Here is a 72089-nt window from a genome sequence, read left to right on the forward strand (position 1 = left end):
GGCTGCGACACGCTCGATATTTTTCATCGATGGACTTGAAGAGCGGTTAGTGACAGATCGAAGTCGACGAACGCGACCGAGAGAAGACAACCCAAGCAGCACAGAGTTGGCCAATCATTGGCCAACGGCTGGCAATGCTCCTTGGCTAAGCGGCCAGACAGTGGCCATAAACTGGCCGGTGACTGGCCTTTATCTGGCCGTTGGCCAATGGCCACTGGCCATCAGCCATCGACCAAGCATAGGCCAATAAACGGCCACTCTCTGACCACTCGCCAAAAGACCATCGGCAGACATTGGCCATTGCTTTCCCGATATCCGTGCTGCTTGGGAGTCTTCGTCACGCCGGAGGGTCTGTACGATTTCGAAGTGATGCCCTTTGGACTATGCACGGCGCCAGCAACTTTCCAGCGTGTCGTGTACACCGTACTGGCAGGACTGAAGTGGCCGAGCTGTCTCGTCTACCTTGACCACGTCGTAGTGATTTCAAGCAACTTCGACGAGCACTTGCGACGACTCCAAGCTGTTCTCCAAGCCATACAGACCGCCCGACTTACCATCAGGCCGTCAAAGTGTCGGTTCGCCCATGATGAACTGAAGTTCCTAGGTCACGTGGTTAGTAACGAAGACGGCCGCCGAGACCCCGATAACACTCGCACCGTTGCGGCATTTTCAGCGCCGAGAAACAAGAAGACCGTACGAAAATGAATGGCCACTCTCTGAACACTCGCCAAAAGACCATCGCCAGACATTGGCCATTGCTTGGCCGAAATCCGTGCTGCTTGGGAGTCTTCGTCACGCCGGAGGGTCTGTACGAGTTCGAAGTGATGCCCTTCGGGCTATGCACGGCGCCAGCAACTTTCCAGCGTGTCGTGGACAGCGTACTGGCAGGACTGAAGTGTCCGAGCTGTCTCGTCTACCTTGACCACGTCGCAGTGATTTCAAGCAACTTCGACGAGCACTTGCGGCGACTCCAAGCTGTTCTCCAAGCCATACAGACCGCCGGACTTACCCTCAAACCGTCAAAGTGTCGGTTCGCCGATGATGAACTGAAGTTCCTAGGTCACGTGGTTAGTAAAGAAGACGGCCGCCGAGACCCCGATAACACTCACACCATTGCGGCATTTCCAGCGCCGAGAAACAAGAAGACCGTACGAAGATTCCTTGGACTTTGTGCCTACTATCGACGCTTTGTCCAGAATTTTGCAAGAATTTCCGCACCGTTCACAAACCTCACGAAGGGCACCGAGAAGTTCGAATAGGCCGAGGAGCAGCAGCAGGCATTTCACGAGGTGAGGCGAAAACTCCAGACTCCTCCTGTTTATGGAAACTTCGATCACTATGCAGAAACCGAGATTCACACGGACGCAAGAAACTCAAAGCTTGGCGAGGTACTGGTTCAAATGCAAGAGGGCACCGAGCGTGTTATCGCCTACGCAAGTCGGACACTGTCTAAGGCGGAGACAAACTACTCCACGACTAAAAAAGAATGTCTTCCGGTCGTCTGGGCAATCACAAAGTTTCGAACGTAATTGCATGGGAGCCCGTTCCGCGTAGTCACGGACCGCCACTCGCTCTGCTGGCTAGCGAGCCCCAAGGACCCCCCAGAACGCCTCGTTCGATGGAGTCTCCGACTACAAGAGTTCAACATGACCGTGGTGTACAAGTCCGGCCGGAAGCGCAGTAACGCCGACTGTCTGTCAAGGGCTTCCGTCGAAGCCGTACCCGCCTGCAACGACGACGATGACTACAATTTTCTCGGCGCTGTAAATGTCAGCCACATGGCAGCACTTCAGTGAGCCGATCTTGACCTGCGCGCACTAATAGAGCACCTGGAAAGGCGCGGGAGTACCACTCCTTGTGTTTTCTTTGGAGCCCTGCCGACCTTCCCCATTCGACAAGGTGCCCTCTACAAAGAGAACTTCGAGGACAACAACTAGCTGTGGCTGCTGGTAATCTCGAACGACCTTCGAGAGATCTTTCTATCATGTCACGACTACCCGACGTCGTGACATCTTTGCTATAGCCCGACAGTGGCCCGTATTCGTAAAAATTATTACTGGCCTAGGCTCCCCAAAACCGTCCACCTCTATACCCGATCGTGCCACGAGTGCCAGCGACGCAATAAACCACGGACCAAACCAGCAGGTCTCCTGTAACCAGACTTGTACGTAATCCGTTACAAGTAACGAAATTACTTGTAATCCCTTACATTTATCAGTAATTTAGTAACGGATTAATTACATATTTTCTAGAGTAATTTTAAAGTAATTCCCTTACATTTTTGACGTAACGGATTCCTTGTAATCCGTTACATTTTTTTTGTCAGGACACGCCCCCCCCCCCCCCCCCCCCATTCTAGTTTTTTTTTTTTTTATTTTTGTAAAGTCGAGCGCAGTGACACTGTCACGCGAATTGACCAACGCAAAGTGAGGCTTGACACTCTTCAGTTCCGCAAAGCCTTTTCTTGCAACACCAAGCCCCTGAAACTATTTAAACCCTAACAACAACGTAAAAAATCCAAATGAACATTTCTACAAAAAAAAGGGGGGGGGGGGGGAGGGCAAGTTAGTTCCGGTTTTTTTTTTAGTCCCTTTGTTTGTTTGTTTTTCTTTGCGGTCGAAGACGGGGAGAGGAGGACACCAAGTGATGTGCGCCTCTTCGAGAAGCTCGAGACGCTAAGTGCACTGAAAAGAATTAACAATGTCCTTCTCGGTTATAGTGACTACGACCATTTTCATAATGTCACAACACGAGACAACGCTCCGTCTACCCTACCCTTTTTGTGAGTCAGCTTTTTGCGAGCACTTAGAAAATGGTAATAATCCTCCGTTCTTCTTCGTCCTGCTTTGCCCCAGCAGGACGCGTCTTATCTCAAGCAGATATTTTTACAAATAAAACATATTGGTGGCTGACGTAGACTTGATATTCTGGGCTTGAGGAGTGAGTGAAATTCGTGAGGCGCCGCTTATTTAGTACTCTACCCTTTGCTGCCCGTGGCATCAGCGGACGTCTGTCTGGAGAACACCGGAGTAAACTGCAGTCGGTTCGTGCTCCGTGCGTTTTTGAACGGCACCAAGAAAGGTACACACGGCAAACGCACATTTACATTTCATTGTTTGAACAGATGTTCTAATTAATTGTTATTATGAGTGTCCTTCGTTTTCTTTTATTACTTATATTTGTATACTGGAAACTTCTTTTTATTCACCAACGTCTCAAGTGAGGCTCGAACTGTTCAGAACCAAATGAAGAAGAATATCGAACCAAACCTTATTTATTATTTATCACCTTATTGCTACAACTATGTTTTGCTATTGATGACTTCCACAGCTTCGCGATTTAGACAATGGAGAATTTTAGTAGATCGGTCCGATGACTCCGATAACAATATCCGATACTTCGCCGCCGTCTTTGCGTATGCATCATATCGTTATCGGGTACCGTTATCGCGGGTATCGGAGGTATCGGAAGGATCCACTAAATCTCTCGAATAGCAAACAACAGCTGCGACGACGAAGCTTTGCTCTACATTCGAGGTAAATAGCACTTCCTTTGCTTCGCTGAAAAAGCTCAATGCAGAGCATGAAGCATCCGTGAGGAACAAGATGGCACTCCCATCCAGTGCCTCAGCTCAAATGGTGTTCAGCGTAGCAGTCGGCATATTGAGTAAGAAATAACGCAAAATGTCTGACGAGACTTTCGAGAGCTGGCAGTTGCTCAAAATACTCAATGTCATTAAATGGAACACGTTGCAACAATAAGAACTTGAATATCCCTCTTCCCTTTGTTTCTTACTTGAGGACAATAATGTCAAAAGTAACGCCACGAAAGTAACGGATTACTTTTTGGAGTAACGGTTAGTTACTTTTATGATAGGGTAATTGTAATTGTAATAAATTACAATTTAGCCTTGAGTAATTGTAAATGTAATTCCTTACTATTTTTCAGTAACGTGTACAAGTCTGCCTGTAACCAATTCCTCCGCCACCCACACCGTTCCATCAGATTGGAATGGATCGACTTGGTCCTTTTTCGCCGCCAATCTTTGAAAACCGTTGGATAATCGTAGCCACTGCTTATCTATCACCGATCCGCCGATACAAAGCCCTTCCTTCAGGAACTGCTGTGGAAGTCGCCAAGTTTTTTATCGAGTCCATTGTCCTTCGACACGGCGCTCTCGAAATTCTAATTACAGCTCGCGGGTCATCGTTCATGGCACGGCTGATGCAAGAAATCCTCCGTCTCAGCCACACCACCCACCGACGAACCACAGCGTACTATCCTCAGACTAATGGGCTGACGGAACGCCTAAACAAGACCGTTGCCGACATGTTAATGTACGTCGACGTGGAAGACAAAACGTGGGACGACGTTCTGCCGTGTGCCATGTTCGCCTACAACACAGCAGTTCAAGAGATCACTGGTGTTACTCAATTTCAGCTGGTGCATAATCGCAAGCTGACCACGATGCTTGACGCCACGCTACCTTACGAGTCAGCTGGCGACGGAAGTGACAACGCCCAGGAGGTAGCACAACGACCAGAAGTCCGCTTGCTCGCCCGAGTCCGGATTCATGATCAACAACGTGCCGACGCTACCCGGTACATCCTTCGTTGAACCGACGTTCGCTTCAAGTCCTGAGGCCGTGTGTCGGTCCGGACCCCAATACGACGACGCGGTCTGAGCGAGAAACTTTTGAAGCGCTACTTAGGTCCCTACAAAGTGCTTCGTCGACTCAGGAATCTGAACTACGAGGTGATGCCCGACGGAACACGGACTTCATCACGCCGCCTTCCACGACCAGAAGTCGTCCACGTCGTGCGCCTCAAGGCGTACTACGATTGTTAGGACTGTGAACTTCGTTTTTGTATTAGGGTGGATAGTACTGTGCTTTGCAAGCCTCTGTATTGCCATTATTTTGGTTTGTTTTTCTGACTCAGTTCCAAACAAATTGCGTCGAGACGCGATTTTTTGGGAAGGGGGGAGTAATGCCACGCGCGTCGCCATGGGAGCGCGTGCGTGGCGAATGGTTACAGCATTTGACTGTCGTGCGGAAAGTCTAGGTTCGATTCCAGTCAGTCGAGTGTTCTTTTATTTACTGTTTCAACTTGGCTCCGCGTTGTGAGCCGTAGTCAGTCTCGCCCCATCGTTCGATCCTGCTGTTACGCCAACTTCGACGCCAGTGAAGCTGCGTTGTCATCCTCTGTTCCCTTTGTGTTTGGGCAACTAAATTTAGCTTGGAAATATTTCCGCTAAAGTGAGCGGGAAAATATTTTCGCTAACTTTAGCGTGGAAATGTTTCTGCTAATTTTAGCTGGAAAATTTTTTCGTTAAATTTAGCGTGAAAAATTTTTCTCTAAATATAGCGAGGAACTTTTCCTGCGAAATTTAGAACATTTGCTCGATGAATTTTGCGGAAATATTTTTGCGATAAATTCAGTGGAAAGATTTTTCCGCTAAATCTTGCGGCAAAGTTTTCCCTCAAAGTTTAGTAGGGAAATGTTTCCGCTAAATTTCGCGCGGAACTCTTTTTGCTAAATTTGGCGGGGAACTTTCCCGCTATGTTCCGGGTTTTTTTTTTTTTTTCGCTAAATATAGCGGGAAAACTTTCCGCTAACTTTAGCGGGGAAGTTTTCTGCCAAATTTAGCAGGGAAATGTTTCCATAACGTAACGCGCGGTTACGCCCGGTTGCATTATTTCCATAATGCAACGCGAGCGGTTACGCCGGCGACGACGCCGCTCAAACCGGAAACGGGCACCTAAGAGCTGAGCTCTGAAATGAAAGACGTTTATAATTCTCTGTAATGCCCAAAAGAGCGCAGCTTTTGAGGAGGAGGAGTACCGCCACCCCCCCCCCCCCCCTCCTACTCTCCCGCTCCCCTCGAGTTCACCGGTAAAGGTTCGCTAAATTTAGCATGGAAATTTTTCGCATAAACTTACCGGAAAAAAAGTCTCCGCTTAATTTGGCGGCGAAATTTTTCCGCTAATTTTAGTGGAAGCATATTTACGCTGAATTTAGCGGAATAATTATCCGCTGAGTTTTGTGAAAAAATTTTTCGCTTAATTTAGCGGGAAAATGTTTATGCTAAAGTTAGCGGGGAATTTTTTTTTTCGACTAAGTGTATCGGTGAAATGTTTCCGCTAAATTGAGCGAGAAAATGTTTCCGGTAAACTTAGCGGGGAAATGTTTCCGCTAAATTTAGCGGGGAAATGTTTCCGCTAAATTTAGTGCAAAATATGTACTATAATGCAACGCGCGGTTAGGCCCGGTTGCATTATTCCCATAATGCAATGCGCGTGGTTACGCCGATGCTGACGGCGACGGCGACGGCACCGCCGCTCAACTCAGAAATGGGCGCCTAAGAGCTGTGCTGTGAAATATTTCTCTAAAAGCACACCTGAAACTACCATCGCCAAAATATGTCATAGGCGCTGATGAACTTTTGGGGCAGCAGAACTTTTCCGATGAGTTGGCCGCCGTCGGCTTTTTGACACGTGTGCAGGACACTAAAGCCCATTTCAGGCATTTGCTACGGGTAGAGTAGCTTCGGCAGTGTTACTTTAAGCCACAGGGGTTGTAACTACTAAACTGCTCGCTAAAAGAAGCGCATACCCGAGATTTTTTTAACTACCGCGATACAAGTGACACACGCCACGTACCACCGTTAATCCACGGGTTTCGCGAATCCACTGTCCTTCAGCAGACGTCCATAATGACTCCGTCAAGGAAGCATGCATCATCACTACCGTCCGCTTTCGTTTTGTCCCAAATAAACAAAAAACTTATGCTCACTTATAGAAGGTACTTTGAATGGCAGGCTATATAAAATTGGTCGGACTATATGTACCCGCTTTCATAACCCAATATACCAGGCATCTGAGGGCAGTAACAAAACCTCACCTTCAAAAGTCGTGGTGAAACCTGTGCGGTGAGAGGACGGTCATGCATATGTCACTTTCGCATTCTTCCGCGGTGCACTGTTTCTTTGCGTACTGTGTGGTGGTCATCGTCCTGAATGGCGTCGAGCCGGCCGATTGGGACAGCGCCCAAGCGCACGAAGTCAACTGTTGTGATAACCCTGCCACTCTCGCATTGCGCTCCCGCGCATGTAACTGGGGTAAGCACGTCGACAGAACAAAAGTTTCCAAACGAAAAGCAAGGACGAGTCAAGAAGAAGCAATTACGCGAAGCAGCCAAGCTTCTCGAGCCCACCAAGCCCACATTTCGCGGGCCGCATTTTTGCAATTTCGAACCCTTAAAAAATTATCATTGAGTTCCAATTGAGTTTCTAATGTGTTCTATAAATATAGTTAGAGAATTAATCGAAATTCATTGATTCGCTTTTTTTAAAGAATGGGGGACGCCGGGGCTTGGGCCGCCCGCGGGGAGCAGCGAAGATGCGTTAAGGGTGGGCCATGTGGGTTCATATTTTTAATGAGCCATCCACAGACTGTCTCCGCGACGCGACATAAACGGTAGCCCCGGCAGGGTTAACACGCCATCAAGTGATACACCCACTGTCCCCCGTTGCACCTCCAAAATGCGACCCCTTCCATCTGGCATCCTCTAAGCTAATGTCTCTGACAATTGGTTTGGAACCGCTTTTTGACCCGAGTTGTTCGACATCTATAATTTGACATTGTTCGGCTTCTTGCGCCCTCTGGTAGAGGAATTCGTTCGGTTGTGCCATCAATTTAAAATACAAAAATAGCGGATTGAGAATTTAAATTGATTGGAGGTAAATTACATCTTGGCGGTAATCTTTTTCCCGAAGCCCAGTAGTCTCCCAGAACACAACCGTGTCAAGCTTTACAAAAATACAAATAATATAGCACATAAATGAAATTAGCATGATAAGTCATAATGAAAAACCGTGGGCTATATGAATCTTCACCGAAACAGTGTTGTTTACGGAAAATGTTCGTATTCTTGTAGCAGGTCATAACCGTTGCTTCCCTGTGTACCATGGAGGCGTTACATTTGTTCCCCTTGTCTACTTCGCGATCCTATAGAATTCGGGCAAATTGATATTTAATGTCAGATATCCACAGTAGGAAGGCCAAATGAAATTTCCAACTTTTATGTTGCTAGAACTGTATGCCGGTAGAGCCCACTGCTACTTGGATACAAAGCGCCGGTATGCTATACTGGTCACTTGTATAAAGATACCTGTACAGGTACGAGAATACCGGCCACTCGCCCATATGATTTTTTTCCGGTAGCATAGTACCAGAGCAGTGGCGTAACAACTTGTTTTTGAGTGTGTGTGGGGTGGAGACACACCAGACCCCCCCCCCCCCCAAGCCGGGGGGCGCTGCCCATTGGCGGCTGTTTGAGGTAAGGGGGCAAAACACATGCCTTGCCACCCCCCCCCCACACTCTGAAAACTGGGAAGACAAGCACCCCCTTGCCCCCCCCCCCCCCCCCCCCCAGTTGGTACGCCCATGTACAAGAGTTCCCTGCATCTCTTTACCGGTGACCACCAAATACGTGTCGACGACCGGTAAATGACACCGGGACACCCGGATTAATCTCATGAGAAAAGGTATATGTATATTGGTGCAACGGCACGGTTATACCAATGACCGGTATAAACCTAAATAGACTAGTATCAAGTCCTTGATTGATTTCATTAGAGGAATGATGGAACGTATTTGCCCACGTCCACTCACGACATCACGGGGTGTACCATAACTTGCCAAGGGAGAGCGCAGCGGGCGTATGACATCACAACTCCTTAAAGTAGTCAATAGAGAGCGGAAACGGATTTATAAACCTCCTCCCCTTGTAATTATGTTAGTTACAACAAGGGGTTTTACGCACTCACAACAGAAGGAAGACACCCATTGAAAATGTTTTCGTGATCTTGTCACACAGCCCACCTGAATAAATTTAAACTTGTCTTGATCATTCTGATAAAAAAAGACAGCCCAAAGGTGTGGCAAGGGTGTCGGGCATTTAAAAAAGAACACATAACGCACTCTTTACCTGTACCAGCAAATCATTAGGCAGGCACAACGCACCCACGACATATTTTGTGCTCCCCTGATTTATAAAATGATCAGGACAAGTTTTCTTTTGTTCTTTGAGGCTGAAGTGAAATGGTGAATAGGAACGTACAATTTCAGTAGAAAGACACATCATAGCTATACAGTTGAACAAAGTGTCATTTGGGCAGCAACGTAGTTTACCAGCAAATATACGCCGTCTCTAAAGGCGGAGAGGAATAAAAATTGGGTATACCCATTAGCAGAAAGTGTGGCTTAATGCCAGCGGCATTATTGGGCATCAAATAAACAACCAAAAATGACTACTTCCGATGCAAGTTTAACTTACAACTACTTTCCTGCGTTTGAGGTGTTGATTAAAGAGGCGTTTGTCAAGCTAAGCAAAACAAACGTAAAAGGACGAAAAAATCATAATGGGCTCCAAGCTCATATAATATCACCCATATTCCTTGAGAAATAGGTAAAGATGAGTAAGAAGTGTACAAATTATTGTTCAAGCCAACTATTCTTGTTGTATTAATGTGTTCGTTTTTTAACCTCTCATTTTACTAAACTCTAGAACAAAAACATCTCCAAAACTTTATGTGAACATCATGAGTTAGTTTAGCGCTCTCCTGTAGCAAAATAATTATTCGACCCTTTCCACACTGTCGGAATTAACGTTGTTCGCTTCAAGATGAGCGCAATCGTTTAATCTTTCTAATTTTTTAAAGGTGGACATCCATCAGCTTATGCTTTATGTGAATAGTTTTAACTCACCATCCTCTATAAAGTACCGCCAAGTTAGAATGATTTAAATAAATGTATATGGTTTCAAACCGGGACTCAGCAACAATTATCCTTCCTCGGCTTCGAGAACTAGACAAAGATTTTCTCTTGGCATCGTCTGTATATACTATCATTCATATATTGCCTTAATATTAATTTTCAGAATTGTTACAGACATCTGTACCATTCCTCAAAAATACACAACCGCCTGCCATACAAATCTCGTGGTTTCTGCAATTTTCTTAGGGAAAGAACCGTGGCCTTTGCATATGAAACAAAACGGTCTATATCTGACAAGGTGAGCGCACGTCAGCACGTACTATACTTCTAATCAAATACTTTAAATGATCCTCAAAATTATGGATACTGGTGAACATTGTTTTAACTCTGCCTGAATTAAGTTGCAAAGCAAATCAAACAATATTAGCTCACTAGCTTTTAACAAACATAAAATTTAATTTCGTGCTTATCTTGTTATGTTGACATAAACATGTCCAACGCTGACCAATATATACTCCACGTGCACTAATGCAACGACTTCATTAAAGAAAAATATGCCTAAATGTATATGGTTTAGGTCTAGAACAAATGTTTCAACTTAGCTAGTATTTATCGTAAAGAGGGCTAAATACTTCCTGGAAGAAATATGCCTCACGCGAAGAAGGCATGTGTCCTATTGGTCTTTGCCAAAATACCTTTATGAGAATTACTAAAGGTCAGTGCCATTACAATAGTTTGTTTGGTGACACTAATATTTTAATTGGAACATTTCAGCGTATAGTTTGAAATATATTCTTTATAAGCATCCTTGGAAACTTTTGAATTACTTATTTTTGGAAGATACAAGGTACTTTGTACTTTGCAGCGTTCTGAACACGCATTGAAGTTGGACACACTCCTAGGTTTCGGCTTTTTCTCGGAGAGCATTTTCGCGCTGGTAGTCCTTCCCTCCTGTGGCCGAGGCACGCAGCTACGGCCTCGTCTTCGTCTAAGTTGTGAAGAAAGTGGGGCGCACGTGCATTACGTTTTCCAGCCATAGGTGGCAGGACCGCTGTCGTCAAGCCGCGCTCTCATAGAAGACGCAAACCTAAAAGAACACGTCCAATGCGAGTGTTGTTGTTTTTTTACGTCGCAAAACACTTTGCGCACTGCACATATTTTTTTAATTACTTGATAAATTAGTTTTCAATGACGCCCACGAAGTTCATAATCTAAATCATATCTTTAATAATCTAAATTAACAGTATGTTTATATTGATGTAATAACTGAACTAATTACACCGAACGTTACTAACATAAGTGAACAGGGTTGGTTGGCCTTATAGCTGCCATGTGTATTTAGCTATCTCCGTGATCCATTTTGGGGGAATGGTTACAGGTAAAACAACAATGTAGGTAGTAGTGTGTTCATAAGTTATGTTTATATGACTGAAGCTTGGTGGCCGTATGCCTTTTTTGTTTTCGATTTTTACTTCATTTGCTCAATTTCCATGTATTTTTACGCATTTGAAGTTTTCTATGGCAAAACTGTCGGGTCTTAAAGGGGCTCACCAACAATTTTTTGACCGTTTTGAAGTTCGCGCTGAAACGGAGCTCCATGAAAGCAGGAACAACGAGGAAAAAAAAAATATTACAGAAATTCGCAATATTTGGCGAGTTATTAGCAAATTCAATATTGCAGAAAACAACTTTTAGTAAGCAAAACATTGCGCTTCATGACGTAAAATGAAACAGTTTAGTGATTGGAGAATAGCGGTTGGCGAATTTGACGCGAGTTTGGTTGATAGCCCGTCGGCCCGGTCAGCTCGTCGGCCATCTGGCCTAGTTGCAACCATCGTAGCTTTAGGATCGGGTTGCCATCATCGATGAATTTACCGGGCTTATCGGATTTTGAGGGCGGATCTGGGCGTCGCGCCGTACGAGGACACTCCACGCAAGCGCCGCGTCTCTGCCTCAGTCCACTTCGACAGCCGCGGAAACTCGTCTCCCGCAACTCCGCCACCAGAGCCACCTCGGCGAGTAGGAGGTACAAACTGGGGAGCGTTCCCGTCGGGCACGATATAAGCTAGGTCCCGTCGCCGCACTTCACTCGAACAGTGAAAAGTCTGTCACAGCACTAAAAGAAAATAAGGGTTCCCCTGGCTCCTCTTACTGCTTTCAGTTGTCCGGGACCGGGGGCGCACAAGTGAAAATACGATGCGCGTTGTCTGCACGGATCACTCGTCGTCTGCTCGCGATGGTACGTCGCGGACGCCGCTGGGAGGCGCGCATGAGCGACAAGGCGTTGTTTTCGCCCTTTTTGAACTTTGCAACTTTAGTAGCTCTATAAAAAGGACTTGTTAGAGAAATAATGACGGTTAACATGCAATATACTTTATTTCGCTTGAAAGTTCCTGGGACGGCTCTCGCCAATCACGAAACCCAGAGAATGTGACATATAGTGAAAGGGAGCGCCGTTATGCGTGCGCATTCGGCACCTCGCGGCGCCACCGTCGGAGGAGGTGTTTCCGAGTTGTCAAATTAAAATATGATGCGCTAATATTTTCAAACTCTTTCGTTGTCCAGTGGGTTTCCGGGACCACTAGCGCCTAGAAACCGCAAAAAAAAGTCGACGCTCAAATACTGTTGGAGGGCCCCTTTAAAGGGACACTGACAGGGTATTTATGCTCACCAAGGTTTTTAGTTCTACGTGACATATGACAGCCCAACTACCCAGAAGAGGATTTGCGCCTCGAAATTCGGTTTCTTTCCGCCCGAAAACCGCCGATCGATAACTGGCCGGTTTGAGTCGCGCTCACTCTCTTTTCCGTGGTCACGGGCCGTTTTCTAAGGTTTCGACGCGACCACCAATTTTAATCAAAGTTTTGGGCCATTGAAGGCACACAGTCAGTACTAAAATAGAAAAAAATATGAAACCTTCTTTTGTAGCTTCCCAAAAACTGCAAATCCGTTGATTGAAAAAAAAAGGTTGCACAAAAAACCAGAAGCATTTTCTGCGTTCACTGCATAATTCTCAACATGGCGTCGTTTCGCGTTTCGTGGGACTCGCGGGTGACAGCGGACCACGGGCGTGGGAACTCTACTTCAGAACTGTTGTTCACGGTACCGGCGAATTCTGTCTTCCGTCGAAAGAGAAACTTTGAACCGATCAAAAGAATTGATATTCATCCCGTACGACACGCCCCACCAGCAAGCCGATTGTACGAAGACATCGCCAAGCCGTCGTCCCTTCTCGTGGCTGAAGACATCGCACGCTCAAATGTTAAGCACGAAGTGCGTACATCGAGTTTAAATCGCACGCGTACGGTTTCTTTACTTGGTGCGAATGTGGCCAATGCGCGATACTGCCCGACTTCAAGCCGGGAGTGCATGTACTGGGGGGAAATCGGCAGCAAACATTTGTACATACAGTCGACCGGAGGCATTACCACGAACGAAAGAGTTCCTTGAGTAGCTCAGTGGAAAGACCTCCGCTTCGCACGCAGCGGACACGGGTTCGATCTCTGTGTGAGCGTACCATATCTTTTTTTTTACATTTTGCGATGTTTACATTTCTCTTTTTTTTTTACAATTATCACTGAAAAAAATTGTTGTGGACGGTACGTCGCTGAGCTAAATGGTATTTGAATCCATTTTTGACACCTCTGCCGCACAATGCCACTTTCAGATGCAGGACATGTGAGACAGCTCTTCACGCAACATTTTGGGAGTATTCTTTTCGGAGCCGATCACGGGAATTCCCCACGGCCACTCACTACTAATTGCCAACACCTAAGTGCACAGAACAACGCATCCTGAAGTACAGAGCAGCGAGCGGAACAAACATAACTGCAAAAGAATCGCACGGCGAACAAATCCCAAAAGCCTTTCGTCTGCTGCACCCGCAAAAAAAAAATAAAAAATCGCATGGTTGGGAATAGCCACGTGACTTCCGCCACTCACTCTTTCCTCTCCACACCTCCGTGCTGTGCGTGGGTTTCGGTTTCAGTTTTGAACAGTTGCGTTTTTTGGCTTTATTAAAAAAAAATGCGTGACTCTGTAGCAAGATATTAATCGGGTAGTATTCCGACACCATAATCAATCGGCTGGCTAAAAGTGAAAAAACAATTTTTTTTTTTTAGGTGTCAGTGTCTTTTTAAGTAGTCGTAGGTTTCTGTTTTGTTTTTTACTCAATGTAGCCAATTTTAGTGTATTTTACGCATTGAAAGTTTAAGGCGAATGTATCTCATCGAAATTCTAGAACATTTTCCTTAGTAGATTTGTCTTCTAAAATAATGCATTTCTGAAATATAGAACCAAATGTAGCAAAACCATACATATTCAGCTAATTGTTTATAATGAGAAAATGGGATTTATTTCATAATCACCCTTCGAACAATGCCCACTGAGGCATAACTTCAGTACCCACCAGGCATCAAGTCATCCCCCAAACCGATTTGTAATTTTTATTTGTTTGCCGACTTGCGTGCCGGGCTTCCTTTTTTGATATCAGGTGTAGCCCTTTCTGTGAAGTAAAGTGTACGGCAGTCAATCTCGCACGACTCCCCCGTGCAATGCCTTAAAGACATACTAAACTCATTTATCACACTGGTAGGGACGATGCTGCAACTATTAAAAGCAATTACAGCATCCAAGCTACCTGTATTGAGTGCCTCAAGCCCAGGGAAGAGGGAATATGCTCCAAGGCAACACCGGTATAGGACTCGTTACATTGTTCAGTTTTCCCATAAAGGCATTATTCAAGAGGCTCAGGCTTCGACAGTTGCTAGTAAACGGGCTACACGGCATTAAGGACAGCTGCTGGAAGAGACTCTTTGTGCGCAAAAGGTTCACCATTAATTTCACCTGTGTTGAACTGGAACCAGGGGTTTGCATCCTTTAGACAAAATCCATCAAACGAGTTAATCGAAGGGAACGCTATGAGGAAGACTGTGGCCCGATGGCCTTGACATATTGTCCCGGCTGTCAACGTTTCTTCTAATGGCCAAGTCATAGAACGTGTAAAGTTTATCAAAGTATTCATCGCTCAGGCGTCCGTGGCCAGTGATGCCTTTCCCACCGAACAAATTTTTCCCGCTGTTTTCTGGATTTCTCAACTTGGTGCCCATTTTTTTAACGTACCCAAAGGCACCTCAGCTTGAGAATGTCTACACCTTTACCACACGACGTTTCTGCCTGCACAGCCGAAAGTTCGTAGCTGTCAACCACACCAAGTTTTTCGGCGTACCGGAGTCGACGAAGGTCCTCGCTCAAACTCAAACTCAAACTCTTTATTTCTCTCCGTTTGGAGAGGGGAGACAGAGAAAAAAGCAACTCAGTTGTTGCTTGACGAGCCTCTGCCTCCTCACAGCAGCGAAAGAGGACAGCATGTACATACACATAATGTTTTTTTCACCATCACACTTATAGCACAAAAATTAACAACATTAGATGGGGGAGGGGGGAAGGGGCAAAAGTAATCGATTTAGCCAAGTTTACAAATTCCAGGGGCACTCTCTCACAAACATGGAACGTACATTTTCTATAGTTTCATTCACAACTTTTACATTCAACTCACTGAGGCAATTTAAAAAACGAGGTACTATATACTTCAATGCATGCTTTCTGTAGTTCGTTCTGGAGTGCGGCACTAACCATGCGACTGCAGACCTAGTTTCATAGGTAACCTCCCTCATTCTAAGGTTGGAAATAGATATGAATATCTTTTCTTTTTGGCTAAAATATCTTTTCAATGCAAGAAAAAGCTTATAATAATACTGATTAGGAATCTGTACAATATTCAATTTCATAAATAATGGACTAGTATGACTATTATACTCAGTATTACATATAATACGAACCGATTTTTTTGTAGAGTATGCAGCAAATTTATGCTTGTAGTGGTCGTATTCCCCCATACCAGGGATGGGCAAAATACATTCATATATGTATCGAAATACAAATACAAAATACTTCGTCAAAAATGTATTTAATTACAAATCTAATTACATTTCCAAAAAGCATTTAAGTACAAGATACAAATACAATCAAATGTATTTTGTCTCCTTCAAATACTTTTCCAAATACATTCCTCAAAATTTGCGTCAGCGACTTTAGGGCACCTGCAACGGGTTTCTGGGCATCTCATATTAATTTTGCATCGCACACTCGGGAGTTAGTGTACGAGGCTCTAGTAACGTAAAAGAAATATAATTTAAAAAAATGTAATCAGCTTGGACGTAATAAGTGAAAAAAGTAGAGCTTCAAGCCGCTTTTTTTTGTAGATTACATTATGGTATAGACCAACAAAGAACCGAGACGACCAAGACGCGCAGCACTAGCTAGAGAATTTTTTATTGTTGCAACTCGCACCATGCAGTTACGAAAATCTGGAGGACCCACGCATTTAGAATGTTCCAGGCAAAAATATGGATGGAAATCGGGCTGGAAAGCATCACAAGTTGTCACCGGCACTTATTTAGCCAGCCATCTTGTGAACGTCGATTTCGTCACTATTCTTGCCCTGGACTACCACCGTAATCACAAAGTCACTAAACTCTTGTGCTTGATTGAGAGACGCTGCATGCGGTGCAGAACGTAGTTTTTGTCCTGCTCTGGACAGTGACAACAAATTTGAAGGATGTATTTTTGCCCACAAAATTGTATTTAATTACAATTGTATTTAAAATACCCACGTTTTAGTACTTAAATACACACGTCAAATACATTACCAGATTCGTAATTAAATACAAATGCAAAATACACAATGTATTTGAAATACGTATTTCAAATACTTGTATTTGAAATACTGCCTATCCCTGCCCTATACCAAGAAGCAATAATTATATTTTGAGTAGAAGAGGGAATTATGTATCAGAAGCATAACCGAAATCGGGAGGATGTGGCGATATTTGTTCATAATACCTACAACTCTTGATAATTTTTGACATGTCTGTTGTACAGTTTCATCCCATGCGATCTACTCATTAAATATAATTCTGAGAACTTTTACGCTTTCAACTATATCTATACAGTGTGTTCCAAGAGAAAGAAATGATGTATAGAAACAGTTTGTATTTCGTGATCTAAATAAAACGGCTTTTGTCTTACTGCCATTTATTTTTAATGAATTTGAATTTGTCCAGGCATTTAACTTTTCCAAAAAAATATTTGCGCCACTTATAATCTAATCAGTATCATCACCTGAAAAGAAGATACTGGTATCATCATCGTAAATAATGAGACTCACATTTTGATCAATATTTACGATGTCATTTTTGTATAGATTAAAAAGAAGTGGTCCCAAAATGCTCCCTTGCGGTACGCCGGCAGTCTGTTTCCTAAGATCCGATTGTTTTTTATTTATTTCAACACACTGGTACCGATAACTAAGATAACTTCTAATCATATCTAGAGCAACGCCACGAATGCCATAGATATGCAGCTTTTGAAGTAACGTGTCATAATTAATGCGGTCGAACGCCTTTGAAAAATCTATGAATACTCCGAGTGTTAATAACTTTTTTCAATATTGTTTAAAATTAATTCCTTTTGTTTTAACAAGGCAAGTACGGTAGAGAAACCCCTCCTAAATCCGTATTGACAGGCCGTTAAAATAGAAAACTTTTCGCAGAAACCATACAGCCTGTGATGTATTATTTTTTCTAGAGCTTTTGAAAATATCGGCAAGACAGAAATCGTTCTATAATTTTCACGGTTGTTTTTATCTCCAGCTTTATATTGCAGAGATACCTTTGCTACCTGCATTTCTTGCGGAAAAGTTCCGTTCTCAATTGTTAGATTAAAAATATATGTTAAACAAGGAACAATCCACCGCAAAACGTGCTTGATAGGTTTACTATTTTTTAAACTTTGGAAAACAGAAAATACTTCATGATCGTCAGTTGAAAACAGAAGCATACTATGTGAAACCTTCTGGACATACCTAACGGCATCCGCACAGTGTACACTCTGAAAAAGTGTAGCAAAATTATCACTAAACTTTTTGGCCAAAGCAACCCCTTTTACAACGATTCCTTCGATTTTTATTTCCGTTACTTTATCCCTATGCCACCCATGTTTTATTAGCTCATTTACTTTTTTCTATACTACCTCAGATCTCTTGTCATATTTAAATAAATTATTGAAATACACGCGTTTAGCCTGCCTTAAAGTTTTGTTAATTGATTTCTAAGTTTCTTGAATGCAACCATGATGTTAACATCTTTAGTGTGCACGAACCTGTGGTACAGATTATTTCTCTTATTTATCTTTTTTTTTATTTCGGGTGTAACCCAGGGTTTACGAGACTTTCGAGGAACCCTATGCAATTCATAAGGAAAGCAGCAATCATATATCATATTAAACCTTTCAAGAAAACAATTAAATGCTTCGTCTACAGACACGCTAGAGAGCACCGCACTCCAGACTTTGGAACTTATATGTTGTTCAAAAAGATCAAGGTTTTAGCGCTTATATTCCTAAAATAAATCTGATCACATTATTTTTTGGAGCTATAGTCTACATTTGCAAGTATATATATTGGAAGGTGGTCACTAATAGTTTCCCCAACCACTCCAGCAATTACGTCCGTTTCTGAAATATTTGTTAAAATTAAATCCAACAACGCCGTATTTCGGGGTGTAATGCGAGTAGGCTGGGATATAACGTTGAAAAGTCCGTATGACTGGTATAAAGTCAGCAGTTCAGTTTTATGTGAGGACGACGCAAGCATGTCTATGTTAAAATCACCTCCAAATCAGACAGTCAATTTATTTTCACCAAGAAATTTAAAATACACGTCGAGAAACTCAAGAAGGGAGGAGATATTACCACTTGGCGGGCGATAGACAACAAAAAAAACTGTTTTTGCATGTTGTAAAGTAAGTATTTCATAATCGCTTGTAGTAGCTGTAAAGTCACTTATAAGTGTGCACTCAAGACCTCTTTTTACATGTATACATACTCCGCCTCCTACTTTAATGGTTCTGTTTGTACTAAATATTTCTTAATTCTCAAGCCTATCTACTTCTTCGGTATTTTTATACCATGTTTCACTGAGCATAATAATATCAAAGAGAAAATTAAAACCATCCAAAAATATGTTTAAGTCATCAAATTTATTTCGTATCGATTGCACATTTAGGTGAAAGAAAGAAAGTGACGCCTTTGGTTGGTTCTTGAAAACAAATTCTATTTCACTTCTTAATGAAAGAGTCTTGTCATTTATAGCAAAAGAAAGAAGAAGAAAAACTACACAAGTGTTTTCATGTCATCTAGAGTTTTCAGTACATGTGCTTGTGCCCCATCCTTTTCCCCTGCCAGTACTTTTCCATGTTTGTACCAAACGTATAGGTACCGTCTTGCCTTTGCCCATTCTCTGGTTTCCCAAAGAAGTGTTTTATCCTGGTTTGATAAGTTTTCCAAGATGTACGCTTTGCTACGAAGTCGCTTTAAGTTCACTCGTTTCTCGAGCCACAGATCCCGAGTTGCTTGATTTGAAAAGCGAACCAAAATTCCGGGTATCTTATCAGTGCGCGACTGCAGCCGATGCATGGCCATGATTTGATCTGCTGTCAAGTTGGGCACTTCCAGTTGCTTTGCAAGGTCATTTATCTTAGCCAAAAGGTTTTCCTGTTCGCTCAAGGGGATCCCGTGTATTTCAAGGTCTTGCCTGCGGCTCCTTCATTCAAGGTCGTGGATTTTTTGTTTTAACCTGTCAAGCTCCACTTTTGGTTCCGCTTTTTTCAATTGCGTCACCCTTTTCTTTAAGTTTTTTATTTCCCCGTCGTGTTCATCCATTTGTTTCAGCACTGCACCATATTTCGCTGACATGTGCTGAAGTGGTTGTTCCATGGTATCCACTGTTTCTTTTAAGTTTAATAGGGTGTCTAGTTTGGCGTTCATGCTGACCAACATAGCAGCTACATCTGGATTTTTGTTTTGTTTGCTGCCCTGACTGCCTCGAGACTTGGCTCTTTTACATGTCTGGCAGCGCCAGGTTTTACGTGAAGCGACACGTGACTCTTCCGGAACGCCAGAACAAGTGCCTATATGGTAAGAGTACTGGCACTCTACGCATGGGATTTGCGAGCCCTTTTCCGGAAAGGCCAGACTGCGATGCAGACAGATATCTTTCGAGCCATCCGCCATGTTGAAGCGTCTGTCAAGTATCGCAACATAGCAAGAAATAACAGCAATAATTACAGCGGAAACAGCAGGAACAGCAGCAGCAGCAGCAGCAGATGGTAAAGATAAATATCACTTTGTACAGAGCAAAATAGTACCAACCTGCAATGGCGAAAAAACGTTGCTTAGGTTTCAGCCTAACCTGCTGCCACTGCCGCTGTGTCCCTCGGGGCCGAGAAACGCTGTCTGTATACTGTCGATGCAGCCGAGGTCAATGGCATCGGACCAATCACCGCTCGAACAGGTGGGCGTACACTGATGCAGGCAGCTGATTCCCTCGCCGTGATAATGCTTCGCCACAAACGACGCCGGGCAAACAGAAATCCAGCACCGGAGATGGCTCAGACTGATGCTGTCGCAACGGTGAGGGTTGAAGAACAGCACTGCCGCAAACTGCAATGGCGAAAAAACGTTGCTTAGGTTCCAGCGTAACCTGCTGCCACTGCCGCTGTCGCTCCATTTCTACAATGCTACAACTTTACAGTTTCCACTTCCCCTCTGGAGCCATTGTACTTTTGTTGGCACTCAATATCTGGGGCACATTAGGTCTCCTTTTAGGCATAAATAAAGCAGTGTTTTGACATTAGTTATGCGTTCAATTACTACGTCAGTGTCTACACTGGTAGGAGAAACTATGCCGTTTTTATAGGTACGTCACCGCTTTTGCCAGATCCCATTTAAGTCGACACAAATGTAAGTGTCACCGTCGTTTACATCCACGGCCTCTGCTGCGGCACGTTTGATAAAGTCTTCAGAGTAACTGGACCTCGAGAAGCAATTCTACATTCTATTGCGCAAATTTGAGGCCTAGTTTTGGTGGGATCAGCGAAATACTTTTCCCGCAGTTCCTCTTTTGCCTATCCAACGCAAAGCATAGGTTCTCCGAATATTACTCCCTTAGAGGCCTGGCAGTACCGTTTTAGATGTCTTGAACTGATGCAGAACAAAGCATCGCGTGAATTCGAGAGCAAATGTGCACGCAATTCCTGCTCGTTCAACGGCTTTCTCAGCTAGATACGTCTTTGTCAATGTCAATCAACGCACATCCACACAAACGAGACCCACATAATTTTACTATGCAGTACGCAGAAGATCAATTTCAATTATCGCACATCCACACAAACGAGACCCACATAATTTTACTATGCAGTGCACAGAAGATCAATGTCAATCAACGCACATCCACTTTCAGTAACATTTTCATTAGCTCGTCAAACCGCACAGCACACTCCACGAATTTAGAATAAGAACTCGGGGTAACGCTCCCCTCGGCGTTGGGTTGCGCTGCTGAGATCTAGTTCCTGGGCTAACCAAAGCGTCATGGCTTCCCCGAAACCGGAGGCTCTTAAGCACCTTTTGCCCACCTTTATTGCTTTATAAACATCCAATTCCAATCTCAGAACAAGACTACAAATATTTTAAGACTACAAAACACGCTACAGCACATTCAGGGGAAAAACGTGATATTGGAACACCATGTTGTATCAAGTTTCACCTGGGTAAATGCGGAACGGGAAGAAGCTGTTGTTTTTGTCAGACGAGCATCCACGATCCCTGAAGGAAGCAAACAATTATACGTTTGTGTTTTCGCGCTGTTTTAAAAGCGGCGGCTAGACATACAAAAGAGATAGAAAAAAGGCGTGTCACTCACTGCTTGGTTATGGAAACAATGTTTGAAAGAAAATATATTGAGTAAACACGAGTGATTTTTTCTGACGTGTTGAGAAAAGACCGGGAATTTCAAATTGCACTAAGATATCTTTGTTTCCATTCCCATACACTGTTCCCTTAACCGAATAGAACATTTGGGAGAAACCAATACATTAGGATGTTTTGTGTGATATACTTTTAGCGAAAACAATTACTCACTCGCGCATGGAAGCACCATGAGAGTATCAAGGCCCGTTCACAGATTTGCAATGGACTACGATGGACTGAGGCAGGACGTGTTCGGGGCGACGAGCGAAGGATGACGTATTTCCATAACCCTTACCCGTGAGTTGGTGTTAGTTCGGCATTGTAAAATTACATCACATTATTGGGATGACAAAACAAAAAGACAGAAAGAAAGAAAGGGCTACAAATGAGAGCTCTATATTTCTTCCTCTCCATTCTTTGTTGTCAACGCAGTCTTAGGTAATTCAACGATGCTGTGAGTATACAATGAATATACCGTTACACGTAGTATTTTAATTTTGGGCGATGCCCCGCAAGTGACTATTACTTCTAGCAAATAAGTTATGTTCATTTGAAGCAGGAAAAAAACCTAATATTTCTCATAAGATAGACTGACGCAGAATGCGTCATGTATTCGTGTCTCCTCTGACAGATTACCCCGAAATCCTAACGGACAAAAAATATTCCACAAATGCAAAGACATCCAAACAGGTCGACATAAACACGCAATGCATTCGGCGCCAGTAGTCTTTATGCGAGTTGTTGAGGTCAGTATAATGCTGTTCCCGTCAAGTGCTTCCTTGGCAGACAAAATCACATAGGAGGGGTAAACCCGATTTATTTAGTTTATTTTTGTACGTGTTCTGCAAGATTGGAAGTTATATTGTGAAAGTCTGTACTAATTTAAATTTACTACACTGTATATAAACTGATGTTGCAATACTAGGGTAACTTAAATAAAATGTTCTATGACACTTCGGTAGCCCGTGAGACTCACTGAAAGATATTTTTCTAGTTTATTTCCCGCAAAGAGACAAGGAGTGTTTCTTTTTTTTTCTGACAGCTAGTGTCGTTAATATTCATTTCGTTGCCGCCCCAAGCAGCACGGCGTTATTTGGCCAGTGTCGAGACAGTGTCGGCCGAAAATCAGCCTCAATATCGGCCCAATGTGCGGTTTTGCTCCACGTCCGGATATCGGGCAGGTTTTGGCTTACCGCCGTTTTCGCCACCGGCTTAGTATCGGCGGTATATGGTGCTAGTACTACCCAGTTCGGACTGTCGTACAGCTATCGGCCAGATGTCGCATATGCGTCTGTTTTGTATCTGACGGAAGTCGCTTATGCGTCCGCTTTGTATCGGCAAAATAGGCAGTGTGAGATCGCCCCCATAGTCGCCGATATAGAGCGCACCTCGCACTCATACACGGACAAAAAAAAATTATTTTAGGTCGCACCCAAAAAATGCATTAAACTACTATCATTACACACACCCTGTTTTCTACAAGTCTACTAAGTTGATAACTCCGTGAAACGGAAAGCACGGTATTAAACAAAATTACTGTTTTCATGCTAACCAAAACTCACAGATCACACACGAAGGACCATGGAGACTACGGAGTTTTAGTAGATCGTTTCATCAACTCCAATGATGATAACCGGTAATCCACTGGCGCCTGTGCTCATACATCGTACAGTTTTCAAGTGTTTTGTCAGTATCGGGGGATCTTTTAAAACTCTATTCAGAAGAAAGCCGGACTACAATCAGAAGAATGCTTGAATCGTACTTACGAATAAAACAGAGGTTTCATGTAATCCCTGATACATATATAATTCGACTTGGGCAGTACAGAGAAACCAAACACAAAGTTGAGGATGAAGGTCGCCCACATTAAACGGAAATCTCGCGGTTGCCCATGACCAGTTCTTCGTCGATGCGTATGCAACAATCAAAGCACAATAATTCCATGGCTACGACGAAGAAAACAATCCTTAACGAGAAGTTGGCAAGGATGTATTCCTGCCGTTTACAATGAAAAACCACGGCCGCAACTGCAACGCATGAAAGCAGAAGGCTGACAAGCGCATTTCAGAAACCGGACCTAATTGGCCCCCAACCATCACTGTACATTGGCAAGCGGCTAAGATTACGGCCCCAGTGATCCCACCAGCTCGTCAGACCGAATAACATGACAAATTTTCTGCCAAGTTTTTTTGTCAATCGGAGAGCGATCACGTGTTTCGCTCTCCCCCTGTGCCCATACAAAAATGCTCTATGGTTGGCCATAAAAAATCTTTTGCATGGCCGGCTATAGAAAATTTGCCCAATTAGCTATAGCCGCTTCTATGGCTGCCTATAGTTTTTCCTATGGTCTCCCCTATGGTTGTCAATAACTTTTTCAATGGAAATTTCGCTAACGAATTTTGTATGGTTTAATCTATGGGTCTCTTTAGAAAGGATGTTATAGCCACCTGTGACTTTTCTTTTGGCTCCTTTGGACGTCTATAGCTTCTTGTAAGGTCTGCTATAGAGATCTGTATGGCTTATTTATGGATCTTTTTAGACACCGTGCTATCGCTGCCTATGGTTTTCCTATGGTTTTTTAGCCGCCTATTGCTCTTTGCGTGGTCCGCTATAGCTCATTCTATAGTTCGTCCTATGGTTCTCTATACACTTCGTGCTTCAGCTGCTAATAGCATTTCCTATAGTTCCTTTAGTCGCCTATAGCGTCTTGTATGGTCTGCTATAGAGATCTCTATGGCTTACTTTATGAATCTTTTTAGACGCCGTGCTATAGCTGCCTACGGCTTTCCCTATGGTTCCTTTAGCCGCCTATTTCTCTTTGTATGGTCCACTGTAGCTCATTCTATAGTTCGTCCTACGGTTCTCTATACCCATCGTGCTTCAGCTGCCTATAGCATTTCCTATAGTTTCTTTAGCCGCCTATAGCGTCTTGTATGGTTTGCTACAGAGATCTCTATGGCTTATTGTATGAATCCTTTTAGACACCGTGCTATAGCTGCCTATGGCTTTTCCTATGGTTTCTTTAGCGGCCTGCTGCTTTTTGTATGGTCACTGTAGCTCATTCAATAGTTCGTCCTATGGTTCCCCATACACATCGTGCTTCAGCTGCCTATAGCATTCCCTATAGCTTTTTTTAGCCGCCCATAGCGTCTTGTATGGTCTGCTATAGATATCACTATGGCTTACTTAATTAATCTTTTTAGACACCGTGCTATAGCTGCCTATGGATTTTCCTATTGTTTCTTTAGCCGCCCATTGCTCTTTGTAGGGCCCGATATAGCTTATCGTATAGTTCGTCCTCTGGTTCTCTATACCCATCGTGCTACAGCTGCCTATGCAATTTCCTACGGCTCCTTTAGCCGCCTATAGCTCGTTGTTTTGCAATGTATTTTAATTACTCTTGGAAAGGATGCAGGACAGTTGGTAGGACCCTAGTGTGCGCATTCCTGTCACCGTCCTGCAAAGGGAAGGGAAAGGGGTAAGAAAGAGACAGTATAGTAGAGGATGTGAGAGGTAAAAAAATTTTCAGAAGTGCAATGTCCATACGTAATAAAACAATAGAACCGCCAACACTTCAACGTTAAGCCGCTGGAAAGGTGGTATAATCGTGATTTATCTTCATCCTAGAGGAAGAAGTCAGCTGTGCCGATGCCGTGGCGTGTGCCCTCTAGGTGTCCTGTGGCAACGCAGTTTTCTGGAGGTTCGAAAATCCGGCAGGAGGGTGCGACAATGACTTAGTCGTGTGCTGAGAATCTTGTGTTTATATGGTGCTGCGCTTTCGTTTCTGTTCGGCTTTTCGTCTCACTACAGGAGGTTTAGTAGCACTACAGGAGGTTTAGTAAGCCAGTGACCCCTAAGAAAGTAATAAAGTGCCTCAGAGCCCTCTCGTTGTTTGCTCTGGGTCCTCTTGGCCGTAGCATTTCTTCCTCAGTGTTGCAAGGTAATCCGAGGGCGGTGTACCTTGCACGGAGCTCTGTTCTTTGGTCATCCAGCCTCGTGCAGTGCGCCAGGAGGTGGGCTGCGTCCGCCGGTACACTGCATTCCTCACAGTTGGGGTCGATGTGCCTCCTGAGGCGGTGCAGCCAAACCGGGGTGAATGCGCTTCCCGTCCTGAGACGGTGCAGAACGGCGACCGTCGCCCTGTCTAAGCCACATGGGATCCTGGTTGGGCGTTCCCCCGACGCGATGCCTGGGTCTGGGTGCAAGCTGGTTATCTTCCTCCGTATAAGGAGCTTGGCGTCTGCAAAGCGAGTAACCGCGGATGTCGGGCATGTGAGGTCCTTGTGTGCTTCTGATGCAAGCTGGTCGGCAATTTCGTTTCCAGAGATGCCGCAGTGACTAGGTAGCCACTGGAATGTCAGTGTGTGTCCTAGTTGTTTGAGTCTTATGGCATTATTCGCCATGACCAGCGCAAGTGGAGGAGCACGGTGAAGGCTCCCGAGCAGCGCAAGTGCAGCCTGGGAGTCGCTGAGGATGACCCACCTTCTTGTTGCAGTGTTCTTTGCGATAATGCCGCGCACAGCCAGGCCAATCGCGGCTAGCTCAGCGGTCGTCGATGAGGCGTGAAACAAGAGTTTCTCCGTGAGCCAGGTCGCTTCTGTTTGGAAGTACGCGGCCGCGGTGGCCTTTTTGTCGGTAGGGTGTACAGAGCCATCGGTGAAGATGCGCGTCCAGCCGTCGTAATGCCGCTCAAGGTGGTGTACGGCGAGCTGCCGTGCAGTGCTAGTCGCTGCAGTTTTCTTGCTTCACAAGTCCTCGATGTGGAGATCGACGAGGAGCGGGTAAGGTTCTTCGTGTCCTGTTGGGAGCTTGGGGATGATAGGTGGTGGGCCCGCGATGTCCACAAGTGCGGCTGCTAGTCTACCAATTTCCGAATCTTCCCGTGCCGCGATTCTTCTCGCTAATGCGGTGGTCGAGAAGCAATTGTTCATTCGTACCAGATGTGTCAATACTTGTTGCTGTAGTGCATTGGCGACGGTGTTGATGTTGGCCTCTACTAGTGTACGTTGGGATGACGCGCTGCGGGGGACACCCAAGCATACACGGAGTGCCACCCGTTGCACTCTTTTAATATTTTCGAGTTGGGTTTGGCGGAGTGTAACAAAGGGCAATGCGTAGAGAGGCCGTGCTAGAATTAGTCCTCTATACACCTGGAGCATCATTGCCTGTGACGTGCCCCAGGTGTTGCCTCCTAGTGATCGGAGGATGTTTGTGTGTTTTTTCATTGCTAGGATGACATCTTGCACTGCTGGCTCCCAGGTGAGCCTTTGGTCAATTTTCAGCCCGAGATATGTTGCCGTTGTTTCGATATTGATCTGCTTCGTGCCAATGAATAGCTTTGGCCTGAACTTGTTGATTCTTCTTGGGGCATAACAGAGAGCGACCGATTTTTCGCCAGATGTGTTAAGCCCAAGTTGTGCAAGTCTGTAGATGGTGTTCGTGATTGCGCGCTGCACTTCCCGCACCATTGTCTGTCTTCGGTGACTTGAGGTCGTCGCCCATAGCGCAACATCGTCCGCGTATACCGCCATGTTGATTGGGTAGTTGGGTTTTTCGCCTACTTTGGCTGCTGTGGGTAGGGAGGATATGGCTAGAGAGAAGAGCAAAGGACTTATAACACTGTTCTGTGGGACTCCCCTGACAATCTTTCTTGGTTCGCTGAGGAGGCTTCCGACACGGACACGCATTGTTTTCCCACTCAGGAAGGCACATACATACTGGAATGGCCTTCCTCTTACGCCAAGTGTTCTTAGGGCTGAGATGATAGTTGTGTGCTGAACGGCGTCAAAAGCCTTACGTCAAGGAAGACCATCACCGCGGACCATTTTTGTGCCTTCGCCTGTTAGAGCGCGCTGATCAGGTCCCCGAGGGCGTCAGCGGTACATCGATGGTGTCGGAATCCCGCAAAGCAGTCGGGAAGCGCTCGCGTCGCCTCTAGGTGGTAAACGAGGCGACGCAGGACCATTCTCTCCATCAGCTTGCCAAAGCAAGATGTGAGAGAGATGGGCCTGTAGGATGTTATCTCCCTGGCAGGCTTGTTTTGCTTGAGAAGTGGTACTGTGACGGCTTCCTTCCAGGAATCGGGCAGCTGTGCTGTGCGCCAGATAGTGTTGATGTATTCTAGCAGAGCAGGGTGGTACATTTCATCTATGTTTTTCAATGCTTGATTGGTTATGCCATCCAATCCTGGTGACGAACGGTGCCGTGGAGATGAGCGCAGCGCAATTTGCAGCTCATGTAGCTTGAAGTCAGCGTCTGGGCTTTGCATGGGAGGTGCCGTAGGCTGGCAGAAACTACTCCAATTTTCCGGAGCCTGGTCTGTTATTGGTGTGGTAGGAGCGGTGGTAAAAGCGTCCGCCAATAGCTCTGCGATGTTGAGAGGTGTGAGGTTCCGCGCTAGCCAAATGCTGAGCACTGGTGTTCTTGGAGATGGTCGCCTCGCGAGTGCGTTTGCCATTTTCGAGGCTTTGCTCCCGCCGGCGCTCTTGTGAAGTGAACCGCAAAGGAGCCTCCACTGGCGTCGGGCTAGCTTCTTCCCGTGTCTCCTAAACGTTGCGTCTAACCGTCGGTACTTCAGGACGTCCTCGAGGCGGCCCGTGCGCCAGGATCTCCTCTGGGCCCTTCTTCTCTGAGCTCTTAGTTCGAGCCACTTGAGGTCCGGGTTAGGTCTCGAGCTGGGCACTTGTACAATCTGTGTTGCCGCTTCAAGTGCGTTCGAGATGATGTGCTCAGTGAGATCGATCCCTGACATGAGTCGCTCATCGAGTAGTGCCCGGTATTTGTCCCAGTGAACAACGCGGCATGTTTTGAGCTTGGACTTCGGAAGTTTTCCTATGATGATTGGAACGCGGTCACTCCCCCAGCTGTCCAGTTCAGGTTTGGTGGGAAGTCGCAAGCTGGGCGATGTCAGGGTGAGGTCGATCACACTCCCGTGTACCCCGGCGCGAATGAATATCGGTGTTCCGGCCGTCGTGTTTCTGAGTCCCATATTGTCGATGGTCTGTTGCAGGTTTTTCCCTCTTTGATCCGTTTTAGAGTCTCCCCATGTTTCCGAATGCGCATTGAAGTCCCCCGCGAATACGATCGCATGTTTTCTGCGGGCACGTGTCGCGACGAGAACAGTAGGATCCCAATGCCCTGAGGGATGTATGCAGCAGCAGACCAAAGTTAACTTGGTTTTGGCAATCTCCATCTCTACTGCTACGAATTCAGAATTATCCGTGTTGAAGTCACTGAGATCGAGTTCAATCGGTGCATGCGAAGTATGGACAAACAGGGCCGTTTTTGGTACATCGCTTCCATTTGATGGGGTGCCGTGGTAATAAATGTAATCGGATAATCGGAAAAGGTTCGGTCGTATTCTTGGTTCCTGAATAGCGAGCGCGTCGTAGGTGTTATCTTGCAAGTGTTTTCTTAGCTCCGGTAAACGTTGCCGAATTCCATTGCAGTTCCACTGAAGGATGGACACTGGCGTTTGGCGTTGGTTGCTTCTTGTAGTTTTCTTATTGGTGGCTGCCATTGGGTGTGTGTGGACGTTGACTGCAAGCTACCGGGTCGGGCATGACTTTTCGGCTGTAACGCGCATGTTGGGGATGTAGAAGCCTGTCGCAGTAGAAGGCGTAACCCACTATGTGTAGGATGTCTTACAATCTGAGTCCCTGCTTAGCCATAGCATTGACTGCCTGAGCCATGATGTCGTCGTCCCTATTGGAAAAACGTACAAGAAACAAACCTGCTGCTTGTACAGTTCTGGTATGACACCACCGTAATTTCTTTGTGTTACGCATGCAGCTAGTTTGGTTTGGCGTTCTGCATAACTGGAGATACCGGCACCGCTATGGCTCCGGGTCTGTCTATACTGGCAGCCACTTTGCTTGCCGATATGATTCGGTGTGGCTGGTATGATTTTGCGTCCGATGACGTAGGCGACTGCCGTCGTTCCAACAAAACGCTTATACCACGGGACCACCGGTATAACCAAATCATACATGCAGAAAGACGACCGCCATCTTCCAACGAAAACTTCCATCGTTCACCACCGCTATCGTTACATACACCATACATGTCGAAAAAGAACATAAGCCACGTTTACACGAATGCGACTTAGTCGTATTGAATCCAGTTGCCGCATTCAATATGCGGTCATGTAAACGGCATAATGCGCAAAGCGCATCGCATTTTGGAAGGGGGAGGATTATCGGAAGGCGCTCGCTGCGGGAGCGAGTGAACAGCTGAGAACATGGCGGCGGCCAACCTCGTCGGCGGCGCGGAGAGCGGTCCCGCAATTTTTTTCCCGAGAACGCAAGCTTTTATTGCGATCATAAGTAAGCGGAATATAGCGGAGCTGCTCGGTGAGGGCGGCCCCGTCCAAACCTTTGCGAAGTACGACTTGCGCGTCCGAAGGGGTCACAAAGGCTTCGGTGCAAGCACGAATGACACCGAGAGCTCCGAGCACTGTAGAGCACTGCATGGTAGCGCAGAACGAGCAGCTCCTACCTCGGTGCAGTTCCTGGCTCCGCAAGAGCCTCTCGGACTCGGGGTCCGGTTGGTCTGGTCGCGATCGGCGAGGTCTAGCGCGGCGAAACGCGGAGGCTTCCTCAAAGCGTGCACACACACGTCGCCTCTCGTTCAGAGTGAACCGGCGGCCCGGCCTGGAGTCCTAAACGCCTTCCGTCTCCCAACTTCTTCCACAGCACCGAAGACAGCGGGCACGATCTTTACGTTCACTGAATGCGTCGAAAGGCCTCCACGTGCGATGCACCGGAAAACGTGGTGCGGCTGGTGCCGGAACGGAACTGCATAACTTCGAGCTTTGAGTCAACGTGCACGGCAACAAACCGATCGTGACACCAAGCCGCGGATACCTCATCGCCGGTCGACAGCGGCAAACGGCCCGTTGCTCGTATCGTGGGCCGTGACTCGTACTCGGCCAACTTGGCGTCTTTTCGTGGCCCCTCGCGTCGTCGCAGCCAGCCACAAACCCGACAAACCCACCAGCCCGAAACCGTAGCGACCGTAGCCTGCGTTGGAGAAAAGCGAAACCGAAACTTAAAGCTTCCGCCCAGTGGCTTCCGCTGCCGCGGGTTTTCTAGCTTCGCGGCTTCCACTTCCGGTCGTCGCGGAGATGGCGAAGATAGAGCGGTGTGGGGGTTCGTTGGCTCGTTTACGGTTACGGGACAGATGTTTTGCGGTCCGTTTCTACTGCGTCTCTGGCTCTCAACTGGACGGCACCTCTCATAGTTCAACCAGGCGTGGTCAGCCTGCGTCAGGCCGGCTCGACTCGTCCGATCGCCGGACCGCAGGCGACTTCCAAGTACGGCCGTTAGGCCTAGGATCCGTGAAACGGTAAGCGAATCTCGTCCCGTTTTCGTTCTACTTTTAAATTACGTTAGGTGCGCTACAGTATAAGCATGCGTGCCAAGTGTTCGTGACAATTTTGAACTAGAATAATTGTGCTTCATTGCGGTCATTTGCCGAAAATGTAAATCGAGCAATGAACGAGGAGCCATGCTTGAAAACGGTGTATGTACGATGTTAACTTCTACCTGGGCGGCTAAGAAAAAAAAAAGACTGGTTACGGTTGGAAGCGAGGCTGGTCCCAATGCAATGGTAAGCACTTAGAGCGCCTTTTTGAACGGCATGTTAGCAATATAGCGATCAACGAGACGAGCGACGGCGAGAAGCTACGAGAGCCGGCGCCGAGCGCCGAAGATTTCTCACTCTCGCTGCTTGCGCCGCTCGGTTCTTGGGCTTCTAGAAAACGTCGCTCATCGCCTCGGTCGCTCGCACCAATCGCTTTCATAATGTGTGTCTCGTCGCGCGGCTGACTGCCGTGTTTATTCAATATAAATCGACCTTTTTTTTTTTTTTCTTCTTTTTCTTTTCGGAAATTGTGACTAAAGAATTTCGACACCTACATTCGCGACCAAATTTTGCGACCCTACCGGAGGCATGAAGCTATCGAGTCACCGAGCCGGCGTTGCCGTAGAGCCGCGCCGCTTCTTGTTTCAAAAAGCTTTTGGTTGCCGAAATGGCTCGCCGCCCGCGGTGGCCGGTCGCGCGTCGGATTTCGACATCGCGCCTCTAGCGTTCCCCTTGCTGGGCAACGGGTAAGGAGAGGAACGCGATGCGCCATGCACTTTACCCTCCATCCTCGCAAACGCGCACAAAAAAAAAAAAAAAACAATGTTATTTTTGTTAGTTGCTTGAGGCGGCTCGGCTCGCGTGTTGCTCATGGCGACACGGCGGCTTTGCTTGCGTCTTTGTAGTTTGTCTTCCGCCGCTTCGCACCTTTTTTCGTTTCTTGTCGTCATTTTACAACGGTGTCAGTGAAGTATTGCTGCGAATTTGCGAGGATGTCTACCCAGCTGACGAAGCTTGGGACGATGATAACATGTCCAGAAGTTCTGACGGTGATGAAGTGTTTGGCATCGCCCCGTGATTTAGCTGAGAGTGATGCAAATAAAGGTTTTTTTCTTTCTTTTGCCCAAAATTTCCCCTGTTTTTAAAAATAAAAAAAAAGATCGACCTATATTTCAATTCTTTTTTTTTTTTTTTTTTTTTTTTTGTTCTGGGTGGATCCAATAAATAGGGTTCGACCTATTTTCGAGTAAATACGGTAACTTTAATTTTTATTTTGGGTTACGTCGGACGCAACTCGAATGCTTGACAGTTACGTTGGGCGTAACTTTAATTTTTATTTCGGGTTCCGTCGGACGTAACGTTAGACACTCCGTTACACTTAAGGAAAATAGGGGCTGCTGGTTCATCATATAAAGTTATAAACCAACCCTTTGTGTTTAATTAAAATGCATCACTGACCTCAAAAAAAAAAAAATACTGCTATCCTACAGTTTATGCTATAGGAATGTAGCGCTTCAGATAAATTTGTTAATTTTTACTTTTAGTCCCTGCCCCCTCCAGATACAACATCTGGCCTAAAGCAGTGTTCCGGATCTCCTTCCAAGACCTCAGGCGGGTCGTCATTCAATCCATGAGTCGGCGGCGTCTCATGGGCGTGTTGCTGGTGCTTACTGGATGGTGCTACCGAGGGAAAAGTGGTCGTGCTTGGGCAAGGCAAGTATGGCCGCCGTAATTATAGATATTGTTTTTACCTTTGCTCGAATCCACTTTTAAGAAATGCACAGTTCGCATGTGTGCATCTCTCAATGTTTCCACAGTCGGCTGTTTTTTTGTGTTTTTTTTTTAGTGCTCTAACTCTGTCAGCGCTAGTTTCTCTAGATCATGCAAATGGGGTGCAACACTAAACCACATATGCTCTCGCAACAAACAGTGCTGTGCAGAAGCACAGTGGAATTTACTCTAGCTTTATAATGCAGCACAAAATGGTTGACTCCAAGTATAGCTACTTTTGTGACTCCGTTTAACCAAAAGCTCTGCCGAAACAAACTTGCCGCCTTATAGGTAGTGCAAAAGAACCTCGCGTGCCTAACCTGGAGAAGGGCATTTTTTTTCATAGGTCAATTTTTCCTTAAACCAATACCTTCAGCCTCCTTGAAATGTTAACATTATGTGACACACGGAAGAACAGTAAACACTTTAATGTTGGCGAACCTTTAATTTTCGCGGCCTTTAATTTTGCAGAATTCAGTGGCTGCGATTATGTCCTCTGTGACCGATTCGAGAAGAAATAGGGGCCACGAAGATAAGGGGGTTTTACTGTACATCAGAGGAAAGAGGAAGTCACTTATGTTTGTATGCAGGAGTAAAACCAACAACAACAATCATGGTGTCGACACTTTGTAAGCCTATCTGTGTCTATTGAATGATATCAATTTTGTTTTAGTTCGTTAAACATTGTTGCCTGTACATTGTGGGATGTCGTCTTCAACACGAGCAGTGGTTTTCTTCTCAAGCAGGCAGCATGGACGCGTGCCGCAGCACAACATAGTTCATTTGCAGGTGGTACCGCAGGTTGAAGGATGGTTGGCACAATATGGGGGAATCACAATTCAATGTTCTACCTCGGGCGTAGACAAGATTTGCTTATTCTAAATCATTTTGTCTAAAAATCTGGGATTTGCGATGAATGTACCCGCATGGTTGGAAGGGCCAGACAAGCCTTGTGAGCGCTTCATTTTCTAGCGTCTCAGTCCTGAACCCACTTACGCACCACATGTGTAGATGTTCCGATAGGTGGGAGCACTTATTCGGAAAATGGTGAATGGCAACTGTTATCTTTATCAGACTTCTGTATTATGGTCAAAGTTGGACTGCATATTTGCAATACTTTTTCTCACTTAAAAATATGTCATACTAAAATATGTAGAATAGCCGATGACAAAAAGAGAATGGCTGGGCGTCCTCCAGCACGTGCTTGTGCTTTTCACCCCACTTTGGACAGATGTGCTTGCTCCAGGCTCATGAGGCGCTGAAACGTCATCGAAGGTAGCAGACGGGCTGGTGGTGGAACAACGGAGACTTCTCCCTGCCTCTCTCATGCTGTCAGTGAGCGTGTACTTCTATACTCTAACTTAGCTTAACCTGCACAGAGCTGAGGAGAATAGGCTTGGCGAGTGCCCTTACTGCATATGCTGAGGTAGAATAGCCGAGGTACAGCTGGGGCACTTTCTGAATCAAGAACATTGTGTATCTTACCTTCAAAAACACATCATTTTGGGGGTGCAAAAGGAATTGTAAGGCATATCTTTGTTTGTATTGTCCTATTACGCGTCGCAGGCACATAGCCAGGGGGAAGCTTATGAGGCCCGCCCCCCCCCCCCCCCCCCCGATATCTTCCATTTTGCGTGGGTCCTCCTCTCCCCCCTCCCCCTCATACAGCGTTTTGTCATGAGGGGGCCCCCCCCCTGAAACAAAATCCTGGCTACGTGCCTGACGCATCGACTCCAACTCAATGCGGAGTCAACCCACCCTGTTGATAAATTTAATGCCTGCCAGGTAATTTGTTTTGCATTCAGTTAATATATCAGTATTCAGTTAGGTATCCTAAGTCATTAGTCGTTGAGATGCAGTCTCTCTGCAAGTCAGTCATGTTTAACATTCATAAAACTGCTTGTCAAATAATGGCACTGTCGAGGACATGTACTCGGCTCGAGCGATCGCTGTGCACAAGCTGGTCGTGTGGTTACAGGCAGCAAACATCCCGGTTGGAACATCCTACCTCGCAATGTAGCTGAAGACTAGGTCAGGGCCCCACTCACAAACGTCTATACTTTGCATCTCTTTTAAGCTGGACCACTTTTGACACTACAAGCCATTGCAGCAAAAACAGTGTGAGACATGATTATAAGCTCGACGTACCATGGCATCCAACTAGAAGGTCACATGGCTTGCAGCTTCTGCCGTGGTTAACTTTAAACTGAGATAGTTTGGAATAATGCTCCCGGTTTTTAGTGTTGCCCGGCACGGTTAACAATTTGGTGATATAGTGCTGCATTGAAAAATCTGCATTCGTGACTGTATCACCTTATGAATGCATACTAGCTATTAAACTCTCCATTCTGCAGAGAAATGAAATGCACTTTGCTTCCAAGTGCAGCTACTTCTGAAACTTCATGGTATGAAGCACCTTATGGCTGCAAGCTCTGACCGATCTTGTTCTCTGGTCTTCGCAGGCCCATTGCAGGGAGTCACTCCGAGAGCCTCACCAGAGGTTCCTGCCCGTGGTCGTTCTAAATTTTTTTGTTGTAGGTATGCATCCTTTCTGTGTTTCCCTTAATTGTACTCGGGCGTTTTCTTTTCATTGTCGCAGATTTGCCTCAAAATTGGTTCAGCACAAAAATGAATGCTGTACAACTGTATCCCGCATATTTTGTTCAAGATAACTTTTCTTTGCGAAAGTTAGATTTTTTTTTATGAAGGTTAGTCTTTTTTTGTTTTTATTCACAAATTTATTTGAGTTTCCATGGGCAACAACGTTATGCCAAGGGCAAGGACAAGTTCACTGCTCTAACTTGTTCTCAACTGATTGAAAGTAATTTTGTGTTAATGTCGTGAAACCTCTTTCCAGCACTTGCTTTGCAGCATGGAAACAAATTATACATGGGACATACTTTTCTTTAGACTGCTTGTTCATTCTGCAGGTCTGCCTTCTATAGATGTCGTGCTACTGGAGAGCAGGCGAATTCGATTGTTGGTTTTGCCATTGCTTTTTTTTTAGCCGTTGTCTGTTTTGACTAGTTGCTGAAAATAATGATCTGGTACCCTTTAGTCAGTAAAATAGATAGTGTGTGCTGCTGTTAGTGTCAAGTAGAGATGCACGCTTTTTAGGCATTTTGCGCAGAGTGGTACCCATTTTTATTGGTTAGCCTCTTGGTGCGCCAACTAAACTCCTTCTATCCAGACACCTGCCCTTTGCTTTTATTTGGCAGGCTTTGGCAATAAAATAATACAGTGTTATTCCTCGGTGGCTTAAAAACCTAAAGAAAGAAGTTTCTTCATGTTTAAACGCAAAGTTTTATAAAGGTAAAAATCAATTAAGCCAGTAGCAGACGACACATAGCCTCAGCAGTGCTTCGCGCCAACAGCGTTGCGTCAAAATAGCGGTCGTCTCCTTTTTGCTGCCTTCTCTCTCCCTCCTTCGGCGCTCTCCTCCTTTTCCTCCTCTCCGTCACGTTTGTCACCACACCCACTGGTTAAACTCTCCCACTATACGGCTCTGCATTGCAGTAGTAGTTTTTTTTATAGTCTTTAGAGTTAAATGTGAATATTTGACAGAAATCTCCCTGGTTGGGGTGAAAGAGGGTTAAATGAATGCATTTGATCATTCGCCTTAATTCGGTACCCATCATTTCAAGGCCTGTGTGGCCTTGTCCTGGGGTGTGTCTATGACTGTGGCTGTGAAGGAGCAGTTTTTTAATAGGTGCACGTACAAAGTATAAAAACAAAAGGATCTATGTGCTGATCACGAAAGAATATGCTAGCCATTCTAATGTAGCTCTGCCAAGTACTTGATTGTGATTTGTTTTTATTTCCAGCTACTTGGTTGCCTCAAGATCTGGAGATCCTAGTGGCCACAAGCTTGGACTCAATCTTCTTCTGTGGTCCGGCCAGGACCATGGGGGAGGTAATCCCAGCAACAAGAGCATCACAGTATCTCCCTGCCGGTGACTTTCGATTAGCATCACGACAAGGGAGTCCTCATGCCACCAAGTGTTAGGTATGCTACTCGAAATAAGCATTCTTACCTCTTCTTGAAGTGAAACAGCAAAAGCACTACTAAGCCTAAAATGCAAAAAACATTCAAATCTCGGGTTGGATGGAGTTCCAATTACAAAAAGGCGTCTGCAGACATGATTCACATGTGAACTTAAAGCCCACGGATGTAGGTTAGACAGAGTCACAGAAATAACTTCCCGCAGATGGCTTCGCTAGTGCTATACACAAACAAATTCTTAAAATAATCATTGTGTTACGCTGGTGTCATCAATCTTATGTACCTACCCCACCCAGCAGTCGGGAGATGTGAAATATAAAAAAATGGGAACTTGCACATTGTCAGCTCTGCAAAGATAATATATTGAACCGAGCATAGCACGTTCAACTTAAGAAAGCAATTCAGTGCAGGCCTAGTTTTAAGCTTCACATATTTGTTATTGCCCTTCATAATGAAGTAAAAACTGCTTAAGTTGTGGCCCACTACAGGCTTTCTATTAGTGTTAAAAAGTGTTAAGTCAGTTTAAACAGCTCGCTCCAAATATTTTCTTGAAATGCATAGGTTTATGGAAATTATTATGTGGATGTTTGCAGACAGTCATGGTGAGACCAATCTTTAGTGCCAGGTGTTCCACTTATTCAGAGTTGGTTGAGTCTGTAAATATTGTAGGTCGCAAATTAAATTTTTATAGTATGCAATGGGCACAATCATCCGTAATGACTAGCTCTACCTAGGGGAACTTCATACGTTTACTACGGCAAGATGGTTTCGCAAAACTAAGTATTTAGTTTATTCAATTCCTGCACTAACCTTATCTTTAGAAACTTTTTATATTCTTTACGATGCTGAGTTAGGATTCTGGAAGTAGTTTTTCTAGAACTACGCTAGACATTTCCAGTTGATAATTTTTCTCGCAAAGCATTCGAGAGAGCCAAACCCTGTAATATACGGATGGAATTCCAGAATGATGCGACTGGCAGTTTGAAACATTCGGCACTGTAACAGTAACAATGACATGTCACTTGCCTATGTAATGCTCATTGTCGCAGATCAAACTGCTTTTTCCGTCTGCGCTCATTTTCAGTGGACTCATTCAGCGAACTCGCACCCGAGACTGCAGCGCTGGGTTCTGCGAAGTAATTTGCATGAATATAGATGCAACAGGTTTCTTTGAGCGTGCGTCTAACACGTATTCTTCATATTGAATCTGCTACTGTATTCATGACCATCTCCTTAATTGTATCCACATTCCAGCTTATTTTTATTTTGACATTTGAGTTTTCTTCAGTACTTTTCTCAACATCTGTGCTTGTTGGGCCGTACTCAAGACCATACATCTTGTCTTTCACTAATACATCAATATATAAAACTGTTGATGCCGAGTGAGAATTCAAGGTACCGAATCTGTCGTGCGAGTTAAATAAGAACCAATAAAAAGCTCTACAAAGGAAATTTTGTTAAAGGAGGCTGTATAAGCACTAAAATAGCCCATGCCATGCTAAAAAAAAAATACAAATTCTTGTTAGGTATGCAAGGATGACACTGCTGTGCTGTTTCTGATGTGTCACAACAAAAATCAGTGCCATACAGTGTTCCTTATGGAAGTACAAACTGTCGAATTCAAAGCCCAGAAGTTTTATTCAAGAATGTTCCTCAATACAAATGTATTTAGAGATCTGAGCCACTGACTCATACATGACTATGTGGCAAACATTCATTTTCATGTGCATTATAGTTTACAAGGTCTAGTCTGCATTGATTTATTGCATTCATGCTGAAACTGGGAGGGGTTCTCTGGGTATGAATAAAGATAAACATTTTTTAAAATCAAAACATTTGAGAACAGACTATACGGCTCTGCATTGCAGTAGTAGTTTTATTTGTAGTCTTTACAGTTGAATGTGAATATTTGACAGAAGTCTCTCAGGTTGGGGCGAAAGAGGGTTAAATGAATGCATTTGATCATTCGCCTTAATTCGGTACCCATCATTTTAACGCCTACGTGGCCTTGTCCTGGGGGGTGACTATGACTAAAATAAGAGGATCTATGTGCTGATCACGAAAGAATATGCTAGCCATTCTAATGTAGCTCTGCCAAGTACGTGATTGTGATTTGTTTTTATTTTCAGCTACTTCGGTGCCTCAAGATCTGGAGATCCTAGTGGCCACAAGCTTGGACTCAATCTTTTTCTGTGGTCTGGCCAGGACCATGGGGGAGATAATCCCAGCAACAAGAGCATCGCAGTATCTCCCTGCCTATGACTTTCGATCAGCGTCACGACAGGGGAGTCCTCGTGCCACCAGGTGTTAGGTATGCCACTTGAAAAAAGCATTTTTCTTACCTATTACTAGAACAGCAAAAGCACTACTAAGCCTAAAATGCAAAAAGAATATTCAAATCTTAGGTTGGATGGAGTTCCAATTACAAAAAGGAGTCTGCAGACATGTTTAACATGTGAACTTAAAGCCCGCGGATGTAGGTTCGACGGTGTCACAGAAAAAACTTCCCGCAGATCGCTTTGCTCGTGCTATACCCAAACAAATTCTTAAAATAATTATTGTGTTTCGTTGGTGTCATCAATCTTATGTCCTTACCACACCCAGCAGTCGGGACATGTGAAATATAAAAAAACAGGAACTTGCACATTGTCAGCTCTGCAAAGATTTATACAGTAAACAGAGCATAGCACGTTCAGCTTAAGAAAAAAATTCAGTGCAGGCCTATATTCATGGTTCACATATGTGTAATTGCTCTTCATAATGAAGGGAAAACTGCTTAAGTTGTGGCCCACTACAGGCTTTCTATTAGTGTTAAAAAGTGTGGTAGAAAACAAGATTGCGCTTGGAAGACGGGGACATAGGAAGGACAGACACAACAGAGCGCTAACATTCAACTGATTTAATTCAAGAACCTCAGCGTAGAAACGGACTTTGTCACCGCACCACATCTCAACCAATCCGTTCTGCCACGGACCGCAAGTACGCCAACTCCTTATCCGCCAAGTCAATTGACGCCATACTGACACAACTTGTGCCGGAACTATTTATAGTGTCAGCCTCCATAATCTCGCTAACAGTCCTATCTTTGTGCCTCTCAAGAACAGTAGACGAAGCAAATAATTGTTTGCACCCGCAGTCATGACAGTGACACGACAGATCATCACTGCGAGTGCAAACCATTATTTGCTTTGTCTACTGTTCTTGCTAGGCACAAAGATATGACTGTTAGAGAGATTATGGAGGCTGATGCTATAAATAGTTCTGGCACGTGTTGTGTCAGTGTGGCGTCAATTGACTTGGCGGATAAGGAGTTGGCGTACTTGCGGTCCGTGGCAGAACGGATTGATTGAGATGTGGTGCGGTGACAAAGTCCGTTTCTACGCTGAGGTTCTTGAATTAAATCAGTTGAATGTTAGCGCTCTGTTGTGTCTGTCCTTCCTATGTCCCCGTCTTCCAAGCGCAATCTTGTTTTCTACCACACTTTTTAACACTAATAGAAAGCCTGTAGTGGGCCACAACTTAAGCAGTTTTCCCTTCATTATGAAGAGCAATTACACATATGTGAACCATGAATATAGGCCTGCACTGAATTTTTTTCTTAAGCTGAACGTGCTATGCTCTGTTTACTGTATAAATCTTTGCAGAGCTGACAATGTGCAAGTTCCTGTTTTTTTTATATTTCACATGTCCCGACTGCTGGGTGTGGTAAGGACATAAGATTGATGACACCAACGAAACACAATAATTATTTTAAGAATTTGTTTGGGTATAGCACGAGCAAAGCGATCTGCGGGAAGTTTTTTCTGTGACACCGTCGAACCTACATCCGCGGGCTTTAAGTTCACATGTTAAACATGTCTGCAGACTCCTTTTTGTAATTGGAACTCCATCCAACCTAAGATTTGAATATTCTTTTTGCATTTTAGGCTTAGTAGTGCTTTTGCTGTTCTAGTAATAGGTAAGAAAAATGCTTTTTTCAAGTGGCATACCTAACACCTGGTGGCACGAGGACTCCACGGATTGGTTGAGATGTGGTGCGGTGACGCGGCGTGTTTTTACGCTGAGGTTCTTGAATTAAATCAGTTGAAAGTTAGCACTCGGTGGTGTCTGTCCTTCCTATGTCCCCGTCTTTAAAGCGCAATTATGTTTTCTAACGTACCGTACGAACTTGCCCAACAATCAGCACTTGTTAAAAAGTGCTATTGTGTTTTAAGCAGCTCGCACCAAATATTTTCTTGAAATACATAGGTTCATGAAAATTATTATGTAGATGTTGGCAGACAGTCATAGTGAGGCCAATCTTTAATGCCAAGTGGTCCACTTATTCAGAGTTAATTGAGTTTGTAAATATTGTAGGTCGCAAATTAAATTTTTATGGTATGCAATGGGCACAATTATCCGTAATGACTAGCTCTACCTAGGGGAACTTCATACGTTTACTACGGCAAGATGGTTTCGAAAAACAAAGTATTTAGTTTATTCAACTCCTGCACTAACCTTGTCTTTAGAAACTTTTTATATTCTTTGCGATGCTGAGATAAGATTCTGGAAATTGTTTTTCTAGAACTACTCTAGATATTTCCAGTTCATCATTTTTCTCGCAAAGCATTCGAAAGAGCCAAACCCTGTAATGTACGGAGGGAATTCACAGAATGATGCGACTGACAGTTTGGAACATTTGGCACTGTAACAGTAATAATGACATGTCACTTATGTAATGCTCATTATCGCAGATCAAACTGCTTTTTCTGTCTACACTCATTTTCAGTAGACTCATCCAGCGAACTCCCACCTGAGACTGCAGCGCTGGGTTCTGCAAAGTAATTTGAATGAATAATGATGCAACAGGTTTCTTTGAGCGTGCGTCTAACACATATTCTTTATATTGAATCTGCTAAGTGTATTCATGACCATGTCCATAATTGTATCCACATTCCAGCTTATTTTTATTTTGACATTTGAGTTTTCCTCAGTACTTTTCTCAACATCTGTGGTTGTTGAACCATACTCAAGTCCATACATCTTGTCTTTCGCTATTACATTAATATATAAAACTGTTGATGCCGAGTGAGAATTCAAGGTACCGAATCTGTCGTGCGAGCTAAATAAGAACCAATAAAAAGCTATACAAAGGAAATTTTGTTAAAGGAGGCTGTATGGCACATGCCATGCTAAATAGCGCTGAATAGCACATGCCATGCTAAAAAAAAAAATACAAATTTTTGTTAGGTATGCAAGGATGACAGTGTTGTGCTGTTTCTGATGTGTCACAAAAAACAAAAAAAATCAGTGCCATACAGTGTTCCTTATGGAAGTACAAACTGTTGAATTCGAAGCCCAGAAGTTTTATTCAAGAATGTTCCTCAATACAAATGTATTTTGAGATCTGAGCCACTGACTGATACATGACTATGTGGCAAACATTCATTTTCATGTGCATTATAGTTTACTAGGTCTAGTCTGCATTGATTTATTGCATTCATGATGAAACTGGGAGGAATTCTCTGGGTATGAATAAAGGGATAAACATTTCTTGATATCAAAACATTTGAGAACGGACAAAAGGAAGGATCTGAGAACGGTATCTTAGATTCTCCTTTTTCTTACAGTATATCTAATGTTCACTTTATTTCACCTGATGCATTTAGTTTTTAGCGCAGCTGTTAGCACCCGTTTCCGCGTTTCGCGGCGTCGCTGTCGGCGTAACCGCCCAACTAAACTTGGCAGGAAATTGAATTAATGTGGTGGTCATGTGACGTTAATATTTCCGCTAAGTCTAGCTGAGAAACTGAGTGTTTTTATGGATGACGTGACACGGTCATGCGACGTCATTTTCCCTGCTACTTTTAGCGGAAAAACTGCATTTGTGTTGAGGTCATGTGACATCAATTTCCGCGCTAAATTTATTGGGAAACTTAACCCGCTAAATTTAGTGGGGAAATTTCCCCCTAAATGGGAGGGAGCAGAAGAGGAGGAGGGGAGGGTAAGGAGGGGCATACCCTCCCATCTTCCTCTTCGAGAGCTGTACTGTATTTTCTCATTACAGAGAATTGTAAACGTCTCATATTTCATCTCATGTTTTTTCAACTTTTATATAGCAGGTGCGCTTGCAGCACAAATCTGGGTTGTGCTGATCCTCTACGCACAAGTTAGGAACTCCTGAGTGACAAGAGTGGGAGTTTGGTCTGACAGCTCAAGGGACACCATTGTTCAGTATTGAATTTTTAATTATCTTCTTTTGAGCAAAGTTAAGCTTTGCTGCATGCAGTTCTTCTAAAAATAAATACCTGCAACCAAATTTACCAGGTCACGACATTTTGCCTCTGCTCTTAGTGCTCCTGGTGAGCCTCGGATGAGAGCTTACTGGGGTGCAAACATCATAATTGTTTGAAACCACTCACTGATGTAGAGACTTATTGACATCCAGCATTCCAATGAAACGCTGGATATCCACAAGTCTTTCTTGAACAATGCAAGCGGGAAAGGAACCATACAATCATATTGTATTGGGGGACATTCTACAGAGTTTTTTTGTATATTTTACAGATTTTTTTAAAAAAAGCCGTAAAAGCTACATTTACGCAGTCTGTACACGTCAATTATATGGCCAGGGCGGCATAGTATAAAAGGCTAATTTGTAATGATCAGTCGGCTTATTACAGAGATGTGCCAGACTTCTTTCAGAAAACTAGATGGAGGTTCATTCTCGCGTGGTTTTATCCCGCGAATCTGAATATCCCGTTCGTTTTCCACAAAGATATAACTAAACGTGAGAAAACACAAAAAAAACATCCTACCAATAGTGACATCGTAAGAAGACCTTTCAGCCGCCAAGTGCATGTCGCTTAAGGGCCGCGCGTCCAGTCGCAAGTTTTCTAGGTATATTCTCCCGCATTGGTACCAGTCGTGACACATTTTTCTGCCCCTTTAAAAAATAGCATGTGCGTGCATAGCTTTCATAGGCACTGAAGATGCGTGAACAAAGATTTTGAAAGCTGCTCTTGTGACGTCCCTCTCTAGGGAAGTGCTTTCAAAGCGCTTTAAAAATGACTCTATGCAGCCTCGATTAATTAAATTAGCAAATAATTTTGAAATTTGAGATTCTGGAGGTCAAATGAAGAAGATTTAAAAGTGTTTTCACAAATACAAAACCGCTTCAGCCTCTCTCTAAGTATAGTATGTTCCTAAAATTTTTAATCAGTGAAAATAGACCCATGGTTCCAATTAGAAACTTCTAAGCATCATCAAAACACACTAAATCAATTTTCTTTGTGAAGATATAAGACAAGAGCAGCATTTTATGGTGTTCTAAAAGAATGGTCAATTTGGACGCGTTTCCAGACTTCGGTTTCTTACCAGAGCGCATCTTTGCACCTACGGTCCTGCTGCCCGGTGGCCGCAGTGCGAAGCCGCCCCCTCGCCTCCTTCGTAGGATGGAGGGAAGCAAGGCGCACGTGTGTTGCGCGTCTAAGCCCCTGGGGAACAGGACCGTGGGCGCAAAGATGAGCTCTGATAAGAAACTGAAACCTAGAAACTCGTCCAAATAAAGCATTTTTACAGAACGCGTAAAATGCTACCCCTGCATTATATCCTTCTAAAAAGAGTTGATTTTGTGGTTTTCAGTGACTCAGCAAGTTTCCAATAGAAACCATAGTTTCATTTTCACTAATTACAAAGTTAATTAACAAATTGTATTTAATTATCTGACTGATCGTTACGACTAGGTCCCTATACTACGTACGCCTGGCCATATAACTCTCCTGCACAAATCGCATTAATTTAGCTTTCACGGCCTTTCTAAACATATATGTAAAGCTTAAAACTAAATTGCCGTGTACAACAGTGAAAAGGCGAAACCACCAAGTTGGAGCCATATGGCTCCAACATGCCGGTATCGCCTTTTCGCTGGTATAGGATGTCCCATATTACGTTATCCATGTATGGTTCCGTCCGCCTACATGGTTCCGCCATAATCCACTACGCCGGTATAGGATGTCCCATAATACGACACGCTTGTATGGTTCCGCCTACCTGTATCGTTCCGCCGTAATCCACTATACTGGAGCTGCCTTTTCGCTTGTATAGGATGTCCCATATTACGGTTACGCTTGTATGAGCCTTTTCCATCATCTTTCCATCATCGATATTTTCCAACAGGGGTAGAACTCTGGAAGTCGTGTGTTCAATCCGTTACAATTGCATTGGAGGGAAAAACAGGCATGGAGTTGAAGTCGAACTGTAGTTACTCTATTAGTGTCCCCTATCATGGTTTAGAATACCATAGAGATAAGAGACTCTAATCAAAGGATTGCTCTGATCACCTGATGAAGCGTAAATGATGATGATATTGAAGCCAATATTTTGCGGAGAGTGGTAAACACTAGCGTGATTATCGCTTTAAACGGAAAGGTTGGCTCTATTCCACTGCTTGCTTCGGTTGATACCGACGCACTTGGACCTGAAGGTGTGCGTGAAGTAATGGCTTTGATGTTTTGCTTCTCCCAAAATGATGATGTTTGGGGACCTTCTTGTTTGACTGTTGCGGCATCATCAAGAGTAGTGGTTGTGTTCTGGTTTTCAAGCGGAGGGAATTCTTCAGCAGTTGCTGGTGGCACAGCCCTGATGCTGGTGTTCTGTTGATGTTTTTCTTTCGGGGACGATTGCTTGCTTGTTTGTTTCCTAGCATGTATCGCCTCTTTTGCCTCGCGAAATGTCGTATTGTGTTCTAGCTTATATATTGTCACCTCTGTCTCTCTTGCCTTGATCGGACATTCTGCTGCGTTAGAGGCATGGTCTCCTTGGCAGTTCACACAACAGAGTTTGGATTCACACATGCCGTTATGGCATTCTCCACATCGAACGCATACTTGTGATTCTGATGAGCACGCGGCCGAACTTGTGGCACTTATAGCATTGCAGGGGGCGTGCTCTGTAGAGAATGACCTCGGTTCTTACAAGGCCCACCTTGACGTGCTGAGGTGCCTGTTTTCCTGCAAACGCTAGCCGTACGACAGGCGATGTTTTGCCAGGTCGCTTAACTTGTACTATGCCGATAGAAGACTGAAGTTGGGTCTTTACGTCTTGCTCTGTGCAATCTAGATCAATGTCGCGTAGGACTCCGAAACAGTTTGAGCGATCGTTCGGTATAAAAGCTTTGACGGGCACTGTGCCGAGCTTGTTTAGCTTGAGAAGCTCGGCTTTGAATGCTGGTCGTTTCACATCAACTGCAACGATGTTTCGGGCTTTGTTAATCCGAACAACAGTGACCATGGTTGGTGCAGCGTTGTTCAGGTAGTCTGTGAGCTTTAGCTTGCTGAGTGACTCTACTTTGTGATTCTCAGTAGCGGTAAACAGTACTGTGCATCCTACTTGCAGGTTGGCGCCATCCTTGGAAGATGATGCTTCGCTCTTGCTCGTCTATCGTCGTTTCTTGCCTTGTACGACCTCATATTTGCCGTCCTCAGATTCTATGCCGTCATCATTGTGAATGGACAGAATCGTCAATGAGGAGCTGTTGAATGCTTCAGAGTTGGTTTCCATTAGCGGAATTTCATCATCATTTTTCAGAAACGTGCATGGACTTGCTTGCTCTTTGTCTGGTTCAAGGGCAATCTGTGTCTTCGGTTCCGCGGCGGACATTTCTGCAGATGTTCTCGCCTCCTCGATGGAGGCCCTTGTGCATATGGATCGTATGCTTCTCTGGTGGTAGGGGATCGTAGGGGATCGTGATAATCTGATATGAGGAGCTCAATTTACAGGCTATTGAAGTATAATTATGGAAGAACCAAAACGGGGTTACCCTGAACGGTGTCGTCGTCGTCTTCCCCGGCCTATAGCTCCTTGTATGGTCTCCTATAGAGATCTCTATGGCTTAGTGTATGGATCTTTTTAGACAACGTGCGATAGCTGCTTATGGCTTTTCCTATGGTTTCTTTAGCCGCCTATTGCACCTTGTATGGTCCGCTAAAGCTCATTATATAGATCGTCCTGTGGTTCTCTATACCCATCGCGCTACAGCTGCCTATGGCATTTCCTAGAGTTCATTTTGCCGCCTATAGCTTCTTGTACGGCCTGCTATAGAGATCTCTATGGCTTACTCTATGAATCTTTTTAGACACCGTACTATAGCAGCCTTTGGCTTTTTCTATGGTTTCTTTAGCCGCCTATTGCTCTCTGAATGGTTTGCTATAGCTTCTTTTATAGCTCGTCTTATGGGTCTTTTTACATCATGCTATAGCTGCCTGTAGTTTTTCTTTTTACCGCATTCGCATAAAATGTGAACAAATTATTTGTGGTAACTGTACATCTTTAAAAAAAAAAACTTGTAAGACGTGTCGAACTGCATAACCCCATTTAAAACAAAGAGCTAACGTTTCAACGAAAAATTAACAACAAAAAACAAATGGACTCACCAGGCACGTAGCCAGGGGGGGGGGGGGGCATGGGCCCCCCCCCCCCCCCGCGCCCCCCCCCCCCCCCCCCCGAGCTCTTGCAATTTGCTGGGACCTCCTTTCCCCCTCCCCCTCATACAGCATTTTGTCATGGACGCCCCCCACCCCCGAAACAAAATCCTGGCTACGTGTCTGGTACTCACCCAGGTGTTTGCAAAAGCACAGGTAAACAGGCAAAAGGAATTATTGTCAAATCTCCTAGAAGTTTATTACACACACCCCATTCTGTAGACGAGCACAAACTAATACCTGTGCCACATGGACAACTCGAATGCCATTTACAACGAATGACATTCGTGTGATCAACGAATCGGCTCGCGACTTGTCGCGCGTGGAACGCCCCACGCTCGGAGTGTCGCGCGCTGATTGGCCGATCGTTCAGATGTCATTCGTTGTAGATGCCATTCGAGTTGCCCGTGTGGCACGGGTCTAAGCAATCTGTAAGATGTGAAGAGGTGCTGCTGAGCTGTTATACAATTGAGAATATTACAAACCAATATATTCTTGCGGCCGGCTGCCGCAAGAACAAGTTTTGCGGCAGCCGGCCGAATTCCCCCTTCCCCGAAATTCTAGTGCCAGTTGCCTCTCATTGGCGCTGCAATCAGTTCATCGAACGACGTTTCGTCGACAGATCGTTTCATCAACACGTGATGTTTATGAACAACACAAAATGTTCTTTTTTTTAATGAGCTGCAGGCTCGACAAGAAGTGGCGTGAACCGGTGGGCTGGGTAGGCGAGCACGCGCCTCAGGAATACAGGCGTGACGAAATGCCTCTGCAGCGTGCTATTCGCGTAACACCACTCTAACACAAAACCGAGAAAGAAGAGACCCGTGAAGATTCACCGCGATGTTGCACAAGCACTCATTTGCCAAACTGAACACTGAACGCATCACAAGAATGTCTTGAGCTTCTTCGAAGAAACCGCTTGTTGCGGACATACGGGTACGACTTTTCAATCGAGATGCCATTTACCATAGAAGTGAAATTTACAGCAGCCCCACGGGCTGCATGACACGCGAAACAAGGTCTTCAAACAGGCATTCCCGGATTGGCAACGGCTAATGCGGCATCCGTCAAGCCAAGTCATCACGCTACTTTCGTTACATGCACACAGAGAGCGGAGTGAAGCGATGAGAAGTCTACGGTTGATTGGTCCGCCGAGTCCGCACCTTCTACAATGCTTTCAGCTTAGGGAAAGAAAGAAAACAGATGAGTTGAAAAACAGAGCTCCTTCAAGGCCAGAACGGGGGTGCGATCACAAAGACTAATCTTCAGGGGCATACCAACAATGAACACAACGAGAGAATGCGTCACTTATATCCTGTTGACAGTTCAACCCAAGGTTGATACGGCAGTGGATGCTATGTGTGGCCTTGGGCTTAAGGCAGGTGCCGTGTTCAGCGTTATCAACAGCTTCGAGACTGTTGTCACGTGACCCTACCCGGGGACACGATTGACCTGAAACACGCCTAGCGTCTACTCTGCTGTCCCTACCGAGTGAACAGGACAGCTCCATGAAGGCCAGCTTTCGGACTTCCAAAGCTGCACTGCCCAAAACTGACCCAAAACGGGACAGGTTTGAAGATATCATATTGTTACGCCATGTAACCCACATAATGTTTTAAAATGAAAAATTAATGTCGAATACTTTTGTTTTTGCGCAGGATGTCCGCAAATAAATAAATAAATAAATATGTATATATATATATATATATATATAAAACTGAGAAGAAAAAAACCCTTAGTGAAAACAGCAACAACGGACGATTTAATCTTCGACGTTTCGGCCGGAGTCCGGCCTTCGTCAGGAAGGCCGGACTCCGTCTTCCTGACGAAGGCCGGACTCCGGCCGAAACGTCGAAGATTAAATCGTCCGTTGTTGCTGTTTTCACTAAGGGTTTTTTTCTTCTCAGTTTTATACCCACGCCTTCGGCCTCCCGTCACCATGCCCGTTATATATATATATATATATATATATATATATATATATATATATATATATATATTCTTTTTTTTTTTCTTTTTTTACCAAGCAATTTTAAATTATGTGTTCACTGTTAGGTTCGAATTTTTTAACTTCAATTTTAGGAATCTTTGCATCGTTGTGGCGTTTCTGATTGCATGGTTGAAGAAATTTTCGCCGTAATACTTTACCATGCCTGAGTTCAGTCTATAGCACTGTCGTCAATTACAATCTCTGCGCACCACGATGACACATGGTGGTGCTGTGTGCTTTAAGAAGCTCCAACGACTTTGGTGTCTCATACTTTGAAGAAAACGAAGAAAATTTAGCCACAGCGCTTGCTGATTTGTGGAATTCTCAGAACAGAGAGATAATAGGACGCACCTAGGGTAGCACGTGCCTAACGATATATATTTTTTTTTCGGCTGTTAACTTGTGTCTTTGCTTATAGTTCGCCGTTCTCGACACGGGACGTCGACGGACATTGCACCGCTGCTTACGCCCTGCCGGGATAAGCTTTTCTTTTGTCACAACACTCTATAGCGCTATAGGCGCGTTCATTTAACGCTCATGAATTCTCGAGAGAACTGTGTCAATGGTTTAGTCAGAGCTCCGATCTAATCAGATCTGGCTGTTCGCGTTCGCTCTGATAAAATGTGAGCGTGGGACTCTCGAGCAGCGTTAGCTTGCTAATGATGCAGGACGCTGCTTTGTTGCTGAGAATCTTTGCCCTGCGAACGCCGGGGAAAGCGTTCCAGTGCTCGGTGTACGCTAGGCAGCAGCGCCTGTCAGCGACCGCCGGCGCAGCATCGCAACCTTTCTGGAGCCTATTTGCAATCTGCAAGCGCCAGCGATTTATCGTCGCGACTTGAATGGGCGCATTTTATGAGCCCCCGCGAGCATGAAACTCCGCGAACATGAACCTCCGCGAACATGATCCCCGCAACGACGAACCGCCGGCGCTCGGAGATGGAAGGTTCCGATGCCGTGCGAACGGTTGTTGGAGGACGCTGCGTAGGATACGCCGGGCGCTGGAGCGGCTTCGCAGCCATTCTAAGGGCAAAAGATTCGCGACGGCAAAGTAGTGTCTTGCATCTTCAGTAAGCTAACGCTGCTCGAGAGTGCCAAGCTCACATTTCCACAAAGCGAGCGCGGCCGGCCAGATCGAGGCGCAGTCAGCTTTCTCGTCGCGATTGCTACGTCGTTGCTCTACCTACACCGATGACATGTGCACCTGCATTCGAAAAAAGCCCTCTCAAAACTTTATTTGAGTCCAATTGACGACGTTATAGCGCGACAGACTGTCGTGGCAAGAGTAGAGCTCACCTCCGAAGTGGCGTAAGCAGCGGCTTTATGTTCGTTGACGCCCCGTCGAGGAGCGACGTAATATACACCAAAAAACCTTAAATATATTTATAAAGCAGGCAGAAAGAAATACAAACATGGCATTCACACAGACAAAGTAGAAAGCGCGCTACGAAATACATATACTTACAAAATACACTAAAAAAGACAGATAATTGGAACTAATAAACGGAAGATTGAGATGACGTCAACGCCGAAATAAGGCGATCCGGAAAGAAAGCAGCCGGCAAAACTGAAATATTCTTATAGGCAGCTAAAGACGCTTTTGTGATTGCGGGCGTTTAGCCGCGGCGACGTACGCCCTGTTAAACTGTCTAAAGAAAATTCTCGCCCCGATCGAGCGCATGATTGACTCTCTTCCACTTTCCTACGTCTGCAGTAAAAAAAAGAAAAAGAAAAAAGGGTCGCGGGTCTTTACTCTAAACAATATAAAACCCCATTTTAGACGGCTAAAAAATTGGATGGTCGCGAGTCTATAGTTCTTTAGACATACACACCTCTATAGCCGGCTAAAGCACATTCAAAGGTCGGATGCTATAGCTTTGGTGACATAGAACACTACTGAGACGGCTAAAGAAAATTAAATGGTCACGATTCTATAGATTTAGGGACATACACCACTCTATATCCGGCTAAAGCACATTGAAAGGTCGGAGACCTATAGCTTTGGCGACATAATACATTATAGTGTCGGCTAAAGTAAATTCAATGGTCGCGAGTCTATAAATTTAGGGACATACACCGCTCTCTAGCCGGCTAAAGCGCATTCAACAGTCGCGAATCTATAGCCTTAAGAGCATACATATTTCTATAGCTCGCTAAAGAATATTGAATAGTCGCCGGTCTATAGCTGCATAGGCATAGATTATTCCATATTCAGCTATAGAAATTAGAATGGTCGAGGTTCTATAGCTTTGAAGACAGATTTTTCTATAGGTACCTATAGCGTGTCTTATGGTTTCTTATGGTTGACCATAGATGGCCATAGAAGGTGATAGCTCACCATAGGATTTTCCATGGACGTCAATCGACCATTTTCGTATGGGTGATTTCCTTCAACCTGCCGCCGCCCGTGCTCACAGCCCCACAAAAACAAAAAAAAAGACGTAGAGGTTTAACAGCAGGCGAGGTCGATGGGATATGTACAATGCAGCTAAACTATCCCTGCGTCTTTGTCGGTCTTTTTTCGGCTAAAAGCAAGAACATATCGTTTTGCTCAAACTTTTTTTTTCGTTCTAATGTAGGTTTTTAGTCGGTCAAAAAATCTTGATATTTCACCAGTACAGCCGATTTACAAACGGGTCGACCGATTTGACACCCGTCTGGTTTAAATGTTTTTTTTGTTTTTTTGTAGGATTTCCACTACGTATTTCCCATTTCTGTTTAAATTTTTGTTCAACTTTCAGTTTACTAATTGCATCTTTGCTCTCAAAGCACTGCCAACCCGTGTACCCTTTGTACCCCTTATTTGGTGTGTTGACGTCAACCTGCCCATACCCCTTTGTCAAATATTCGATCCTGATTGAACCTCTGACCTCATTGCGCAGCGCCCCAGTGCCAAACATAGTTCAGACACAAAAATTCATTTCCATATACTCCTAATCACTTCATATCCATTATACTTCCATAACGCCGTGAGTTAGCGTGGTTCAGAAATATGTCGCTTTGTTTCGGAGATTGTCGGGTGGTGTCATAAACTGCGACAAACGTGTGGGGTTTTGGAACGATAGCTAAGAAAGGACTCCTTATTACTTCTTTATATTTTAGTTTAATGTTTTTTTCACCAAGTATCTCAGAGTGCCCCTTGAGCATTCTCGAGAAACAACAGAATACTGGAGGGTGGAAACGAGGCAAAATAAATTGAAACAAATTGAGGTGGTCGGATTTTTTCATTTGCTCGCTCAACGGTTTGTAACTTGTTTTTGTGGCTGAGGTGTGGCATTTCCTTCAAGTGTTGTGGATGTCGAGAGTGAGTGTTCAAAAAGTACAGAGTGTGTTCGCAGTGTTTGTTCGTGGCTCAAGATGAGAGGGCACCAATCTCAAATATTTGTTTTGTTCTGTTCAAAAGGACGGACTTGGTCTAGCTCATTTGTTTGTTCTGCAGATTGTATCCCGATTTGTCATTTCCGGTCCCAGTGGAATAGTTTTTTGAGGACTGTCGTGCAACTAAGACTGCACGATGCACGCTCCCAATTCGCTGTTTCTTCTAGTAACGCTAGTTGCGGGATGGCGCGAGGTTTATTGCACGAAGTGATTAGAGCCAATTAGTTCCATACCTCCCGGGAAACGTGGGTTGTGTGAAACGAAAATAATTCGTATGCGCGGCAGAAAGTGAAGTAGATAAATTGAGAAGATAGCACAAAAATTTCCCTGAGCGAAATTCAATCGCGGTATTTTTCAGAATGCGAACCCGACGCTCAATCATTGCACCGGCGGAAAGGCTTGTCATGGGACAGTTATAAAACGTGATAACATTTCGTTCTCCGACTGACACCGCGTAATGTACACGGGGCGCAAGCGGTAGCTCGTGACTTTTGCTTCCCCTGCACGAGGCCTCAACCAGTCCAGGCCCAATCGAACGTAATGAGCTCACGCTAGTGTCGCCCATTGTGCGGGAATCATAGCTTCCAACGGAGGACACATTTTCGACAATACGAGCACTCGTGTAAGATATTCAAAACACTACCTGTTATACGTGGAGAGAAAGTGGGCATCTATGGCCTGAGCTTTTGTAGTTACAAGTATGAACTAATGGTGTTTCACAACAAAAAAACACAACCGACGAAAATACAACTCATTACAATAAACCGAGTCGAAACAAATTAAAATATCTAGAGTTATGGCTTAAAACGTGAGGTCGTCATAAAGACCAACATGAAGGGAATATAAAGGGTGTTTTTTTTTTATTCTTACACATTTGTTTAAAGAAAACCGTGAACGCTACACTAATGCCGTTTCTGCAGGTGGGTTATACGGCCAGGCGGACATTATGTGAGTGGCTAATCTTTGCAATAAGTTGGCTAATTAATTAAAATTCGTTAATTAACTTTTTAATTAGTGGAAATAGACATATGGTTTCAACTAGAAACTTGAAGAGCATCATCGAAAACCACTAAATCAACTATTTTTGGAAGGATATAACGCCGGGGCAGCATTTTACAGCGTTCTGTAAAAACACTCCATTTGGACGCGTTTCTAGATTTCGGTTTCTTATCGGAGCGCATCACCGCGCCCACGGTCCTGCTCCCCAGTGACTGAGACGCGCAACACGCGTGCGCCCTACTTCCCTCCATTCTACGAGGGAGGCGAGGAGGTGGCTTCGCTCCGAAAAGCACCAGGGAGCAAAATCGCGGGCGCGTAGATGCGCTCCGATAATAGCCGATTCACACGACGGACTGATCCGCGGACGGATTGATCACGTGACGACATATCCGCGGTTCGTCCGTCTCCCAAGCGCATCCACACGAGGGAGACGACGAGCAGACGCCAGTGAGGACGGACCGAACCTGTTCGCACCCCACAGTGCCGCGAAACTCCAACATCGCACAGTAGCACCGTTGTCCAAGAGAGAAATCGACGGTTGCTACCGCGATGAAGAATCGTACGCCGCTGCTACGTACAGATCGAGAACACAACACCGGGACAGGCTTCGCGCGAAGCGCCACTAACTTTACTAACCCAAAGCATGACAGTGACACAGGCAGGGCCGTAACCAGGGGGGGAAGGGGGGATAGGGGGTTCTGACCCCCCCCCCCGAAATTTTTTTCTGTGTACGGCCCTGGTCGGTGCACTTGTAGCCAGCCGATTTAATCTCCACCTCTGCGCACGCGCAGTGGCGCCGGTCGGCTACCGGGTACCAAACCGGGACCGGTTCTCCGGTTTGCTATAACTCTCCATTATATGCCACCGATGCACATGATTCATAGGCGAAAATAAGACAATAGACATTTTCAAAATGGCCGCCGTTGTCCCCGAAACCCCCCCCCCCCCCCCCCCCCCCCGAAATTTTTTTCTGGGTACGGCCCTGGACACAGGCACGATCCTGCCCGAGAAAGCTTCGGCGTAGACGCGACGAACTTCTGGGCTCGCGGAGGGGCGTTTGGAGATGCCTTCACGCACTCCGCGCTCGTGCACAACACTCAAGCACACCACATTCACAAGAGAGGGCTTGCTCGGTGAAATCCTGATTGGACGTGCAAGAATTATCGCGGCCTGCTAGACGAGTTTTCACGGGAGCTTCTTGACAGGGACCCGGAGGAGCACCGGAACCTGCGTCGCGTCAGCCGGACAAAGTTTCTGGAGTTTCTTTCACGCGTGGAACCAAGAATCGTACGACAAAATGAACCAACAAACGCACAAAACGCAACGACGCGCCATTTTTGTTTTGAACGCACAGAAGCAAATTACCAAGAAAACCATCTACCGTTGCCAGACTAAATGCTTTCCAAGTCAGTCTGCCGCCAAACGTCCGCGGGTGAAAAAGGCGCTCGACTTTATCAGTCCGCGCCTCCGCGGAGGAGGCGCGGATCGCAGGAATCGGTGACGTGCCGGTCACGTGGTACACGGTCCGCGGACGAAAATCGCGATTTGGTCCGTCGTGTGAATCGGCTATAAGAAACCGAAAACTAGAAACCCGTCCAAATAGAGCGTTTTTACAGAACGCCGTAAAACGCTGCCCCGGCGTTATATCCTGCTGAAATTAGTTAATTTAGGGGTTTTCGATGGTGCTCAGCAAGTTTCAAATTGAAACCATATGCTTATTTTCAGTAATTAAAAAGTTAATTACCGAATTTTAATTAATTAGCCGACTTATCGTAGAGATTATCCACCCACATACTGTCCGCCTCGCCGTATAATCAACCTGCACAAACCGCATTAGTGTAGCTTTCACGTTTTTTTTTTTTTTTAACAAATGTGTAAGAATAAAAAAAAAACCTCTATATAGGTACGCAGAAATTAATTTAGCTATTACAAAACTCATGGCATTGTGGATGTATAATTGATATAAAGTGGTTGGGTGCATTAGGAAACTACTATTGTGCCTAGGATATATTTTGGCGATGGGGTCCTCTGCATTAGTTGAGAGCAGGGATGGGCAAAATTTCAAATACAAGTATTTTAAATACGTATTTTAAATACTTTGTGTATTTTGCATTTGTATTTAATTACAAATTGGGTAATGTATTTGACGTGTGTATTTAAATACTAAAACGTGGGTATTTCAAATACAATTGTAACTAAATACAATTTTGTGGGCGAAAATACCTCCCTCAAATTTATTGTCCCGATAAGTTTTGTATTTATGAATGTGGTTGTAAGGTATAGTCTTCATCCTTTATTCGGCCATGGGGCTTTTCTCTTTTTCTCCTCCGGCTTCATTTTAAATGCACTGTCCAAAGCAGGAAGAAAACTACGTTCTGCACCGAATGCACTTTCTCTCAATCAAGCACACGCGTTTAGTGACTTCGTGATTACGGTGATGGTCCAGGGCAAGAATAGTGACGAAATCGACGTTCACAGGCAGACTGGCTAAATAAGTACCTGTGACAACTTGTGATGCTTTCCAGCCTGATTTTCATCCATATTTTTGCCTGGAACATTCTAAATGCGCGGGTCGTCCAGATTTTCGTAACTGGTGCGAGTTGCAACAATAAAAAATTCGCTAGCTAGTGCTGCGCGTCTTGGTCGTCTCGGTTCTTTGTTGGTTTATACCTAAATGTAATCGACAAAAAAAGCTGCTTGAAGCTCTGTACTTTTTTTGCCTATTACGTCCAAGCTGATTACTTTTTTTTTGTAATTATATTTCTATTACTTCACTAGAGCCTCGCACATTAACTCCCGAGTGTGCGACGCAAAATTAAAATGAGATACCCAGAAGCCCGTTGCAGGCGCCCTGAAGTCGCTGACGCAAATTTTGAGGAATGTATTTGGAAAGTATTTGGAGGAAACCAAATACATGAATGCTTTTTTGGAAATGGAATTAGATTTGTAATTAAATACATTTTTGATGAAGTATTTTGTATTTGTATTTTGATACATATTTGCATGTATTTTGCCCATCCCTGGTTGAGACACTCAATCGAAACTAAATATTTTACAACGGCGCAAGGGGCAAATGAAGGGGTGCAGGGGGACATAAACTGGTTGTCCTTTGAGACACCAAAAGCAATTAGTAAATTGAAATTTGAACAAACGTTAACCAAAATGAGGGATGTGGAGGTTCGTCATCAGCAAGCTCAGAGCCAACCGTTAGAAAGTGTAGGATGACGAGAGTGCACTTTGGGACATCGGCCAGCCCCTTTCTACTAACCGCCACTCTTACTCATAATCTGAGCAACGTCCGTTGAGAATTGAAATCGACTGCGGAACTGCCAACCAGATTTTAAAAGATGCACGAATGATGCAGGAATGAGACTCCGAAGGTGGTCTACCAACGTGACAGAGCTGGAAAAATCGTTTGATAAAGCTGCATCAACGCCCACAATCTCTGAGCCGAGAGCTGTACTTGGACTACTTTGGCGACGTAACGCTGACACGCTGGCCATTCCAGTGAAGAGGATCTTGAACTTAGTCACGTGCAGCGGGACGACAAAGCGCTATGTACTCCGTGCATCAGCTAGGGTTTTCGACCCGTTGGGACTCCTTGCTCCGTTCGTCATACGAATTAAAGTTTTGTTTCAGCGGATCTGGGAACGAGGAATTGGTTGGGACGACGATTTAACAGACGACCTGCTGGTGGAATGGCGGCGATAGTGCGCAGAACTTCCACAATTAGAAGAGGTAGTGATTCCTCACTGCATCATGAAGACTCCAAGAGAATTCATATGTTCTCTGCAACTACACGTCTTCTGCGACGCAAGTCCGGTGGCCTATGGCACTTGTGCCTACCTCAGAGCTGAAGGAGAAGATGGGAAGGTAGAGGTGAACTTGGTATTTTCGAAATCACGTGTGGCGCCCATAATGCGGATAACACTCCCTCGACTAGAACAAATGGCTGCAGTGTTTGGAAGACGGATGGGCCAGTGTCTCCGAGAATTCATGAACAATCAAGAGACATTCTACTGGACAGATAGCACTATCACGCTTCACTAGATCCGCGGGTCAGCAACTCAATAGAAGCCATTTGTGGCAAATCGAGTGGCAGAGCTCCAATATGTGGAATCACCTTCTACATGGAGGCATTGCCCCGGACAGGAAAATCCGACAGACTTGATGGCGGGGAGTATCTGCGGAAACTCTAAAAGGTATGCAACTGTGGTGGAAGTGTCCAAAGTGGCTTGGTAAAACCCAAGACGTATGGCCGAACCTCGTCATGTGTGACGACGTTCCAGTAGAAGTTATTGCAGAGGAGGGAAAGCTGGAACATCACGCATTGCAGACGGCAATGGAAGAGATTGCACCCCTGTTGGAACTTGAACGGTACGGGGCGCTGGAACGGATCCTCAGGATTAATGCATAGATTATGCATTTTGTAAAGAACTGCCGAACGTGGCGAAACCGACGTGAGGGCCCGCTAGCGTCCGAAGAACTTGAACAAGCCGAGACTTGATGGATCGCACGAACGCAACAGGAAGCTTTTACAGAAGAATTGAACAATCTAATGGCAGATAAGAATCTGGAAAGGTGATCCAGCATAGTCTTGCTCGCCCCCTCATTGACGCCAATCGATTGTTGCGTGTGGGGGGACGACTGCAACAATTAAACGAAACATTCAAGGTCAAGTACTCGCTTTTGCTACCTCCCGATCACCGCTTCACTGAGTTATTGGTAAGAGACTGCCATCGCCGAACACCGCACGGCGTATTTCAGGATACCTTAACTCAAGTACGAAAGCGGTTCTGAATACCGCGAGAAAGGCAGCTGACCAAGAAGGGCATCAACAAATGTAATGGTTGTCGGTTGGACCAACTCAAGCCGCCTAACGCTCCGACCGCACCTTTGCCACAGGATCGGATTACTCAAGCGAATCGTTTTCAGGTGGTCGGGATCGACTTTGCTGGCCCATTGATGGTAAAGACTGCAGCATCAGATGAAAAGTCGTACATTGCGCTTTTCACATGTGAGGGGACGAGAGCCATACACCTATAGAGCTTGTCTCCAACCTATCGACAGAAGCGTTCATCATGACCTTCCAGAGCTTTACTGCTCGACGGGGCTCACCCAGCGTCGTTCACTCAGACAATGCCCTCACCTCCAAGAGGGCAGGAAAGGATTTATGCGGCGTATGGGACGTACTCACGTACCGACGTACGTTTCCAGGACCACTGCTCACAGCATCGGATAAAGTGGAAGTTTATCGCCGAGAGAGCAGCCTGGTTCTGGGAAAGAATGGTGCAGACTGTGAAGCGTAGTCTACGGAATATACTTGGAAGGAACAAGTTCAGCTTCGAAGAACTGACAACCATGCTACACGAGGTAGAAGCCGTCGTGAATTCTCGCTCTTTGGCCCCTGTTCACGACGCTCCACACGAGCAGGATGCTTTAACGCATGCGCACTTTTTGTTGGGCAGGCGTCTGACGGCTTTCCCATCAGTCAACGTAGAAGCTATACCAGGTTCTGCAAAAGGGGACATCGCCAGACGTCGGCTACACAGGCAGCAACTACTGGACCAATTCTGGCGCAGATGGCGGAAGGAATACCTCCTTCGGCTCCGCTCCGCACACCGATCGCCTGAGACACGGACAAACGACCTACAGAACGGGGACCTCATTTTTGTTAACTAAGACAAGACCCCACGGCTCATGTTGAGGACGGGGAGGAGCAAAACAATTCAGCTGGGCTGAGACAACCACGTACCTTCCTGCTCGGTGCGCCTACCGAGCGGGGTAACGCTTCGGCGCCCCGTGCAGCTCTTTTACCCCCTGGAACTTGCAAATGAATGAACCAAGGGAACTCTCACGTGAAAAAAGGAAGAAAGAGGGGAAGGGGGGGAGGATGTTGCAGATTGGAAAAAATTTGACACTCACAAGAAAACGACGAGAAGAAAGAAGAAGTCTGGAGACACGAGCGGGGGGAACGAGGCGAACGACAGACAGAAGCCGATCGAGACACTTCTGTGGAATGATGTATATTCAATTGATTTATTAGTGCAACTACAGTTTGTGTTTTGTTTTTCCGTCAATTGCCTGAAAATAAAATAAATAATAAAACGTAAAACGTAACCTGAAAGCTGACATTTAAGTACCTGCGGACTGATTCCGGAGACGTGCAGCCTAGTTTAATTAAAAATAAATTAAAAGAAGCAGAAAGAATCTTGGGTAGAAGAATTCAAGAGAAATTAACTTTAGCAAGGCGCATGTCACGAAGAACAGGACTTACTGAAATAAGAGTTGTTTGATAAATTACTAAGAAGGCTCCTTACTGCTTATGGCGAGAATGGGACTGTTATGTCAAAATACATATTGAGACTAATTTTAGATATAAACACTTATGTGCTGTAGGCCATTCTTATAACGAAACGCTAAACACGTGGTAGAAAAGTTGGCGGGGCTACATCCTGCCTTTCATGAAGAGGTAAAGAAATTGGTGGGACAACTGTGTTATGCACCTTAGGATAGAAGAACGGAGGAACAAAAGCTTACAATCTGAAATAGGATGTCAGAAGATTGGTAGAAAAGTCTAGAGAGGTGTAGTAATACACAAAATTGGCCGGGTAGTTGATTAAACGAAAGACGGAACTTATAGAAATATTTCAAAGGGGGGAAAGGGTTAATCTTTCGAAACTATGCGGTGCAACCAGCCGCCTCGTTCAAACTGTGTAGTCAATACGATATATTATTACACCTGTCTTATGATAGAAGACATCCTCGCTGGGAGTACTCTGGTAGAGTTCACAGTGCCTCGCAAGGCAATGCAGACGACTGAAAAAGACATCGCTGAACAGACGCGGGGGCTCACTGACTCTAAGCGCATTTGTCGTGCGAACGAGACACCGGAAACGAGAGAACAGCGTTTCACTGGGCACAAAAATGCAAAGTGCCCAGTTCTGTCGCGACCGAGAGCCAAGGAAAATACCTGGTTATCGCTCCCTTTATTAGGCGGAATATGGCATCAATAGAAGAAACGTCGACATGCTTTCGCAATTTGACGTACTGTGCAGCGACGCACCGCTGAAACAGCCTGGTGTTGATTTAATATGCACTTTAGTGAGGAGGCATAATCAATCAGCTCCGAAAGGCCGAAGCCGCCACATCCAGCTCAGGCTATGCCCGGCGTTCCGATCACGCGGCCGATCTGTCGAAAGCGGGAAATGATTCGCGTAAGCGTAATTCAATTTTTAACTTGGACATGCATTTTAAGAGATATGCCTTCGTGTATAATATTATAGAGTTTTGGGGTGCAGGTGTCGAGTCACGATTTAGATCAGAGCAGTGGCCTGGTACGTTTGTCAAACGGTTGGCATGCAATGTTTTATCTTAGAATAGATTGTGAAAACGCGTTTATAGATTCCTATAGCAGAAAATGTTAAAGGGGGTTGATTTGCCCAACTATGGCAATATAAATAAGATTGAGAAGATGCGTGAAAATTTACCGCTTATGAAGGCAGTGTAAGACGAAAATTTAATTTTAAAAAGTCCTATATCGGATATCTCATTTACCCATGTGCACTCGCGGATGAGGGTTCAAGCGGGTTATGGTCTACATCTACAGGGAAAAACAAAAATGTGTGTACACATTTTCCTTCACATAACTTTCTTTTTCCTTTATTTTAAACTTTCAATTTTATTATGTATTTTAGCTGAGCTTTACACATTATTGCATATTCAAGCAATTTTTTTTTAAAGGATGGTGAATTCGTATTTTCATACGCCTGTCGTTGCGCCTCCGTGATATTTGGCTTGGTGGCTGAGTTCTTCAAATCATCATTATAGCACAAGATCTCTGGACAGTAATTGCCCGCCACCTTGCGTACACGAATACGGTTCATTTTATTTCATACACCTTTTGGACGTTTAGGAATCAAAGTTCACGTGCGCTAGGTACCTCACAGCCCAGCACACGCATGTTCGCCGCTTCTGGAGGCGAGCAAAGTTCCCACCACATGCACGACCGCTAAAGATGACTCCGACCAGATGCGCTTTTCTGAAGTGGTCAATAGACGTTTTGCAAAAATTACCCATGCAAAAAAAAAAAAAAAAAAAAACACATGCTACATGTTTTTTTTTTTTTTTTTTTTTTGCAAGTTGCGTGTGTGATTCTCTCATGGCGTCTACAACATTAAAGGGGCTGTGCAACAATATTTGGTGGGAACGTTTCTCTCTTTACAGCATCTTACTGGCACTGGTGGGCCCTAAGAATACTCTAACGCAACGCCACTGACCAAGAAGCGTCTTCGTTGCCGTGGAATTCCAAGGATAAAAGCGGACCTTTTCTTGCAGTCTCTTCTTCGCAAAACTTGATGACGGAGCTGCGGGGACAATGCAAAATTTGATGACGTAAAGTGGGGATTGAGTAGAACCAAATGTCGATATTTGAATGCGATTCATAGATTGGACCCGAGCATTGCGTGAGCACTCGATTTAGGCTCGTGATAATTACTTGCTCGAGAAACATTCAGGTAGTGGCCCGTGTCCAATCGCTGCAACGACGACAACAGCCGAGCCATAACAATGTCTGTAACTCAGAGTGTGTCCTGTGCTTTGCCAACCGCAGCGCGCGGCTATGATAAGCATTGGCGGCATATAATCGGCTCCAGATCACGTGGCCGCTTGTTCTATCTGCGAGTTGAGGGGGTGAACGCTGCTCGTTTTTCTTTAATCTTTTTCTGGGACTCCTATTGCGTGAGGTGAAAAACGAACGCCTGTTTCATAGGTCATTAACGTCAGGGATCCATTCTAAGCGGTATTTGCGCAAAGTACAAAAATTGTTGCATCGCCCCTTTAACTTTTTTCTAGAAAACCTAAACCGAATAGCACGTGAATTCAGATAGGACTAGCTTATGCTGCACCTGTTTCCACGTTTCGAGCATTCTTCGGTTTGCTTAAATATTTTGAAAAAAAAAATATACTGTTCGTCGTGTCAATTTTTTTTTTTTTTTTGACAGTGTATTTGTTTGTGTGTGATAGAGCGGATTTACGCCAGCAATTTCACGGAAATTTTCAAACCACGGTTTGAGAGAAACTTGCTTTCTCAAAATCCCGGTTGCTTTTGTTTTGTTCTTGTCATTCAGCACTTAGACCAAGGTCACATTTTGTGCAAATGGATATTAATATTACTTTCTATATCATGAACGACCGTTTGCTCTCTGAGGCGCAAGCAAGGCAGGCGCGTGTTTACCTGATTGCTGGCCGCGCGCCTTGCATCTCATCGTTGAAGTCACGTTTGGAGCGTGGAGAAAATTGGTTCCAAACTAGAAAAACAAAGTTTCGGTTTCGATAGCAAAAACAATAATACTTTTTTTTTTCAATTAACTAGGGTGCAACTGGAGAAAAGCAGCTACATTTAGAATAAGGAAGCCACCGGAATTCAGAGGATGTGTTTGAATTTTGTAGCTCAAAATATCGGGGAAGAAAGTGGCTTTCAGGTCCAGGACGGCGCTAAGAAAGTCATTGCATATGCGAGTACTGACAGGGTATTTATGCTCGCCAAGGTTTCTATTTGTACATGACATATAACAGCCCAACTCTCCAGAACACACTTTTCTGCTCGAAATTCGTTTCCTTTCCGTCCGAAAACCGCCGATCGAGGACTGGCCGGTTTGAGTCGCGCTCACTTTCTCTTCCGTGGTCACGTGCCGTTTTCTACGGTTTAGGCACAACCACCTAGATAATCAAAGTCGTGGGTAATCGAAGGCACACGCTCAATACCAAAAATATACCAAAAGTAGTATACCCATTTTTGTGGCTTCAAAAAAATTGCAAATACGTCGATCGAAAAAAAAAAAAAATTGGAAAGCCACGTGACTTTCGGTATCTTTCTCTATAATTTTTTTTTCCTCCCCAGTCCATTTAGGTCTCGGTTTCGAGCAGTTGCGTTTTAGAGCACAGCACTTAGGCGCCCGTTTCCGATTCAGCGGAGTCGCCGTTGGCGTCGACGTCGGTGTAACCGTGCGCGTTGCATTAAGGGGAATTTTCACGCTAAATTTAGGGGGTTACGCTTGTCCGCTAAATTTAGTGGAAAAGCTGTTCCGCTAAATTTAGCAGAAATAATTTTTCCGCTAAATGGGAGGGCAGCGGGCCAGGAGGATGGGAGGGTACGGAGGGGGAAGAGGGGCATACTCTTTCCTCCTCCTCCTCAAAAGCTGCGCTCCGATTCGGCATCAAAGAGAAGTGTAGACATCTCATTTTCTTAGAGCGCAGCACTTAGGCGCCCGTTTCCGGGTTGAGCGGCGTCGGTGTCTGCGTAACCGCGCGTTGGATGATAGGACGTCTCTCATAATGACGTCACGTGACGTCACTAGGGTAAAACTTTTCTGCTAAATTGGCAGGAAAATTTTTTGCGAAACTCGGAGGAAATTTATTCGCTAAATTTAGTGGGCCGTTTCCCATAAAGACGCCACACGTCAAATTAGCGGGAAAATTTCCCGGCTAAATTATTGGGGAAATTTAGCAAACATTTTCTGCTGAATGGAAGAGGATGATGAGAGCGTACGGAAAGGGAGGAGGAACATACCTTCTCTTCCGTACCCTCTACTCCACCTCCTCGAGAGGCGCGCTCTAATTCGGCCTTACAGAGAATTGTAAAAGTCTTTAATTTTTTTTAACTCTATGAAATATTGCCGCCTGCAGGGCCGAGAAAGCAATGCTCGGTTACTGACTTTTAAAGATTCACGTTTATTCTTGCTCCGGACGTAACTTTTATTCCTGCTTTCTTGTTCTCGAAAGTGCCTGCTCAGTCTCGCCCCGAAAGCGGGACTCTCGAACGTTCTTTTCCGAATATTAGAAATATGGACGGACGCTATACTCTTCGACGATTTTTTCTTGGCATTGCAGTGGGGGGTAGAGGCACGCGTCCCCTGTCACAATTTGAGCGCTGGATAAGGCTGTGCGCGGGCTCTCCTCAACTTCCACTGCATTGCCTAGAAAATTTGTCACCGAGTATAAATAAAGAACTGCGCGGGACCTTGTCGAGTCAGTCTCGTTCTCGCTTGCTGTTACGCCGCCCAATCGACGCCCTCTTCGCTGCTGTCTCAATGCTCGTTTTTTTTTTTGCATACGTTCGCCGATTAAACCTTTATTTTCAGTTCACTGCTCGTCCTCTCATCACCTTCATTCGCGACAATATACTATGTGTGATGCTGTGGCAAGATATAGAGTGGGTAGTCTTCCGGCACTTGAATAAATCGTCTGGTACAAATAAATAAAAACGTTTGGGGGTGTCAGTGTCCCTTTAGATGTGTGAAAGGGACTATATTTTGAAAAAGATTGAGTTCTTTACTGTTTCCTATGATCCCACGAGGTTCTGACCCCACCTCTATGAAGGTTCACTCCCAGCGGTCAGCCTCCACCTCACGCTCTGTTTACTGTTCACTTTAAGAACTCAATAGGTTTCCCATTTGCAGTAGCTCGACACCACGGGGCATAAAATTCATGATGCGAGCATAACGACGTCAACTACATTTCGCGAGATCTCATGACAGACTCAGACGACGATGATGATGTTATCTTCCGAGGTCTGAGCACCACGATTATGACACACCGACTGTGTCAGCTTACAGCGCATTTGAAGAAAAAAAAAAGGACAGGCAGTTCTTCAAAACTTTGTGCGGCTCCTGCCTACTTTCAGCCTTCGACACGGTGATCTGTACAAGAATTTTGAGGTTGGCGAGTGAAAGTCGCTTCAGTTGTGCCGGATGATTCACGTAAGAGGGTGCCTTCAGTTGTGCCGGATGATTCACGTAAGGGGGCGTGACACCATCGGAATGGCGCACTCACCGTCACTGTACTTACAGATCCTGTTCCTCATCACAACCCCTACCTTTGATGCGGCTCCACCGCCGACAGTACCAGCGGCGCCTGACGTTCTTCGCCAACAGCAAGCAGCGGAGGATTACCCGACACACCCGCCAAAACTGGACTCATCGCTACCTTTTCACTGGCAACCTACGGCCACAGCGTCGGCAACTGGCAGCCTATATAACGAGGACCCACGCGCCTATCTATTGGGGCGTGACACCATCGGAATGGCGCACTCACCGTCACTGTACTTACAGATCCTGTTCCTCATCACAACCCCTACCTTTGATGCGGCTCCACCGCCGACAGTACCAGCGGCGCCTGACGTTCTTCGCCAACAGCAAGCAGCGGAGGATTACCCGACACACCCGCCAAAACTGGACTCATCGCTACCTTTTCACTAGCAACCTACGGCCACAGCGTCGGCAACTGGCAGCCTATATAACGAGGACCCACGCGCCTATCTATTGGGGCGTGACACCATCGGAATGGCGCACTCACCGTCACTGTACTTACAGGTTAGTTATTTAGACCACTGCACTACCTATCGGTCGAGCGACTATTGTTTGTTCGCGGTGTCATGCCCCTTTGACCACCAAAGTATTGGAAAGAGAATTCGCGCGTGCTTTGTATCTTTTTTCCCTTCCTGCTTATCACGTCTGAGGCTTCTTGTGGCAGGAGATGTTGAATCGAACCCTGGCCCCGAAACCCGAAGCGCTGATGTTCAAACAACAATCCTAGCAACTGTGCAAAGAATTGAAGAAGGCCAAACACAAATTCTAAGTGAAGTGAGACTACTGAAAGATAAACAGAAAACCACAGATACTAAACTGCAACAGTTATCGGACAAAGTGACAGCAATAGATGCCGAGCTTGCGCAGTTGAAGTCCCAATCCCCCTCTCTCTTACCCGCTGAAACCATCTCGTCATTGGAATCTAAAATTAGTCATGTACAGGCTAGATGCGACGATGCAGAAAACAGGCTTCGCCGTTGTAACATTTTGTTTTACGGTATCGAGGATTCTGAAAACGAAACGTAGGCCATGAGCGAGGGAATCATCTTAGAATTCTGCATGCAAAAACTTAAACAAACCGTTAGCTCCGATTATGTTGAGAGGGCCCATCGCCTGGGACGTTTTTCAGCGGAAAGAAATCGGCCAATAATCGTGAAGTTTTCCCGATTCAAGGAGAAAGATCGCATCTTAATGTCCGGTCCATTGCTTAAGGGGACACCTTTTGCCGTAGGGGAAGACTTTTCTTTGGATGTTCGTATTGCTAGAAGAAAACTTCTCCATTTTGCAAAAGAAAGAAATATGTCTTACAAGCTGACGTTTAATAAGCTGAAAATGGAGAACAGGATATTTGTTTACAATCCCCTATCAGACAGTGTAGAACAACTGACAGCATAACAGCGAATGAAACAAAAATCTAAGCCCTCCTGTCCTAATCGGGTCTTATCAAGAATCTCGGATAAAACGTGCAATGTTTCATTTATGTTCACTAACATCCGCAGTGTAATCCCTAAACATGATTTAATATCATCATATTTGTACGATAACGATACCGACGTTGTAATCCTAACAGAGACTTGGCTTAAACCTGGTATACTTGATAAGGAAATATTTGACACTTGCGCAGACTTCAACATTTATCGCCGTGACAGATGTATCAGGAGGGGAGGAGGTATCTTGATAGCTGTCAAAAAAGACATTCCCTCGTGCATAATAAAAATTGATAAAGACATCGAGATGCTATGGATCTGTCTTCATACTTCATTCAAGAAAACCATAATTGGCGTCTGTTATCGACCACCCAACAGTGACTCATCATTCTGCGATTCGTTTCACGATAACTTAAACCTGATACATTGCGACCATCCGAAAGCCGACGTATTTGTATTTGGTGACTTTAACTTTCCATCTATCGACTGGTCGACACTATCATCCCAAGATAATACTGAAACAAATTTCGTGGATATATGCCTAACTTTCAACCTCGTACAAGTCGTATCCGCCAGCACGCGCGGCAACAACATTCTCGACTTAGTACTAGCATCAGCACCAGACGTAATCACTTCCTTGACCTGCTGCGACGGTTTCAGTGATCATAAAATTGTGCATCTGAAATTAAACTTATCTACCTCCCAAAAGCTGCATACTATTAAGCTGATAAGAGATTACAGCAAGGCTGACTATGACTCAATTAATAAAAGCCTCCTGCGTTTTTGTTCTTCATTCACTGCCGGCTTTCACACTCGTACAGTAGAAAATAATTGGAATATGTTTAAAAATAAATTATCTGCGCTCATTGATGCTCATATTCCCCTTGTTTCAATCCGTTCCGACGTCAGTCAGCCCTGGTTTAATAAAGTACTAAAAACGCTTCGTAATAAAAGGAAAAGACTATTCCAAAAGGCAAAACAATCCAATTCTGATGCATTGTGGGCGAGGTACTCTAGCTGCGAAAAAGAATATATTACCTGTCTAGAAAACTCAAAGAAAAAGTACTTTAATTACGATTTACCTGCTCTACTTAAAAACAATCCAACTAAATTCTGGAAAAATTTATTGCCTACCGAGTCTCATGATAAGATATCCCTTATTAGCGGCTCTGGCCAACTCGTACCCGACGCGAGCTGCCCAACAGTCCTCAATACTTTCTTTACGTCTGTTTTTACAACCGAGGACCTAAGTAATATTCCGTTTGTACCAGAGCTAGACTGCCGTTTTATGGAACCCATTTCAATATCGCCTGCAGGAATTCTAAAACTCATCAATAACCTTAAAATCTCAACATCCGCGGGCACCGACATGATTAACTCTAAAATATTACGTAACACTGCTGAGGTATCATCAAATATACTTTGCTTACTTTTTGAACAATCATTATCTACCGGATCCATCCCTTCTGACTGGAAGATCGGGAAGATCGTTCCAGTTTTTAAAAGTGGCAATAAAAACTCACCAAATAATTACCGACCCATCTCATTAACGAGTGTTGTCTCAAAGCTATTGGAACATGTTATTTTCTCGAATGTGATGTCCCATCTTGACCAAAACAACTTTTTTTACAAACACCAGCACGGATTTCGTAAGGGGTTCTCATGCGACAACCAACTCCTTGAATTCACTCACGACATACATAGTAACATGGACCTAAACACCCAGACCGACGCCATTTTCTTAGACTTCTCTAAAGCGTTCGACCGCGTGCCCCACTGCCGTCTAATATCTAAACTCTCCTCACTTCGCAATGACGACTTAACTCTTTCCTGGATCCGAAACTTCCTCTCCTTAAGACAGCAGTTCACCACAGTAGGTGATTTTTACTCGGAGCTTTCCGATGTAACCTCCGGGGTGCCGCAAGGTACTGTCCTTGGCCCTCTTCTATTTCTAATATACATTAATGATCTCCCGCAGTCGCTAACATCCTGTGTACGTCTTTTTGCCGACGATTGTGTACTGTACAGAAAGATTAACAACCCTGACGACCACTTACATCTCCAAACTGATATTGATCGGGTAGTTACTTGGTGCCACAAATGGCAAATGACCCTTAACACAGCAAAATGTAAACTTGTTTCTTTTACCCGTAAACGCACAAATTCAGATTTCACATATTTACTCAACAATTCGCCCATCATCGCTGCTTCCGCTTATCAGTACCTCGGTGTCGAACTAACTTCTAATCTTTCTTGGGTTTCTCACATTAACACGATAACCGCTAAAGCATCCCGTACCCTCGGTTACTTGAAACGCAATCTTAAATCTGCGCCCTCTCACCTCCGCAAATTATCCTATGAAACCTATGTTCGCCCGAAATTAGAGTACGCCTCCGCTATCTGGTCCCCTTACCAAACCTACCTCATTAATCAAATCGAATCCATTCAAAACCGTGCAGCCCGCTTCATTTCTTCATCATATTCGCGTTTCGACAGCGTGTCACTAATAAAGCAAAATTATTCTATCTGTCTACTAGAAACTCGACGTAACATTTCTCTCCTATGCTTAATTCACCGATTATGCCACAGCCCCGCTGGGACTTGGTTCTTGCATCTGGAACACCTGAACAAGGAATCACGTAATTTTAACACTAAGAGTTTTAAGCGCATCTTTGGGACATCATTGTCATTCAATAATTCTTCCCTGCCACGTGCCATCAAGCTCTGGAATGATCTTCCCGAGGCCGTTGTTTCAGTTTCCGACCCAGCACTTTTTCGTTCAGAATTAACCGCATATATGTTATCCAATTAAAAATGTGTAACGATGTTATTTTCTTGCAAACTGGTCACTGTATCTATATTTTTACTCGAAATGTTAACGGATGTGTGTATTATTATTATTTTTTATTTCAGTATGTGCTTTATGTTACCCAGCTGTGCAAATATTTAGTTTATTCTGTTGCGCGCAGATGTGTATTGATGTTTGTATAGAGTCGGCGTGCTCCCTGCCATTCCTTCTTTGTGTTAACCAGATTATATAACCCCCCTCATGTAATGCCGACAGGCCTTTGAGGTAGTTTGAATAAATAAATAAATAAATAAATAAATAAGTAAGAAAACCGCCGAGGCTTCCACGACGATCCGTCCGCGACACACCGGGCCAACAGCCGTACGCTCGCATGCATTCGCGTGGAGTACTTCTCGCAACGATCCCCGATGTTCGTTTATAAGCACCTCCTGACCTGTCGGACTTGCCGCATCCGACAGGTACGGGAGCAGTTTAACAAACCTTGAGCTCTTGTTTTTGCCATACCGTTTTATTCGGTCAGTCTTGGGAATCTATGTGACCTCAAAGAGCAACGACAATTATTCGTTTGTCATCTGCGCTGGTGCCCAGAGGCACATTATTACGAACAACCATACATCGTTCCAGCTTACATTCATACGTCACTGACGCTACGAGCCGATGGGACAAGTCAAGCCGCTATAAAAGAGAAAGTCGCTGGGTCCTTTATGTTAATAATTGTTTTAAAGATGATAGAACACGTATACAAACATGACGAGCACCACAATGGTACGATTTGAACGCTGTCTGATAAGTCAGGTAATACCGTCATCTGCGTCTGGCCTTAAAGGGATACTGACAGGGTATTTATGCTCGCCGCGGTTTTGCTTCTACGTGACATATAAGAGGCCACCAACCCATCGCAGAATTTTCGGCTCGAAATTCGGTTTCTTTCAGCCCAAAAACTGCCGATCGAGATCTGGCCAGTTGGAGTCGCGCTAACTCTCTTCTCTGTGGTCACACCGTTTTCTAAGGTTTAGACGTAACCACCAAGTATAATAAAAAAGTAGGTCATTCATCGAAAGCACGCACACAATACTAAAAATAGAAGAGAACTACGATACTTATTTTGGGGGCCTTCTAAAAAGCTGCAAATGCGTTGTTTGGCGGAAAAAAGTATCACAGCCGCGTGACTTCCGCCTCCTTTCTCCTCCTCTATATCTCTTCTTCCTCCCCAGTCCAGTTTCGGTATCGGTTTCAGGCAGTTGCGTTTTTTGTTTTTTTTTACTTTATTAAAATATACGTGATGCTGTAGAAAAATGTCGATTGGGTAGTCTTCTGAAACAAAATTAAATCGCCTGGTAAAAAATTTAAAAAAAAAAATTTGGGGGGTGTCACTGTACCTTTAAGGTGAGAAGTATAGTGCTCTGCAACTGCGCTGCCATAAATACTGCTGCTAGGTGAAACATAGGTTGGTAGGAGTTCAAAAAAAGCTATGTGGTAAACTTTATATTCAATTCAAAAGCCTCAGTCATGCCGCACTTGAGGAACATAACGAGTAAATTCTGATTATTAACGAGTTACTTATGTCAAACTTGCCCAATATAAAAAAGTCGTTATGTTTTTCAATGACCTTAGTAGAAGAATATCTTAATGTTCGGTTGAAAGCATGCTATATTCCGCCGCTTTTTTTTTCCTTTCAGATAAATCATGTGCACGACTATATAAATTACAGAAACGCTACGCCTCACAAGATAACCTGGGCTGTCCACAACCTCACACATGGCTTGGACCACCCGCTGTGCGGGGGATTTAGTTATCGGCTAATTAAGCTTCGAGACGCCTTCGATAAGCTGGATTGGGGATAATTTTCACTTGCTTCACAAAAATGATCAATTAAATATATGTATTCTCCTATCTCTCATCCTTCCGGGCCCCACAATTCGATAGTGTGCTATGGCACCATCGGAAACAACAACTGCACACATTACAAGGTTGCTTGTTTTATTTACTGATTCCATTTCTCAGCTACAATCACTTCCAAACAGACACTGAGCCGCACTAATGTTGCTGCGCCATATTGAAACTGAACAGTAAATGAGACATTGAGTTTTTTTTTGTTTTTTTTTGGCAAGAACAAGTAGAAATGACCATCAGTAGCCATGAGATTACCCAAGAGAATGGGGGCGCTGCCGAGTACCTTAACCAAACTTAACAAAAGTGAAAAGTTGCTGGTTCAGAAACAGTTTAGCCCCTTGATGCCCAGTATTGCTCAGGAGCAACAACTCAAGAATGATTAAATTTCTCCCACGCCAAGTCCGCCTCAGTACATTTAACCCCCTCGGTCACCAGGCCGAGGATACCTGAGCTTAGTAGTGAAGAATTGAATTTCATCTTTAAAGCCAAA

At 44.8% G+C, this 72089-nt stretch overlaps 2 pseudogenes; one reads left to right on the plus strand and one right to left on the minus strand.

Moving 5' to 3' along the window:
• Nucleotides 1–18458: 18458 nt before the first annotated feature.
• Nucleotides 18459–46049, minus strand: LOC115312927 (annotated as a pseudogene).
• Nucleotides 46050–56765: 10716 nt separating this feature from the next.
• Nucleotides 56766–59444, plus strand: LOC115312926 (annotated as a pseudogene).
• The last annotated feature ends 12645 nt before the right edge of the window (nt 59445–72089 follow it).

This window comes from Ixodes scapularis, unplaced genomic scaffold (assembly GCF_016920785.2).
Source record: "Ixodes scapularis isolate PalLabHiFi unplaced genomic scaffold, ASM1692078v2 PGA_scaffold2__306_contigs__length_199485367, whole genome shotgun sequence".
Taxonomy (NCBI): Eukaryota; Metazoa; Arthropoda; class Arachnida; order Ixodida; family Ixodidae; genus Ixodes; species Ixodes scapularis.